Source organism: Varanus komodoensis, unplaced genomic scaffold (genome assembly GCF_004798865.1).
Source record: "Varanus komodoensis strain SLA01 unplaced genomic scaffold, ASM479886v1 scaffold11, whole genome shotgun sequence".
Classification (NCBI taxonomy): domain Eukaryota; kingdom Metazoa; phylum Chordata; class Lepidosauria; order Squamata; family Varanidae; genus Varanus; species Varanus komodoensis.
The window spans coordinates 20,542,301-20,606,869 of record NW_025335317.1 but is presented as its reverse complement, the minus strand read 5'-3'; the positions used below and the strand labels follow the sequence as shown (position 1 = coordinate 20,606,869).

At 40.1% G+C, this 64,569-nt stretch overlaps 2 protein-coding genes across 3 annotated transcripts; both read right to left on the bottom strand.

The window, feature by feature from the left end:
* Window positions 1-8,426: 8,426 nt before the first annotated feature.
* On the bottom strand, window positions 8,427-38,470 carry IPMK (inositol polyphosphate multikinase). The gene is made up of 6 exons (XM_044420576.1): window positions 38,145-38,470; window positions 28,487-28,572; window positions 25,200-25,296; window positions 24,267-24,439; window positions 16,163-16,244; window positions 8,427-14,969 (listed from the first exon to the last, which is right to left on the bottom strand). The coding sequence occupies exons 1-6, from the start codon at window positions 38,350-38,352 to the stop codon at window positions 14,350-14,352; spliced, it is 1,266 nt and encodes a 421-aa protein (XP_044276511.1). The 5' UTR covers window positions 38,353-38,470; the 3' UTR covers window positions 8,427-14,349.
* Window positions 38,471-45,920: 7,450 nt separating this feature from the next.
* CISD1 (CDGSH iron sulfur domain 1) lies at window positions 45,921-54,819 on the bottom strand. Of its 2 annotated transcripts, none has more exons than XM_044420575.1 (3): window positions 54,699-54,819; window positions 48,748-48,953; window positions 45,921-46,503 (listed from the first exon to the last, which is right to left on the bottom strand). In XM_044420575.1, the coding sequence occupies exons 1-3, from the start codon at window positions 54,727-54,729 to the stop codon at window positions 46,414-46,416; spliced, it is 327 nt and encodes a 108-aa protein (XP_044276510.1). In that variant the 5' UTR covers window positions 54,730-54,819; the 3' UTR covers window positions 45,921-46,413. The 2 variants fall into 2 exon arrangements, with proteins under 2 accessions (XP_044276510.1, XP_044276509.1); XM_044420574.1 differs by lacking the exon at window positions 54,699-54,819 and adding an exon at window positions 51,283-51,447.
* Between the last annotated feature and the right edge of the window lie 9,750 nt (window positions 54,820-64,569).

Here is a 64,569-nt window from a genome sequence, read left to right as displayed (position 1 = left end):
CCCCCATCCCCCGGAGTCCACCTAAGCTCACACCAACTGCTTCAGTGACTCCATCCAGCCACCTCATCCTCTGCCGTCCCCTCCTTCTTTTGCCATCTATTGTTCCCAGCATTAGGCTCTTCTCCAGGGAGTCCTTCCTTCTCATGAGGTGGCCAAAGTATTTGAGTTTCATCTTCCGTATCTGGCCTTCTAATGAGCAGTCAGGATTGATCTCCTCTAGGACTGACTAGTTTGATCGCCTTGCGGTACAAGGGACTTGCAGGAGTCTCCTCCAGCACCAGAAATAAATGTACAGGCCCAGGCCCCCAATGCTTTCTGTTGCATTGATCCCCCATAGATTAGCTGGCTTCTTACTCGTGTGTTTTTTCCTGCCTGCTGTCACCCTGCTTGAATTTTTCTGCCTGATGTTTCTGCTGACATGAAATGCCCTCTTTTCCGCTGTCCATAATCCCATTTTTCTTAGGAGATTGGGGCCCCACACACACAAACACACACACATCCAGACTTCAGACCACAAAGCAGCTGCTACCTTCCCTTTGGATGAGCTGGACTACAGTTCTCAGCGTCTCCAAGCCAGCAGAGCTTGCCAATGCATGTGGAAGATACCAGGTTGACGAAAGCCTCTGCACAGCTTTTTGCTGCACCTTTAAGAATACCAATCCTACTCATGCCTAGACAGAAAAACAGCCCATGTAAGAGGTGCAGGTTCCATGGAATTCAGTGGAAATTAGTGATGACATGCTGGATTGTGCCCCCTCCATTTATGTGGCTTTTTCATCTGCTTATGTAGCTTATTAGCCTCTCTCTTATCAGCCCTTGCTCTGTTAAGCAGCAAGACACTTTGAGGACGTGATTTAAATAAGACAATAGGTAGTAATAGCTGCTGTCTGAAGTAATTGCTTTTCTTTTCTCATACTCAAGCTTTTTAAATATGTTTGATCACCATTTTAGAAAGAGAAATTGCTTCAATGATTTAAATGTGGAGATCTTTTGAGATCTTTGAAAGTGTTGTCCCAGCAGAGGTGTGGGTAGAGAGACACCCCCCCCCACAGGTGTTTTGAACTTCAACTCCCGGCATTCCAACCATTGGCCATGCTGGCTGCAGCTTCTGGGAGTTGAACTCCAAAACATCTGTAGATCTTCCTTCTGTCCTTCCTTGAAATAAAGTCCCTTCAGAAACAGAGTATAAAGACTTTGACCCTGACCCCCGGATATCTTTGCACATGGTGTTCACAGATTTGCACAAGAATTCAGCTGGGTGATGCTGCCATATTTGACAGTGCCACAGCCCCCCCCCCCGGGAGGAGCATACAGGCTGCCACTGTACTAGCAGGAAAGTCCTCTAATGCATCCGGAAACTAGCTAAAATAACCGAGTCTGGGATGAGACAAATCGGTGGAGCTCATAGAAGTGCCACTTTGCCAGCAATGGACCGTCTCTTCAGCACTGACAATGTGGTCCCGATTCCATGGGAAAGGCCAGGGTGATGAGGCCCAGCCATATGGCTCTTCTCCTGGACACAAAGGACCTGTTCACTCATAAGTGGCTCATAAGGTCAGCAAAGCTACCCTTCTTTACCAACAGATTGCTCCTCCCTGCTGCCTGAAAATAGAACTGGACTGAAGCCATAGATTAAACATTAAATCACACACACCCTCACATGTAGGTTAACTGTTTAAATAAAAACCAAGTGCGTTATCATTAGTACCTTTCCCATTACAGACACAAAAGCTCATGGAAGCAAATTATAGTGGTACCTTGACTCACAAACTTAATCCATTCCAGGACTCTGGTCGTGACCCAAATTGATCGTGAGCCAAGTCAAATTTCCCCATAAGGCTCAATGTAAATAAGGTTAATCCGTTCTGTAACTATTTCTTTTAACCACAAAAATTTGACGCAAAGTGACAAAGAACAACAAAGATCGTGGCCATCTCCGCCCTCCACCCTGAGCACAAGCGCAGCCATCTCCCCCTCACCCCCGAACACGACCGCAATCGCGCCCGTTATCCCTGCACGAGCGTGACCGCGATCGCGGCCATAGACGGGTGTGATTGTGGGCACGCTGGGGGGGGACACCGGCGCAATCGTGGGTGCTCTGAGCGGGGAGACGGGAGCGATTGCGATCGTCACCTGATGTAGAGTTCGCAACCTGAGACAAATTTTTTCAGAAATTTCTGTTCGCGACCTGATTTGGTCGTGAACTGAGGTGTTCGTGAGCCGAGGTATCACTTTATCAGGAAATTAAAAAAAAAAAAAAAAAACATTTGGAACAAGTGATGGATTTTTATATCTGGCCAGTGGAACTCTAACATGTTCACATTAACTGCAAAAAGCAATGTAATCTTTTTTCAAGAAAGCACTGGAGGGATATGTCAGAGCATGATAGAGAAATCTATCGGAGCTCTATCAAAACCTCTCAGAATAGGCCAGAGCCTCATGAAGGCGTGTGTCTTTGCAGCTACAAGAGCTCCCTAAGTTTTCCTCAAGAGAAGAAAGCAGAGCTTCAGATGGAAACAAGCCCCTGGCCAATATCTACACAGAGTTTATGCTCTTTTTCAATGAAGCAATCGTACATTCATGTCTTAGGCCCAATTGCTACCAAAACTGTGTGAACAGCAACTCTGTGGCTTCATTTTCCACACGGGGCCTCATTCGCAAATTGCGGACCAGGCTTCCCAAACCTGGCACAGCCCAGATGCATCTCTCACACTCCACCAGAAAGCTATTGAAGGCTCACTGCATGTTGTAAGCCGTCCTGAGATATTGTATATAAAGGACAGCATATAAAAGTTTTAAATAAATAATAAATGTTGAGCTGCTGGCTGTCTCTCAGGGAATCTGATGCAGACCGTGAACTTAGGCAGTTTTTTGGCTCATTGAAGCTGCCCCTGTGCCCATGCTCCATCTGCCTGTTTGGATATAAACTCCATGAACCTCATACTATTCACTGTTTGAGGGGTTTTTTTAATATGGAGTGGAATAATGTAAATTAATTTTAAAAGATGAGTCTACATTAAATGTAAGCCTCCAGCGACCTCCTTCCAAAAGACACTCAGCTTGCGCAAGCCCCATGCCTCTGGAATGTCTCACTAATATTATTATTATTATTATTATTATTATTATTAAAACATTTTATGCCAACCAACTATAATAGAAGTTGGTTGAAAAAAAGAGTTATGTGATGATGGCTACAGCATGTTGGGAGCTGTAGACCCCCCTTTTTGTCTATATTTCCATAATATTGTGACTTAAATTGCTATACCACATTGTCCTTCATGAATTGTTGGCACTGTCATCTCCTTTTTGGCCTCTAGGAAAAATAGCCTTTTTTCTCCTTTCAACTTTCAGTTCACACTTGCCTCCTTCACAGAACCAACGGCTACTTGAAGGGGCTCTCTATGGCTGCCCGATATTTTTATTTATTGCATCTACAAATGAGATATTGTACAGGTATAAACATTTATTTGTTGTTGGTATGTGACATCAAGTTGTCTCAGACTTACAGTGACCCTATGAAGGAATGACCTCCATGTCCTCTCCTAGACCATCCTACTCAGCTCTTGTAAATTCAAGGCATTGACTTGATTTATGGAACCAATCCATCTCATATTTCCTCTTGTTCTTCTGACTTTGACTTTCCCTAACATTACTGTCTTCTCCAGTGAGCCTTGCCCATAATGTTCCCAAAGTATGACAGCTTCAGTTTCATCATTTGGCTTCTAGGGAAAGCTTTGGCTTTATTGGATCTAGGGTCTACTTGTTCAGTTTCCTGTTGGTCTAGGGCAGGGGTCGGCAACCTTTAACATTCAAAGAACCATTTGGACCCGTTTCCCACACAAAAGAAAACACCGGGAGCCGCAAAACCCTTTTGACATCTAAAATGAAGATAACACTGCATATATTGTTTTTTACCTTAAGGCTATGTATATCTTCGTTATGATTTAGCTGCAGCTCTTGTTCAGTCACTAAAAACTGTTATTTTTAATCTTACATTATAAACTAGCAGGACTCCTGTCATATATTTTGAATAGGAGAACAGCTTCCTGAAGAGTCAAAGTCAGTGCTAAAGGGCTGAATGCATTAAACAGCAAAACCTCATAAGTTCTTCTGCAGTAAAAGCAAATGAATCTACCCACGTCCCATTAAACGTTTGGTTTTCTTCAGAAACTTTTCTTCGATTTATCCATGGTTGGCCTGGGGGGGCGGGGGCGCAGATATAGGTGTGTTTAGTGACTGGTTAGCAGATAAATAGTCAAGTGCTGTGAATTGTGACAGGTCCCAAGCACAGCTTTTATCATTCAGAGGAAGGAGATAACATTTGAACAAAGAGAATCTTTTCAGCAGGTTTCGTGTAACATGAGAGCCTGCAGGAAGCTTGCTCAACTCTTTCCCTGCACAATAGCAGAGGAATGTCGCAATTTACTTAACCCGCTAGTGCTGCATTCCTGAGTGGATGCCTCATCATCACCTATTGGTATTTTGTAACTCGGAGCCTTGGTCGCAGATTGGCAGCTGTCATGCATGTTTTGAGCGACGAAGCCGCAGCAGAGGGATTCAAGAGCCACGTGCAGCTCCGGAGACGCGGGTTGTTGACCCCTGGTCTAGGGCAGTGACCTTTTAGAGACCGAGTACCCAAACTGCAACTCAGAACCCACTTATTTATTGCAAAGTGCCAACACTGCAATAAAACCTGAATTTGCTGACCATCAGCAAAGGGGGCAACGTTCCACTGACCACCAGCTTTTGGCCAGCCCTGAAAAAGGCATTTGAGTGTATTTCCTACCTTTCTTACTTTTTGCTAAAATCACAACGGGTTGTGCAGACTCAAACCGGTGACCTTTCAATCAACCAGCCCAGCAGCACAGAGATTTAAACCACTGTGCCACCTGCATCCCGCTAAAATCACAGTTCATGCAAATCCCTGGCAGCTCACTGACCAGCCATATGAAAGCTTGGCGAGTCACGGCTATTGAGTTACTCATTAGTGCCTGGCATCCTTAATCTTTCTGAATTTGCGCGTGGCTGCTGGGGCGATCAAGTGCCAACAGAGAGGGCCCTGTGTGTCCCTTTGGGCACACGTGCCATAGGTTCACCATCACTGGTCTACAGTATCTGCAAAGCTATTCTCCAGCGCATTTCAAAGGTATCCATTTTCTTCCAATTTTATTCACTGTCCAGCTCTCAGACCCATCATTATATGTCCTTCACCCACCCAAAACTTAATCCTCCAGTTCAGAAACCAAGCTTGTGGCATATGCATATTAACAGGAATCCCTCAGGAAGACCCTTCCTAGGGTGCCCAGAGCACAGTTGCACTGCAAATTTACATTTTCCCACACTTATTTATTTATTTAGGCGACTTCTATGCCGCCCCATTCGTTGAAGCCTCGGGACGGCTCACAAACCATAAATAAATAAAATTCAATAAAATATAAATTAACAATATAAATTAAGTTGCCCTGGCCAGAGAATAAAATGAATAAATATTAACAATTAAAATAACATTTGAATAAAAAGGTCTTCGCCTGGCGCCGAAAAATAACGACGGCGCCAGGCGGATCTCTCTGGGGAGCGCATTCCATAGATTGGGTGCCACCACAGAGAAAGCCCTCCTCCAAGTACTTACCCTCCTAATTTCCTTCATGGAGGTTCGTGGAGAAGGGCCTCTCCCGCTGCTCTCAAGGGGCCGGCGGGCGGGCGGGCTGGCATATATGGACGTAAGCGCTCCTTCAGGTAACCAGGACCCAAGCTGTTTAGGGCTTTATAGGTCATCATCAACACCTTGAATTGGGCCCGGACTTCAATGGGAAGCCAGTGAAGCTGACGGAGGACTGGAGTCATGTGAACATAACACCCCGTCCCCGTAAGCAACCTGGCAGCTCTATTTTGAACCAATTGAAGTATCCAGACCGTCTTCAAGGGAAGCCCCACGTAGAGCGCGTTACAGAAGTCAAGTCGGGAAGTCACCAACGTGTGCGTCACTTGTGGGCAAAAGCCATGCAGCAACAGCAGACATTGCTGCTACCAAGTGAGATACTGGTAAAGGAGAGTTGGTGAAAGCATTTGTGGGTGGGGATTTAAAGGGCTGGTAAGAGCCATGGACCATCCTATTCCTGGTGATGTCTTGGGGTGGACAACAGGGGCAACTTGTTCCAGGTATAGAGGATGTGTAGATCAGAGTTCTGAAACTGTGGTGCCCAACTGTGGTGCTGGATGACAACTCTCAGGCTGCCTACTCTCAGATATGTTGAGTTGCAGCCCAACATATCTGGGCTGGGAAAGGCCAGTGTAGGGTATATGTCGGAGATGCATCTTTGTCAAGATTAGGAAATCTTCTGTTGTGCAGAGTGTTCTCAGCAAATGAATTAAAATTTTGAAACTGAGCTACATGTCATGCTGTCATACTAAAGCTCAATGTGACTCAGCAGCAGTCTATTTCCAGTTGAGTTCTTGCTAATACAAGCTACAGTTTTCCATCTATTATTGAATTTTTCAATTTTTCTCTTCATGGCAAACAAGATGCAAATATCACCACTACAAGCTCATAGAAAAAATGACGACCAAGCAAGCCCTACTAAATATACCAGTTGAGTGCACTAACTCTAAATCAGACAAAAACTCCATGAAATATGGCACCCTTATAGCAGCAGTCATAATTTATTGCACTATGACCAAAACAACATCAAAACAGACTACAACCAAAATAGAATAGACTGAAAGGGATTGTCGATGAATATCTAGCAGATGAATTGAGATGGCAAGATGTAGTCTCTATTGCTAGAATACATTAAGTCTATTTTTGAAGTAAATACTAAATCAGTGGAGAAAACCATATACATGTGACAATAAGAGTAATAGGGGGCAGCATGTGTTTCCCCTCAACAAGGTATCAATAGTTTCCTTTAGTTACAGAAATAGAAAGGTTTTTAATTTTCATGAAGAATATTTTACTGAAAACTATTGTCAAAAGAGCTTGTTTTCTTTCTCTTTGCTGCCAGTTTCTTGGAGAAGTGCCGCACCATGATTCTGTACTTCCTACTTCTGAATATGGTCATACAATTTTGAATACGATGGATACAATTTTAGAGCTGGAAGGGACCTTGAAGATACACAGTCCTACTCAGTGCAGGAAGCTTACAAGTGCTACATTCTAGATGACTGTCCAGCCACTTCTTAAATACCTCAGGAGTCAGCCTATCTCCTGTCAAATAGCACTCGTTGTTCCCCTAATGTTTAACTGAAATATGCTTCCTTGCAATTTCCACCCATTAGCTCTAGCTCTATCTTCTGGAATATGACAGGCAAGTCTGCATGACATTCAGACATATGAAAACAGCAAACATTCTCATCCAAGCTCAACATATTCAGCTCTTTTAACAATTCCTCATGGGACATTGTTTCCGTACTACCACAGTCCATGGGTGCTTGGTTCTTCCAAGATTTTTGCCTGAATATAGCCTGAAACACTCTTTTCATTCAAAATCAAAGTGAATGAAGTCTGCCACTAAAAATGACCATTGAACAGAACTTCTCAATTCATTTCTTCTGCAATTTTGTGCACACTGAACTATCCTGCTGGCTACTGTGTCCAAAAGAAGTCAATGCGACCTTAGTCAAAGGTGGATACAAAGAAAAATCTCAGAGGCTGCAAGACATGGGTTTTTCCAGATGTTCTAATGCAGCTTTCCCTGACCTCATGTCCTCCAGTTTACAGTTCCCATCATCCCCAGTCAGCACGCTCATTGATTGTTCTTAGACTTTTCCTTTTGCTTCACTGGTTTACATGCATTTGACTAGTACATAAAACAGTTAATGCTCCTTTGCACAAATACACGGATATCAATCTTGTTGACAAATAGTTGCACAGAAAATAATATGGGTGGGAGAGGAGAAAGGCACCCCACATTTGAGCCACACAGAACCCAGATATTCAAACTGAAATAAATGTTTTACATTACTGAATGATAAAGCATCTAAAAAAGAATCAGAGAGCATTTTTCTAGACAGTGTATAGATTAAAAGGAGTGTGTTCCTATCTGCAGGCTAACAATGCAATAGGCACAATAAAAATATTTCTTACAAGTTCCATAATTGTATAACAACTAGCTGGATGTAGAAATTGGAGAAGATGAACGTACAGGTGTGTATATGTAGGCATGCAGAAGTAAACAACAGCTAGTTTCTTCCCAAATTGAAGATTGGGCCCTATTGGAAAAACTGTTCAAATTCCATCTAAAAACACATGAGTGTTGGGGGTTAGTTTTGTCCTTAGGGAAAGAGTTCTATTCCTTAACTTCAGTGCCACCTTTAAGAAGGTGCTGGCAGTGGTACTGCATTAATTGGATCTTCTCCAGGAAACCAAGGGATGCCTTCTCATGTTCAAAGCAATATTGCTTAAAAATTGAAGACTTAATGCAATCAAAGTAACTTAAAAAATTTAATAGTCAGCCAAATATACAGCTATTAGAATTACCTGTCACATAAATTACAAAATAATTGGTATATAGCATAATAGATTTTTTTCTGTAGTCCAACAAGAAGCTCCCCAGAAGTATCATTTGCAATCAAACACACAAAAACTAACAAAGGGCATTGCAAAACACAATCCAGACTTCTTCAGCCAGAGAAAATTAGGCCAGACTAAGTACATTCATTCAGATACAATACATTTAAACTGTGACCTTTCCCTCACCCACCCACCTCCCACCCCAAACCACCAGTTAACAGAGCTCTAGGTGCAATTACACATGCTTCCATTCTTTTTCCAGTACAATTCCCAGAGTATTAAAGTGCTTACGTGCACTCTGGTTTCATTCATATTTAGGTGTGCAATATCATCGTATTTGGACATTTTAGTTCAAACGTTCAGCCAGTTGAAATATTTTATACTCAGTGCCAATATTTATGCATGTTATAAAAGCTTATGTCAACAGTGATTTAGACAATTAATGTAAATGTATATTTGTTCCCAACACCACCGTTATTTCTCTTTCCTGTTGCTGGATTTTTATATAAAGATTATTCTGCAACACAATGATAAATTCTAAAGATACAGGAATTGTTCTTACAAAACAAAGGCAGAAGAAATTGACTTCCTATTCATATGTTAAAACTTAGTCAGAATTGTCATTATGCCAAGATTAGTAGAAATATTCATAGTATGAAAGTGTTAGATGTGCATTAGCTCACCACTTAACAAAACTATTATTCGCAATTACAAATGTGCAGTATACAGCCCATGAAAATGTAATGAAATATTTCACAGTTGAATGGTGCCCCATTCTATGTTCCAATTCAATTTTTTATCGACATGAATAATGGAAACAAAATAGGCAAAACAAAGTTGAATGTAAGGCTTTGAAATTGACACAATTACACTTTAAGCAATTAAATGTTTGGTTCTGTCTGAATTATAAATTCACTGCTGCCTACTTTAACCTCACCAAGCCAGACTCTTAAAAATTCAAATTGCTTTCCATGAATTCTGCTATAAAAACTTACGGCGAAAATAACAACATATATCTCATTACATAAAACCTAAGCACTGGTTCACAGTCAGATAGATGGGGTCCCTCTATCCATTTACAAATGCAAATTCATTTATTCCTTTTGAGCACCAACAAGACATATAGCTGCATGTGATTGTTTTAAGTTCTCGGGTGGCTTCTTTTCTTTTCGGATGAAGACTGTATATCAGTGGTCAACAACTAATTCTGCAGGTGGACCACTTGAGAAGAATTTTTTTGGGGATAGGGCAAAACCCCAATCCCCATACCTTTAAATGCCCTGCTTCCAAGTACTAGTGCTACAGATGCCACATCTCCTCATCATTTTTGGCTTCTTGATTAATGGCAAAGCCAGACAACACCCCTCGGGGGCACATCTGGCCAAGGGAGGGTTCAGTTCTGAATATGCAATTAGCTTGCAAATTTGTATGCCTGGTTCATGATTCACTATAACGCTGAAGCTGAGCACATAAACTGACAATTTTCTATATGAATTGCTTTTAGGATAAACAGAATATAAAATATTGGCGTAATACCCCCTAAGCAGTGGGACATCAATATAATCAAACTCTCCCTTAAAGCATTCTATTACACCACATTAGATGCTATGTGAGGTCATTTAAAAGGTACCAAACCTGAAGCAGAAGGCACTCAGCTGGGACGGTTATTGCAAATAGTGTAAACCATTAAAAAAAATAGCTAATATGGACAGATAGAAAGGAGTAAGTTTGTACTGACTGCAGTCTTTAAAAGGGCTAATATAAGCCACTTCAAAATGACGTAGTCTCAAAACCTATAGTGGTTATTGCCCTTCTTTCCTCCTAAATTAGTATACAATACTGAAATACATTTCTTGCAAAACTTGTGCTGCAGCTTGCACTCTGACAAACCACTCAGATTCCTATTTAATTTCTATTCAGTTCAGCTACAATCTGCTGCACACTTCAGGGAGTAAGTGCTACTGAGCTCATGGAGACTTACTTCCAGATAACTATACACTGGAGTTGACTTGCCAAACTATCAAAATAGTCCCTTCCTAAAATGTAAGCATCTCACATGGAATGGTATGATAAGCAAACCATAGTTTTCCTGTAGAATAGAGCAAAAATAATTTCATTTTGAAAATACAGCCTTCATGTGAAACACGATTATACACAATTTCATTGCTTGTAAAACTAGTTAATTAAAATATTTTATGCTTCTCATAATACCATTATCTTAAATTTAATTTGAATCTATGCAACAGGAACTTCTATTATCCAAAAATACCAAGAATGAAAATGTTTTGCTATAAAAGTTATACATTTTAAATTCTTATCAGATAAGATTGTACATAACTTTCCACACAACACATGTAAAAGGAGCATTTCATAAACAATTCAGAAGCAGTAGTGTCAGAACCTGCCTTTGTGCCTAGAGCCAACTTTTCAGAATCAGTGTCATTTACGCTGCCTTGCAATTTGAAGTCACAGTCAATTGGTGCTTACCTCCATCAGTGGTTATTTTTCTGCTTGCTGAAGGAATACCTATTAATTTGATCATAGTTTACATCAGACACTGGTAAGCACTCTTTATGCAAACACTCTAATCCCAAGCTTCACAGGTGCTTTGATATATATCTCATAAAATGCAAGATTTCATATTCATTTCAATTAGAGGTAGGCAGCTCTGTGCATTCAAAATAAAGGAACCATTATGTTGCTTCCTCCATTATGTGAACAGGGAAGACTTTGCGTGTACCAGATCTCTACACAAAGCAGAGCTATAACATACACAACAGCTGTAGATGAGGAAATATAAAGACCACTTTCACAATTATGTGTCTTAATTGTAAATGGCTCCCTATGAACAGGAAAGTATGGAATCTGCTAATACATCATGAGACTAGAGTGCACCATGGTAAAGGAACCTATACTACAACATTTTAGAGTTTGTATTCCCATTTACAAATAAATACAAGGTTAATTTAAAAACTGTTTAGACATCTGTGTATATAAAATCATTCTGCATCTATGTTTCGCTATTCAAAACTCTTAATTGGTTACTTCCATAACTATACCCAGCTTTCCTCAATTTCCAATTTAAAGAACTTTATTTTCCAAGTGAAAAGACTTATTTTTATGCAATAAGTCTAATGATTTCAGCCATAACAAATTAAGAGTGGGTTTGCGTGGTTTCTGTGTAGTGAACCAACATGTTCTTGTCCATTAAATGTTCCAAGGAAAACAGCAACAAACAATTATAATACTAAGACTATGGAACACACAGGTTACTGTCCAACAGATGTTAAATTATGTTTCCACTGGCATATAAGAAAAACTGCTTGCCTACACTAGTCTTTTTCACTTTATATATATATATATAAAAAAATATCTATGTTAGCAGAAAACTGCCAATGAGAACAGGACTACTATAGGAGAGGCACAATAAAGAAAACTGATTACAACAAAATAGCATAATGCTTTTTTCCAAAATATGGCTTGAATTACTTCAGACACTGAATTCTTCTAATCATTCTTAAAAGTTTGATTTAGTTTTAAATGTTTGATGTTGTCTTTTATAATTAAGGCTTTCTTTATAACCTATAATAAAGCAGCTTTATCAATATATAGCATTTGTTTCTGTATCAACAAACTTGAAATATAAAATATAAATTTTTTAAGTAAACCTTCTATTTACCATATTTTGCTTCCAATTAAAATTAGTATTTTAATGAATCTTAATCAGTAAAAGCTCAATTCTTTCAATAACGCCTTTTGTCCAAATAACAAATTCTGTAAGATACTAGAAGTTTATTCTAAGTAGTCCAAAAGAAAAGCAAATCCAAGGAGAAGAAAGTGTCTATTTGAATCATTGTCGTGACCTAGCACTTTCCTTAACTTTGCCTGCTCAGTGATATTCTATTTGCCAAACAAACACAGGTTGTTCTTGTTATAGGTTTGAACTCAAGCATATTGTTCTCTACAACACAAACAGAAAATGGCCTTGGAACACAATGCATGCCAGGTACATTCTGCAGCAGGCCCATCAGGGCAGATGCGGATCATGCATTGCAAGCAGCCACTGTCACCCACTTCCTGCCTTTTTGTTGCATGTACATGGAAGACTGTGTGCACATGTATGCAGAAAGAAACTTCTGCCAGAAAATTAAGCGAAGGGCTTTTTTAGGCTTGCCCAATGTTTCCTGAAGATTAATGCGACGCTAAAGGACAAGCAGGCACAAGGCCTGGGCTCATGTACTCTGCTCTTCACATACTAGGAGATGTTTAACTTTCCATTTGTGATTTATTCCAAAACTGGAAATGCTAGCTTGTTCAATTCATGATATTAAGCCAGATTGAATAAATTATAGTTTAAACAAATCAGTTTCCCATATTTTGATGTAAAAGTAACCACAATTTGTTTGAAACCATGAGCCTGAAGCTTTCTCTCCTTCCATGCAAGAAAGGAGAATGGACCGCACATAAACCTGAGGCTCACGTTTTCTTGTCTGCATCGCTGTTTAGCAATATGTCTGAACAAGGGCAAGAGAGCTCTTCAGATACTGCCTTCAACTGCAACTTCTTGAAAGTGTCATACTCATGGAGCAGCCTTCTCCAACCTGTTGTCCTCCAAATGCACTGTACTACAACTCCCATCATTCTTCACCACCCTGACCAATGACCATGCTAACTGGGGAAGGTGGAAGTCACAGTCCAACACATCTTGGCGCACCAATCTGGGGACTCAAAAGAAATACTATTTCCAGCTATTCACTATGGGTTGGATCCAAACTTGTTCTGCTGCAGAGTGGAGCAGCAATTTTCATTGATTTCCTCCTTTGCCTGCAGCTCCCAGTCATCTTCCACACTATTCTGGAGGTACTGCAGAATGAAAGCAAAAATCGGTGATAATCACTAACTCAAATTTATCTTCCAGTGAGAAGACTCAGCAGGATCCCAGTTTATTCTGCAGACAGCAGAACTTTCATTCATAGAGGGGCAAATCTGAATCCAAATCTAAATTTTCCACTCCAAAAAATGACTAAAGCACCATCTTATTTTAATAAGTGGCTTTGGACAATATGGACACCTGTATATCTAGTTTTGTTACTTAATTTCAATATATGATTCCACCTGAAGTTGAGTATCTAAATATAAATCTTATAAACAAAATAGGGCATCTGAAGCACAACTTTCAAAACAGCATTTAGCATGTTTCTTATGTTCGTTAAATGACTGACACCTATTTTACAACCCTTGAAAACACTTCAATAGCCCCTACACAATACACTAGGAGGTATACTAGAAGTTTAGCCATGAAGAGAAGAACACCCTTAAGCAATTTTATGAATGCAGCAGTATGATCACAGCTCACAAAAAATGCTGGTTACGTTAAAATACAGGTTTTAGGCATTTATCCCTCAAATATAGAAGTAACTCCAGTTTTAAAGATGTGGTAAACAACCTCAAATAATACTCCATTATTCTTTTAGTAACCCCTTAGAGATATGGCTCAGTGTTCTGGCTGTATCAACAGATTCTGATTAAGCTAAAACAGCTAAGGGTATGAGAAAACATAATCATTTTATATTATACAAGATACTCCACAAACTCAGGTAAGCTTCATTTGTTAAATGAAAGTTCCTGCAAGCAACAGTTGCATCTCATTAGCTTCTCTCTTATTTTACTAAACTATAATGTTTCCTGAGTAAGATTATAAAAGATTTGATCATTCTACCAAAAGTACAAAGACAAGTAAAATGTAGAACAATACAAACCAACATATAACAGGATCACAAGTGCAGAAATGTTGTTGCTTTTCATTATAATTGGTCCCCAATAGAAATAATTGCAAAAAATCAGGTATCTAAAATATTTTGAAGGACGGTAATTAAGTTCTTCAGCCCATGAATATAGCCCTCATCTCGTGCATTGCTGGGGAACACATGCGCAAAATCTATCATCCTGATTTCAACCTCTTCACTTTCTGGCAAAGTAGTGGGCATGTGGCAGAAAACTTTTTCCAACTGAGGTATGACATTTCCATTCAAATGTTTTTGTGAAAAGCAAGCACTGCTCTTCCATATGTTATCCTGTTCCACAGATTCAACTTCTAGTGAAATTTGACTCTGCTGCCTTTTGTGAAGTGCATATATTGTAGAGAAGCCTTTGCTTACAGAGGTCTCCACCTTGCCGCTTTCTGCAGAATTGATTACATGAATATTGTTGTTATATTCCAGTGTGTTATTACTTGGCATTTCCCCCTTGGGCATTCTTCTCTTCTCCAACAGAGTGCCATCATTCAACCACGTTGTCTTTGTTGGACACAAGCCATCATAGACAAATAGTAAGGAACTTGCATAAAAGTTAAGCTGCTTTTGGCTTTCAAACCACAGCAAGATTTCTCTAATCTTTTGAATACTGGCAGCTACAGCATCTTTTCTCAGGTTGTATCCATTATAGAAAAAACGAGCCACACCTGAAAGGAAGAAACCATTGCAATTATCTGCCAAGGAAATAAATGACTGGATGTACAACCAATACCCTGTCTAGCTCAAGTAGTTTACATGCTGCTGATTTTATACCTTAGCTTCCCTTCCACATGACCAATAAAGACCAGACAGATGTGTTGGCACAGGCTTCTCCCACACTATACTATATCTTTAACAAAATTTATAATGGAGTGAAAGCATGCCTGCATCAGATTGTATATCCCAAATGTTTTGATGGTATACTGTGATCTGGTTGTTGACTGCTTCAAATCTTGTCTCTGACATGCCCTTAAGCAAACCCATTCCCTTCAACATCTGCTTTCTCCTCAAATGCAGTAAGGGGATAATACAACAAATCCACATTGCACAGCTATTCTAATTATTGAGGAATCACTGTAAAACCACTGCAAACATCTTATCAATGCTCAATCCCCTTATCAATAAATATACTGAGCCTGATATAAAGCATGCAGTCCCTGCAATGAACAATAACCATGTTCTATGCAGAGACCCCAGGGACTGCAGGTGACGCAGTGGTTTAAACTGCTGAGCTGCTGGGCCGGTTGATCGAAAGGTCGCCGGTTCAAATCTGCACAATGGAGTGAGTTCCCATTGCTCCGTCCCAGCTCCTGCCAACCTTACAGTTCGAAAGCATGCAAATGCAAGTAGATAGAAAGGTACCACTTTGGTGGGCAGATAACAGCGTTCCGTGCACTTCGGTGTTTAGTCATGCCGGCCACATGACCACGGAGACTGTCTGCGGACAAGCGCTGGCTCCCTCAGCTAGGAAACGGAGATGAGCACCGCCCCCTAGAGTCAGGCATGACTGGACGTAACGTCAAGGGGAAACCTTTACCTTTATGCAGAGACCCCTATGTAAGACAATGTTATTGCTGTCCATACATATTGCTGGAAAATCAAGAGACACCTCTCCTTTCTTCCATCTTCTTCCACAATGATCTATTTCTCCCTGCTCCTCTTAATCACCAATCAAAATTTGGCTACTTACTCTAGCCCAGCAATTCTGCATACTAGCTGTTTTATTGAATGCTACTGGCTTCAACTTTCTTAACTTCCAAGGACACTATACTCACTCACAGGTTCTAGCTTGGATATTCTTGTATAAAGGCCTGAATTGCTTTTATGAGGTAAAATGAACTAATAATGATGAAAATATTACCATCTTTTATTGTCTCTTTTGTTAAGCTTCTTCCATAGTGCTGGTTCTGCATCTCATAGCTGTCAGAATGGATGTGATAAACCTTAAAAACACAAGTAGTAATAATATATTACTCTGCCTGATTGCTTGAAAATTTCTTTGCCCTAGAGTGAGTTCCAATGTAATAATTTGCATATATACAAATGTTTCTTCTATACAAGCATAAAAGAACTGCATGAAGTAGAACTATCTAGAAACTGAAGTTCAACACAGTAAGATCACAGTGGAAAATGCTGTTAACATGGTATGTTTTAATTTTAAAAATGCAATAGAATATTACATCATAGTATTTATTATTTGTACTATTTTAATACCACTAAATATTTAAAAATTCTTAAGTGGTTTCCATGTAAATATAAAAATCACAATTAAAATTACATTTAAAACACAATTTTAAAAGTAAACAAGAACAGAAATCAGTACAGCAGCAGTAAAAATGGAACAGCACAGTTAATTTAATTAAGCCAGAAGAGTTGCATTTGCAAGAGGCATTTGAAAGGTGCCAGGCTTTTCTGTTTCCCAAACTGCATGAGGAATTTTCCCACGACCTGGTCACCACTACCAAAAAGGCCAACCATCAAAGTACACAGGAACATAATGTAATTGTGTGGTTTTTTAATTGTGTAAACCATCATGAGATTTTTAATGAATGACAGTATTAAAAATTTAAAATAAATAAATAGATAAACTTTTTGGTGATGTTAGAATGAGCTGCAAGGCATTCTACAACAATCTAAATAATCAGCTGAGCATATAAAAGGGAAGTGGTCTACCACACATCCTGGTTCTAAGTTGTTTAGGGATTTCTATGACAACAGCATAACCTCAATAGCTAGTATGGAGCCTGTATAATTCTTCTAGTACAGACCTTTGGTGAGCATAGCTGGGTCCCAGGGACCATGCTAGCTGCTGCATTCTGCACTAGCTGCAGCTTCTGAACCTGGCCCAAAGACAGTCCGGCACAGAGCACATTATAGTAATCTAATTGTGAGGTTACCAGTGCATTAATCACCATGGCTAAATTATTACTAATCAGGAATGGGCAAAGTTGGCATACCAAATGAAGCTGGTAATGGGTGCTCTGAGCCACTAATGCCTCCAGTGATACAGATGGATCTACACTTATCCCCTTATCTGCTCCTTCAGAGGGAGAGCAAACCTCATCCAAAGCAGGCAAACATCACAATTCATGGACTTGGGAACTGCCACCATAGTCTGTCTTAGCAGGATTCAGTTTCAGTTTACTAACTGGCATCCAAATTATAACTGTATCCAGATACCAGCTGAGAGTGTGCAGAGCCTCTCCCAAGTCAGATATCATAGAGGTATAGAGCTGGGTGTCATCAGAATACTGGTGGCATCTTTCCCGATTTCCTGATCATGACGAGGAAGATGACAACACAGCAGCGGAAGCAGAGGAGGAAGATGATGGCACTGTATTTATATCCCACCTTTCCTCTTTTTATGAAGAACTGAGGGGGGACTAAACACCATATCTTCTAGGTCTCCAGTCCAGTACCACTCTGCCTAGACAGAATAAGATGGTACCCTGTGGCAGCACACAGTCCAGCTGCCTTGGGGCCAAAGTGCAGTCACACAACCCTAATTCTCTTGAATCAACCTCACAAAGAAAATTGAAACCGCTGTAGAACCAGTGTCTCCAACTCCCAACTCACAGTGGTGGTTCAGAAGGATACTGTGGTCAATGGTTTCAAATGCCATTAAGAGATCCACATGTAGTTATATGGTCAAACCCCTACTGTCCCTCTCCCAAGGAAGATAATCTGATTCTGTCCCAAAACTAAGCCTGAATCTAGTATGGAATGGATCCACTCTGGATTCAGCATCATTCAAGAGCACCTGCAGTTGAGATGCCACTGCTCGCCGCAGCACTATACTCAGGAAGGGGGTATTTGTTATGGAAAAATAGTTGGCACATATGTATGGACCCAGGGGGTGGTTCTCTCAGAAGCATTTACACCACTGTCGCTTTCAAGGTTGTAAACCATTATACATTTCCCATTCCCCTGATCCATTCAGTCAGTACACCACGGCTAGCAGGAATAAGCCCTAAAGGGCAAGGTTGAGCGGGAGGGTGAGTGGTAGAGATGCTAGTGTCCCGTGCACATCCACAGGCTCCAAAACCTAAAACTGATCCCACAAATCAAGACAGGATGATACACTGGACACTTCAACAAACACTGCACTAATACCAGTGTTCAATTCAGCAAGAGGGTGAATTTTATCCTCTGAGTGTCTTGTAAACTCATCACAGACTCCAAGGATTCCAGCACTGAGTTCAGTGGGTTAGAGTAATCCACAACTCAGTCAGAAAAGCTCAACTGAACAGCTGTTGGAAGATGTAACAGAGGTGGCAAGCTAAGTCTTCTTTGTGCCTTCACTGCAATTACACACTCATACATGTGCTTGATCACTTTCATGAGAAATCTTATGCTGTCTTATGACCTCTTTCACTCTCCAGAGCAACCCAGTAAAATTAGGAAGCCTTCCAGGCTCTACACTACAGGCTGAGTACAAAAGTGTACTCAGGCGTGATTTTGTTAAGACCATTACCAGTTCTACTTACTGGAAAAACTCTCTAGAGCAGCCTGCCCCAACATGGTGGCCTTCAGAGGCATTTGGACCACAACTCCCAGAATTCCCATCCAGCAGGGCCATTGACTGGGAATCCAAATGTGTCTGGAAGACACAAGTTGGGGTAGGCTGCTCTAGAGCATTCAGAAATTCCTCAGATTGCATACAACAGGGTGACACATATTGCAAAGGGTGAAACGGCTTGTAGCCATCTGCCTCCTACACCATACCCAATGACATTCACTACATCATACTACACTATCCTTTATCCATGACAACTGTTACAGGGGCATCCTCTACCTCCAAATCATCTTCCCTCCCATCCTGATACATCCTGGCTTTTAGCCTTTCCTTTCCAGAAAATAGCAAAGGAAAAAAGAAAGAGAAGGGTGGAGAAGAAAGAAATGAAAGAAAAAAGGGGGAATGTTCAAAAGGAAACAGTAATAACTTCTCTTTAATAATTATTTTAATTGTATGGTTAATTTTATATGCTGTTATTTCAGTTGTAAGCATCTTAAAGTTATATTTCAGATTGAAAAAAATTAGAAAGGAAACTAATAATTCAGCCAAGGAATACTTGTGAACCAACTAGCTCGAACAGAATAATAAAGGACAAGGATGACTGTAGGGCAATTGAATATCTAAGATCAGCATAGGTGATAATAACATCTTCTGTTTGATTGATCTATAGTCCTATCTTTTCTCCACTCACACAGAAATTTGGCAATCCTCCTATTTCTAGCCAACAGGGAGGGACACTCCTGCTCATGTGACTCCCCAAAAGGACAAGTCCTGTGGGTGTCACTCCTTCAGGGTTGGCCCCATCACCCATGACAGGGCCAGTCTTTATAAGTCTCTTCCCAGAGCTGGCCCAGCCACAGCTCTAGACCACCAAAGTTCCCAATGGCACTCAGCAAGAAGCTGAAAAAAACTGAACAATTAACAAGCAAAGCAAGTCAAATGAACAAAAGGCACTCTTTCTTGATGTTTGGTAGCGGTCTTGATGTTTCCTTTCATCCAGTCAGGCTCCATTCCATTCAGTTGTTCTTCCTTCTTATTCCCCAAATCAAACTGTTTCTTTCTATTATAAGGCCCGAAAGCAGCAAACAAAGAAACCAATGCAAGTAAGAGTTCTGAATGTTCAAGAATTCCACTTGGATTCCCCAGGATCAACTAACAATCTGCAGGTTATGCAACATGAATTTAGACAAGTTTTTTTACAACTGCTTTTATCACAAAGCAAGACTCTCTCCAAAGGAAAAGGCAGACATATGTTGCATAAATTAGAAGACAAATTTACTCACTCACAGGTTACTTGTAACTTACTTAATGTTCTTCAAGAGACCATCTCTTCAGCCACACATACGGGCTTTTGTGCCTGTGCAGCACCTATTGTTGGAAAGCTTCTATAGCTGACCATTCATTTTGGGTAGAAGCCTCTCCCATTCCCAGGAAGCATGAGGAAGGGCTCCTGCTCATCCCTTAAGTTCCTTTCCAACCACCATCACACCTAGATCAGGAATTGCTTTGCTCTTCTCTTACCTTAGGTACTCTGTGTTCTTTCTACTGTTTTTTTCCTCTTTCTGTCTATCCGAAACAATCCTCCCTTCATTCATCTCTCTTCTACAACCCACTTTTCACTCTTTTCTTCAAAACAAAAATTGACCAAAACAATTTCTACCTACTTTCCTATCCACCACTCCTCACCCCTTCCCATGTTGCCACTCCTACACTTTTTCTCTACACTTTTCCTGCCTTTTTTCCTAACTGTGTGATGGCATTAGCAGCGGCCTTCAGAAGATATGTTCCTGTAATAGCAAGCTGCCCCCATCTGAGGGGCACTCTCTCTGTGGGCTGCCATATGTGTAATGCACAGAGGCAACAAAGAAGAACAATTATACCACCAAAACTGGCATTTTATTTATTTGAGAATTTATGAACCATTTCACATCAAGAGATAGTATAGCAATGAGAATAAATCAACATACTTCCGGTTTGGCGTTGTGGTGGTATGGCTGTGAAGAGCGGGGGCTCCCGTTATCACGCTGGTATTTGTTCGACAGAGAGCCGTGGGAGGCTCATCTAAGCCCTGTCGGGAAGAAGATTAGATTGTCCGGGCATTCTTCTAATTGGTGCGGGGCGGCGGCTCCGCATTTATTGGGAAAAATTCAGGCTTTTCTCAATCGAACAACACAGCGGAGAGTTCAGCTCCCTACAAGCCATCGACAACCGGGGCAATAGCATAGAATAATTAGCTGGAAGTTCATCAGACCTGCTGGGTGAGCATTTTTATTATTTTTTTATTATTCTATACTACCCGTGAAAGAGCAGCAACAGCTTAATTTGGCATAAAAAAGAAAAGGGAAGCCCTTTGATGGAGGAATTTTTCCTCCCCTCACCAAGTTTTAAGCAGCGACTGATCTGGGGGAGAGGAACTGAGGCTCTTTTGGAAAGTTTGGGGCTGGAGAGAAAGACCTTTTTTTCCTAACCTCCCCTAGGGTGAAGAATCAGAATAAATAATTACTGTGGAATAACGTGATAGAAGATAAAGTTTACTTTGATCAGTCTTTTTTTTTTCTTGGACTCTTGCCAAAAACAATTGGACTCTTGCCAAAAGCTATTCTCATACCAAAAATATCACCTTTCTTTGCGTCGCCATTTTTTGCCATTTAAAGACAAATAGCCCGTTGCTGCCACCCTGTGGCTATTTGGATTTATAGCAAGTTTCTTTTTTTTTTCTTTTTTTCTTTTTCTCTTTTCTATCTTTATTCTCTTCTCTATTTCTTTGTTGTAATTACTCTGTCTTGTAATTTTTGGTAAAAATTATTACCATTATGGAAAAAACACACTCTTCCTACTCTTCAGCACCTACATCAGCTCCTCAGAGTCCAACTCATCAGCCTAAAGCGGCAGATGTTGGAAAATATCAAAAAGAGCTACAGATGACGCTTCTGGCAATACAGACATCCTTAAAAGCCTTGCAAGCATCCCAAGAGGCGATTTCAATGCAACAGGAAAACATTTCAACTGAACAAAGAGAACGTCTCGACAAACTGGATAATTCTATTAAGGAAGTTTCATCCCAACTGGTGGATGTTCAATTTAAAACTGAACAGAATACACAAAAAATACAACAAACATATGAAAAACCTGTAATGGTAGATAAAGAAATACAATTAATAAAGCAAATAAATAAGTTATCATGGGATTCGCTTGTTACACTAGAGAGGGAGAAGGTATCCAAATATTTGAGAGAGACTATGTTTAGGTGGCTAATGACAGAAGGAACATCTCTTACCTGGAACGTTACAAGATACAAACTGGACTCGATTTTTAAGGCACAAGAGTTTTATGAAAAACTTAGCAGTATGCCTGAAGAGGAAGAACGGGGTGCCTCAAAAGGAGGGATAGGTGCCAAACTAACTACATATCAACTTGAGGAAGGAGAAATAGCGAATACTGATTTGCAACAAGAAGTACAGACACTGGAAGTGGATACTGATTTACAACAAGCACTATAGATACTGAAAACAAAGGAAAAGAGAAGAGGTAGGGGTGTAAAGAAGAAACAAGAGAATTTTCTATTTTAAAAGGAATGATTTGTAAATGGGTTGGTACATTTATATGTGGTATAAGAAGGCTAAGTCACATGATTCTTTTTTAAGTTACTATACTATAAAATCATTAATGTTGGTGTGGGAAAAGTTATACTAAGATGGTTTTTTTCACCCATGGAAGCTTCTGTGTATCCAAATGCATTGAATTTTGAAGGGATTATAAGATATGATGTACATTTTGGATAAAGATGGAGGATTGAAATTGAGCTAAGCAATACAAGAACAGGGAGTTGATATCTTTTGGTGACATAAGGTGCAGATATAATTGAGATATGCTAAAGATGGTAAAGCGTGGGGCTTTTATAAGGACTTAATAGTATTTGACTAAATGATGTTTAAACCAGATGAGAAAATGATTAAAAGATTGTGTGACCTTTTACTTGTTAGGAAAATGGAAGACGAATAGGTTAAGGAAGCTATGATAAAATGGGCACAAAATCTTAGATATAATATTGAACTAGAAATGTGGTAAAAGCTGTGGGAGAGAAATATCAAGGTAACATTAGCAACCTCGTATAAAGAAAGCTTGTATAAAATGTGTTATAGGTGGTAGCTATCGCCAAATAGATTAGCCAAGATGTTTTTAATGATGTCAAATGGATGTTGGATATGTAAACATAAATTGGGTATTTTTTATTATATATGGTAGAGGCAGTGGTACAAAAATCCTTAGTTTTTTAAACCTTAAATTTCTTTTTCATTAGGCATTATACTGGGACATTAGTAAATAAGAAATGTATCTGATTTGATATGTAATCACTGCGGTGAGGATTGTATTCGCTTAACAATGGAAAAGTGAAGAACTACCCACCGATGAATTGATTAAAAGATCCTGGATTTATCATTGAAGGAGAAAGAAGATACTGACTTCTATCAAACTTGGGAATCTTTTTATTATTGGCTAGAGTTAGATTATTGGGACTTTGCATAGACTTAAATATGTTTTTTAGTTATTATAGATGGAAAGAGAAAGGTGTGGGGGCTGACCCAGTGGGCTCGATGTTTTTTGATTATGGATGTTGTTTGTAGTTTTCTTTTTGTTTTTGTATAATTTCTCAAATAAAACTTATTATAAAAAAAGAATAAATCAACACACTCCCTTCATTCCTTCACCTCAGCTCTTCCTGCTGCAGAGATCCTGGATTACTTTAAGACAAAATTCACCCTACTGTCAAATTGGGAAACTCTGGGTCAGATCCTGGCTTAGTATCTTTTTTCATTAACCAGGATTAAACCAGAGGTCCTTGATTAAATCAGTAAAGGGAACTCTGATTAATTGCAATCCAGGATCTCCAGGATGGAAGAGGGAATGGATAACAGAAGTAGGTATCTTCAATGCTCATCCACATTTATAAACCATGTTTTCTGAAGTCATGGATGAATGCAACCATTGATAACCAAATAACAATGCTAGCTTGTTGCCAATGTTATTAAGTGAAAAATATGCAATGGAGCATAAGTATGGCAGTGGGAGAAAAGACAGGCAGGAGAGTTAGAGCTGTAGAGGGGAAAGGATAAAACACTGTAACGAAACCAGGAAGAGAAGACTGTGTGTGTGTGTGTGTGTGTGTGTGTGTGTGCGCGCGCGCGCGCGCGCGCACGCGCGCGCCAGGACATATCTAGACTAACTATATTCCTCTACATTAGAAGAAAAAATGCTGTTCAGATGTTTCCTAAGCATTGCTCCAATTTGGCCACCTGTATTTTCATGCAATGATGAAAGGGTACATAGGAAAAGGTATATGAATCTGAGGCCCACCTAAAGGCCTCATGAGGAAAAGTATCTTCTGAACAGGGCCGCATCTGTTCAAAAGCAACAAATGATTTAAAATCCAGTGAAAACTATGGCTTACCCTCATGCCAAGCACCAAGAAACCCATCTCCTCCATTAGTGGATACTTGCTGACCTGTTGCTCAATCTTCTCAGGTGATGCGTATGGATCATAGCTTTTCTGACCTATTTTTACATCCATTATACATGGCTTTTTAAACCTGTGTGTCACATCTTCCAGTTTCAGGTACAAATCTATTAAAAATTCAGAATAAATTAATCAATAGCATAATCTAACCAATCAATTTCCTCATTAGAGGTTGACAGAAATAAACTTATACAAGTTTACGAGTTGCAAAGGTTAAGCAGCGGCTTCCATGCAACATTATTTGAATTCTCCTATATAAGGCACCTATGAAGTCAGATATGAGTTAGTTGGCATGATAAGATCTATCATGCCTATTAATATTCCAGTAAAAGCACTTACCTTGTGAGAAGCAGCAATGACAAATAAAGCTCAAACTGCCCAATATGTTTCAGGAGGATTCGCCATATTTGACTCCTTAATTCTTTCCACCCAAACAGACACTATCAAACCCAGGGTCTACCATTTTAATTTTGTCTGTACTCTAATATATTAGGTTACATTTAAACCTAAAAAAATCTTTCTGGAATTATGATTATTATTTTTAATATAAGCACTTAAACTGAATTTATACCAGAATTATTATTCAATACTAGCACTTTTGTTGGAGTTAGCAGCTGAATATATATTTTGATTTAGAAGTGCTGAAATACATTCAGTTCAAGCTTATTGAATAAGTTATTTAGTTAGCAGAAAGCAGTCCAGATACACAAAATATTCTTCAATCAGCAAAACATATCAGTATTTTGTTTCATGATAGGCTTTATTATGCAACTATGAGGTAATCAGTTTCTAATGTTTTCAAAAGTACCTCCTCAGAAGTTATCATAAAATTAGCACATAGCATTCTATAAGTTTTAGCAGTCATACCATTGGGTGCAGTAGGTGGTGTCCAGGTCCCATAGTATTTTGGCAAATATTTCCGAAGTTCTAGAAACACGGAGTCTTCACAGTCAGCAGCATACACCTGAAGTAAGGTGTTTTAAAGAAATATATTTGAACCTTTCCCTCCTGTGGCAGACAACTTTACTTATATAAAACTATTTTAGCACCTTAAACTCAAAGCATTACCAAGAAAGAAATTGAAAGAAAGCTTACCTCCAAAGTGTAGGATATGGGTGGGATTTGAGAACTGGTATATGCAAACAATACTGATGTGACTATTTTGTTATAAAAATGATTTCTGAAATTCACAGGCTTCAACACAGCCCAACACAAAGGTTTAGATAATCTGTGCAACACACTGTAATTAATCAAAGATATATTATTTTCGGCGAATATCAGTGGCCAGCTGGAACAGAGATAGGAGGTAGGTGGAAGACTGACATCCCTCTATTAACAAGTAAAGTGTATATGAGAAGGATGCATTAGTAATTTGAATTTCCCCCAAATAACTAAAAATTCTTAAGAAGATTATTCAATTCAAAGAGCAAAACCCTGGAAATCTGTAGCAGTACTAAGTACAAAATCTCATAGTACAGCTTATAAACCTGGGGTGGGCAGCTTGTGCCTCTCTAGATGTTCTGCCCTACAACTTCCATCAGTCCTAACTGCAACATCCAGAACCGCGAGAGGATGGGAGCTGGAGGTCAAAATAGCTGGTGAGGCTCATGTTGCTCGTTCCTGCCGTAATGTTGGGAATTGGATAAACTATATAGTTGATAAACAATTTGGTCCTGTTAGAATATACCTCAATAACCCTGTTCATGTCATTAGTAAAAAGACAAGTCAATTTGTTGTCTCATTCACTACAACTGTTAACATACTAGAAAATAAATTCTACTACCAAAAGATGCAAAAAATACAATTTATTCTGCATAGTTCTTCATGTGTCATTCAATATTATGCTTGAAATGTCATCTTACAATAACAAATGCGTCATGTTCTTGTAGCAAAAACAAGCTTTCCACAAAACCACATCACTAACTGAGAACAGAATAAAATCTTTATGTATTCAAATCAACACTAGGAATAATTCTTAAGTTCACCAAATGTTATCAGTTTTGCAACTGAGACGACTGCAATTTCTATATAAAATTGGAACTTAGGGGTTACCTCTGTAGAAGCAAAATATTGGGTATATGCTTTTCAGAGACACAATGACACTCTTGTTCTTTTTTTCCAGTGTAACTGGAAAAATCCATGAAATTGAGTTACTGTATTTACATATCACTGTTGGCCATTATATAAAATAAAACCATTTTCAAGACCTTAGTGATAGAAAATGTAGTAGATCAGACAGGCAAGAAAAATGTAAAGAACAAAACACAGACTGATGACTGCCTCTTATAAATGCCTGGAAAGAGCGGAGTCTTGTTAACAGGTTAATTTTAGGACTCTAAATTTCAAAATTATTCTGGTGATTAGTTATTCCCTACAAACATAAATCTGCAGAAGTGACAGAATACACAAATAACTTACACTATTTAAAAAAAAGTCTGATCAGCACTGGTAGAAAATATGCTTCATTGCATGCAACCATTCCTAAATGGGGCAATCACATGCTGCTTTTGGCTTTAATAGGGAATGGAATAATTTACAGCTGAATGTTTCAGTACAAGCTGTTCAAGTGTTCTTATAGTAACAAGTTGTTTATATTTCTCTCCATGTGAACCCCAGTGTTAACTCTCGGCACACCCTCTAACTTGGCCAAATAAAATTCGCCACACTTTTTAAGTATTAGTTTTTGCTCTACTGACAGCCTGAAAATAACTTATAGGATATGCTATCCATATTGTAAATCTAGTAACTGCTACCAGTTACATAATTACCAGTTTCCTTTATAATACAATTTCAGGGTAAGAGAGCAGAAACAGCAGCATTAATAATTAAACCAGCTGTTAGCTTGGAATCAGCTGATTTTATGCAATCTACAAGTCTTTCTTCTGTGTTAACTAGTCTTCCTTTCTTCAAACACCCACGCCTAAATAGCTCTCTAGCATGAAGCTTATTCATGGAAAATAGAAAAAGAAGAGAACTCACGATGTGGAGACAACCACCTCAATTTTAGAGGTTTGATAATTAAGCTATAAGCATTGACATTCTTGATGGAATTTACTTTTTAAAAAGAAGAGAGAGTTCAACATTGCTTAGAAAGTATATGCTTTGCATATAGACTCACTTACTGAAGCTATGTGAGGCAATTTACACCTACCAGCAAAAGAGCTCTGCACTACACATGCTTAGAGGCACTGAGCTAGCTTTCATAACAGACCCCGAGATTCAATCTGAGTAAGTCAGAATCAAACAAACTGCAAAGCTATCCCACCTACACATCTCTATGAAACTTTGTTTTCTTAATTCATAGACATTCAAACAGACTAATTACATTTGTTAGTTAGATTTTTATCCCACTTTTTTTAAAGAACTCAAAGCAGCTTGCTTGCTTGCTTATTTATTTAGAATTTTTGTATGCCGTCCCATCGCATGAGCTTACGTAATTCCCCTCTTCCTGCTCTCAGTCTTATGCCCACAACCAACAAACCTGTGAGATAGGTTGGGCTGAGAGTTAATTTAAATTAATTATATAAAGACATGTCTGTTTATGATGTTCCATAAAATATCAAGACTTCATCTCAAACACACCTATCCATTCAGGCAAGTACAATGAATTTCTGCCCTTCTCCTCAGCTTGGAAATTGTCTATGTTGCCTTTTCAGTGTGGTTCCAAGTGCCACAAGAACTCAGTGTGATACAGGCAAGTAGCAGTTCTCTTGAGCATGGTGGTGTATGCATGTGGGAGGGAAGATACACAAAAAGTATTACACTGTCCAACGGGTCTGTGACTTTGTGCTGCATATCAGACATAATGTCAACATATGTTCATAAATTCATGGTAATACCAGCACTCCACCTTTTACACATATCACGTACAGTACTTCATAAATATTTAGAATGCTTGCAGTAATGTACCTAGAAAAAGCTTTAAATGTTTGGGCCTAAAGTACCTAATTGTCTTCCATACAGGTTATCACATGCTCCATCCTGAGCAAGAATGTCATCTTGAGAACTGACAATTTAGATGTCAAATTGAGATAATAAGGTTTTGCAAAAGTCTTCCCAATTATATTTGCACAGACAAATAGCGTAGTTAAGCTCTTCTTGAAAGTATAAATTCATCTGCCAATTAAAGGGATGAATTAGAATGAGGCATTTACCTTGTTATAGAATTCTAGTTCTCTGGGCCCTCGAGGTGGTGGCTGCAACTGCTTGAGAACTGTGCCATCAGGATGCTGCAAGATACCTGGAGCACAATAAAGATGTTAAATCCTCAACTTTGCTTTAAAAGTATAAAAGATCCTGACTTTCAAACTGCATAACTGCTTCTAAATGCTAGATGCTGTAAGGTATTTTTCTGTCTAAATATGTTTAACCTAAGACAATAAAGTAATTTCCTCTAAATAAGTAAAACAAGATAAGGAGACTGCTCATATTCTTCCCAACAGGGATCATCATACTTCCATCATGCAGACCACATGCTGTTTTCTATGACTGTACAGAGCTCTCAGTGGAAAAGCCAAGGGGCAGAGACACTTCAACAATGTCCTTATAAAGATGGAGTGTTTAAGAACCATTCTAACATTCACCCCACAGACCAAAGATACATAAAATGAGAAAGGGAATCTTGTTTTACAGCTAACCATGTTCCTATTTTTATCACTAACTACTGCCTTTGTTCTGGATAATTTCACTTCACTGACAATATTATTTTTAAACATGGCTGATAAAAAGCCAAGCTTGCTACACTAAAGCAAAACCATTTGCAACTTCAGCTAATCTGCAACATACTTACAACTTAACTAATTAATTTAAAGACCTGTCCTAGTTGCACTCCGTAGTGCAAAGTGCTTTACTTTGACCCAGAAAACTGCAGTCCTTGATCATAATTCCCTGATTTTGCAGAATATGAACTGCAGATCAAAGGTGAACTATTCAAAAGAATGTCTCAACTTTAAAAACTAAATTCTTTGCTACACATGAGAAGCTAAGCAAGTGTCATCTAATGATTAAACTGACTCATACTGACACAAAAAATGCTAACTTCACATGGCTAGCAGTGACTTTACAGAATTGACAGTGCCTATCCATGAAAGACATTTTGAGCTTGCACTTAACAGATAACAGATCAAAATCTTTACCCAGTGTATGACCACTGTGAAAAAGGCAAATTCCATGTTAAGGAATATGTGTAAAGAAATCAAAAATAAAACTGCCAGTATCATAATACACTTATACAGTTTTATGATGTGTCTACACTTGGAATACCGCACACAACTCTGGCCACTGAACTGAAAAAGATGCAAAAAATGATCAAACAGGGGAGGAATTCCCCCATGAGGGAACTTACAATGGACAATACTAAATGTTGCATCTCTGTGAGTGCAGACCAACTAACCAGATGGGGGGCTGTGAGCAAGGCCCGCTTAAATCTACTGTTATCTTCCAACTATGATCAAAGAGAATGGTAGGATTTCATTGCATACTGCTTGACTTCACAAGGGCAATGGACTGAGGGGAGAAGCACAGAGGAATCCCTGTAACTTTCAATCACAGAATGGAGATAACAGAATGGATTTCTCTGGGGCAGAACTGGAGGCACCTGGGGGCTCTGGGTGCCAGATGGTGAACTTCTACAGGCCGAAGGTTCCTTATCCCTGACCTGCTGCTTAGACTAGAAGAATGGCATTGTGTGTTTTTGAATGCTACATTTTGCATAGTTCAGGAACATAATCTAAATACATGAAAATAAAAACACATTATGTTTTCCGGCTTTGTTTTCATTTAATCATGACAGGGACACAAGGGAAGATCAGAAATCCGCCAAATTGTTAGCCAACCACATTTGAATGTATTCCTATGTCAGTGGTTTGTAATCTAACAGCAAAAACTAAAAACAACTTTTGTAATGATTCCTTGCCCAGCAATTAGCTAATAAGAATGGTCTTGGCTGCTCTCTTGAATATGAAAACCTTGCCAAAACATGTATTGTGATAAATTTTGGATGAACTATCCTGGTAACGAATTATTTTTTTGCATTATATGTTTTTGTAAAATTCCGTAAGTCTCTGTTTACAAGTATTCACTCATATAATCATCTATGACAATCATGGCATTGGCTCCACATGACTAGAATGCACTCAAATGTTTGATCTCAAAGCCTTGTTATAAAGGCTTTACCCAAGAAGGAAGAGTTAACTGACAAGAAGGGCAAACTGACACTGGTGCCAAGGTCATGGGAGGACTGGATAGGCTCTTAGGATGCAGAAGAAGATACTGTAAATTATACCCAAGGACAGGAGAATTCACTCTCGAATGACAGGACAGGAGATTGTGGCCGTAACAGCAAATGGTCCTCAGCTGGGATCCATCACATGCTGTCACCCCATGAGCCATCTGACCTGGGTTGGGGGAAATAAAAGATGAGAGTCTGAAAGGGCTCAGAGAACCTCTTTGAGGAGAGTTTCCAATCTTGCTGCCAGACTTTGCCAAAGAATGCTGTGCTGCCCTGTGCCATTGGTATCTGTGACTGGTATAGCATCTGTGTGTATGGCTAAGTTAGGCTGAGCTTTGTTATTTTGTGTCTGAGATGGCCAACAAGGCCTGGGGCCTTGGGGGCTTTGGTTGGCTGTGAAGTGTATTACTGCTGCTCTCCAAATTCCCTTTTCCTCCCCCACTTGGATATTCTTTGGTTTGTTGTTTTAGTACCTGCCACTCTATCTTTTAACCTTTTAATAAATTCCTTTCCCTGAACACTTGGGTTGTCATGTGCCGAATCGAGTGTCTGGTCTGGGGTTTGGGAACCAGGGAAGGTCTATACGGAGAGTGAGGCCCAGTTGGCAGCAGGATTGGAGGATACTGGGCAGCTGCCCACTACAGTTGTATCTAATTACACCCTTCTGTTAGCAGAACAAATGCCATTGGTACCTGGAATTCCCACTGTCCACTGCAGCCCTCCACATACACCTGAAGCCTGCTGGGGGCCCTACGTAGGGGTAAGGGAATCTCTTAGTGTTCAGGCAGGTCCACTTGGGAAACACTGAGTTTAGCTCACAATAACTACAACCATGTGTACATACATTTTGGACTCCTGTTTATGCCTAGATCTGAACTGTTAGATGAACTGCAGTCTAAATCAGTGCTGAAAGGGGGCTACAGTTGCCTATATTCCACTAGAATTTTTCATTATTAAGTCTCTCTCTTTGAATTTAGGACTAAGTTTTACAGCAGAAAAGCCTCCTAGATTATGGACAGGTTCTATACATATAGAATTACAAGTCACAGGGAATACTAGAGGTGTGTTCTGGTCAAAGGAATGTTATGCCATTTGCCATGGACTTGCCCACCAGGCCCCCACTGGAAGAATGCTCCTCAGAAATGGACAGCACCATAGATCAGTCACTGTTATTGGGCCTTTGGGACCCAATGACCTGCAGGTGGCTGCACAGCCATCCTTTTCAGGGAAAAGGGACTCTGCCTCTGAAGCAAAGGAAGCATAACCCCTGGGCCCCATCACCTCAAACAGTAGGCCAGTAAGGCTCCTGCGAGAAGTGCTCACTTCCAAAGGATTCCTCAGGAGAAGGCAACTCCTCATAAGCCAAAAAGCCCTACCATACGTTGCCTCTGTGTTCCTGACCCAGGGACTTCTGCTTGACTCTGCTTCTGTACTGTATATACCTGCCTTCTCAACCACTTCTGCTTTAGCCTCATCTAGTTTGTCTAACGACCTAAGTGTGCTTTGACCTCTGCTTGCTGACTTGACCTTAGCCTGATCCCACTAGACTGAACGATTCCTGTTCTGTCCTGTTCAAACATCTCTGCGTTTTGTTACCTTGCTTTTTGGGTAGCAACTTCACTTTGTCATGCCAAAGCATGACACCGCCTAAGAAAATAATCATTCTGATATGCAGACATAAAGCACATCAACCTCACGCTAGATTCTGCTTAAGAGCACTTGGCCTTTTGCCTTATACTGGGACACACCTAAAATTGCATCTTTAAAATTATACTTGCATCTACTGGGATAAACTCCTTTTGATCCAAATAATCCTTCAAAATTATGTGTTTCTAATTAAATAATTCAAGTCATTTTTCCTTGTAACAGATTTTTGCTTGCAACAGCAATGTTACAAATTTAAACGAGCAAGAGCCATACTGAGTAACAGTCTTACTATTAGGTCAGCATTGGTTTTGGATAGCTGCTACTCCGTGTTTTCAGCTGGAATTGCTGTAAAAGTTGCTATAACATCATCAAAGGAAATTTGGAAAGGCTTGATGAATGGCCAGAGTTCTTAATCTGAACCTTCATACCATTTTCCCTGCCATATTTGCAGTAGAATTCTAAGATAAATTGAAGATACGATGTCCTCCAGAAGCTGCAGAATCTTTCCTTGTGAGGATTCAAGCTGCTGAGAAGTTGTCTTCAGATCTTGCAACTTCTGCTAAAGTCCCTGTTTAATTTCACTCTCCACTTTTCAGAAGCTGATTGGAAAGCTCTGGGCATTTAGCCATGGCATACATATTTCCAGGCATTTTGTCATCTGCCTTCTTCCTTTACAGGTGGTCCCTGAATTATGGACAACTTACGTTCCTGAATCATAGAATAGTGGAGTTGGAAGGGGCCATGAACGCCATTGGTTTCAACCCACTGCTATTGCAGGACACCAGTTTACACCATCCCAATCAGATGAATGTCCTTAAGTCAGATTTGTATGTAAGTCAGATCACATCACTAAGCCAAATGTTTTTCATAGTATAAGTATATATTTTACCTTTCTATGCATATGAAACACTTAAGAAACACTTTCATATTCATTGAAACATCTTAAACAAAATACAGCATTGTAGTAATAGCAGCAGTAGTAGTAGTAATAATAATACAGTAATAATAAAATAACTACAGGTATTGAAGTAGAGAGAAGCTGTGAGTATTTTACGGTTTCTGTAAAATAAAAGAAACCATTCTTAAACCAGTTTAGAACATTCTTGAGTTAACATTAAGCCTAACATTAACTGATGATGATGGAAAAGGACCTTGTGCTAAAGAGTCAGGGTGTGATTGTGCTGCTGGACAGACAGGGGTTACCACTGGAGTCTAGGATCGCTGCAGAACGAAAAGCCATGAATACTGTATGACTAGGGAACTACACAGCCAAATGAGAAACATGTCACTAAGTAGGCTGCATAGTTTCATAGCAATAGCTGTGGCTAGTCCTAGTAAAAGGCTGTGAATATCTCTAGAATACTTTATCTATACTGAAAAGCCGTGAATATCTCTAGGGAACTAAACGGCCACTAATGAAGCATCACCAAATGCGTTGTGAAGTTCCCTAGAGATATTCACAACTTTTTTTTTTGAGATATTCATACAGGGTTTATGGCAGTCCATACATATGTAAGCACAGGTTGTTCATAACCCACATGTTCATACCGCAGGGACAACCTGTACTATGTTTTGACTTTTTTCTTTTTCTCTCTTTTCTATCTCTTACTCTCATCCTTTCCCTCCTTTCTGTTTAGTTAGAAAATGTTAAAGAATGGTGGTTCTGGTCTTAATAATCAGTGATATAATTGATGAGTGAGTAGGGCATGGGTTGCATTAGTGTCTTGCTGAGTACCAAAAAGGGTTTTTTGGTTTGGTTGGTTTTTTTTTTTTTTTTTTTTTTTTTTTGCTTGTATCAGTGATACTGACTTTTTTCCTTTTAGAGAGGTTTCACTTATTATTTTTTCCTTTCTCACTGTGGGCCTTTAGCTTTTGGGTTTGTTTTTAATATAATGGTGCAGGGCACCATGATATTACTAAACGTATACTATGAATTGCTGTGTAATACATTTTTATAGCAAGGACAAGATTTGTATGTGCACAAGAGCAAATAATATAATCATAAGACTTCCATGTTTAAAATTACTTCTTGGAATGTCAAGGGGCTGTGGAATCTAATTAAACCAAAGAAAGTACTTTCTAAATTAAAACAATTTGGAACTAAGGTGGGGTAGGCTTACAGGAAACAGATCTGATGGCAGATACGCATCAGCTATAAAGAGAAGGCAGGAAAAGTCTATGCAACAGACACTTTGACCTTGTTTAAGGGAAGAGCAATCTTAATCCATAAACAACTTGTTTTCAGTTCAATGAACCATTATCAGTTTTGATTATCAATTTTTATTCTGGTTGGAAAATACAATCAAACATCATTCTGTTTCTTCATATTCTGACCTCATAGTAACCTCTTGTCCATGATACATGCTATGCATTAGGACAATCAAATTCTGTTGAGGCACACCCATTTCTTTCAGAATGATCTAGAACTTATCATGAACCACACAAAGGCTTTGCTATAATCTAAAAGGCACAGAAATTCTTTGAGGTACTCCAATAGCCAAAATATATTTGTTAAATGATCTCAAGTGTCCCTTCCTTTTCCTGGAAATTCTTGTCCAAAGAAATGTATCAAATTTGAATAAGATGATTAATGCGATCAAGGGATGTTGACAAATGGGCATCTGTGAAGTCGATGGGGCAGGGTAAATACACTTAAATTTTATGTAATACTTAATACTGTTCATGATTTATGTGGTATTCATTTGTTTATATCTTGCAAATATTTCCAGAAGCTTAATGTTTGTTTCATAATTTTTATGGCCTTCCAGTCCAACATGAATATCCTTGAAAAGTCTGCAATTTTCAATCAGGCAGAGTGGATTTGAACTTCCTGACCTTTCCTTCTACCATCACACCTATTTGTTGACTTGCACTAGATTGTGATCTTTTTCACTTATATTACATTTGTCTCCCTTATCAGTTTGGAATCTTCATTTCTGGATCCTCTTCCCAAGTGGGTTGCATGGGGTTCTCATCATGCCAAATACATAATGTGTCCCCTGCAGTAGTGGCAGCTAGAAAGCCGTGGTGCATATTTTCATATAAACTGCAGTTTGATGTATTTTCACATGCAAAATTAACCTTATTAGAAATCCAAGTTAGCAAAAAAATAATGATATAGCATACTGGAGAGACAGGTTGATTTTTTCCCTCTGAATCAGTTTCGACTCTTTTTTTGGCTATTTTCTGCTTCATGTGCTAAATATAAATTGCCTGATATGACTGCATGGCAATAGATGCAATTATAAGAATCCAGGTTTGGTTCTACTTTTATAACTTTAAAGCTACTGTTTTACTGCAAGTATTGATTGAGGCTGCACAGTTATACAGGTCTAAAATTTTTGTGCATAAATAACTACTTTCAGCAAATATGATGCACAAGGTCTCAAACAAGAATGGAATAAAGACCTAGAGTACCCCATCTTATCCAATAAATGGAGTGCACCATTATTATCTATTTCACAAGGTGTCATGAATTATTGTTAATTAGTATTATAAATCATTATAATAATAATTATTAAGCATATCCTAAGTTTATCTCTTGAATATAGTGGATGCCATAACATCTCTTTGATAAGGGCTTGATTAAATTGCCCAACTGTTAGAGGTGTAATGATGTGAAAAACCACCCTAATGTATACACTATCAGTTGAAAAAATAAGCAGTTTCTATTTCATTGTACCTATTACATACAATTATAAAAAATGGCCTTTGGACTTTATTACTAGAAGTGCAATAAAAGTTCACTCTGGAGATGCAATTAAACAAAATATAAATATGAGCAATAATAGTTTGTGTGACCATTGCATAAGCTGCTCCCAATATGGAGCGAAACCACAATCCGCTCCACTTTCACAACAAATGCTTACCCCTTTTCATCTCTTTATTATAAAAGCCTTTCACTGAAAATTTCAAAGAAATGAGAAATCAACAGCCTATTTCTAACAAGCTGAAGGAACAATTTGTGATGATCTCATCTACTCACTTGCTGTCAACTAAGGAAAGGAAATTTGTGACAAGAAAGGAGAAAGTTGTTCTCCATGGTGGGCTCAGTTCTTTGCATACCCAAGGCTTCAAGCCAATATGACAAATGCTGCTTCCACAAGTTTTTTACAATGAACCTTTAGGACAGTATCTTAACATTCTCACTGTCTCATTAGTTCAATAGGAAAATATGTAGGCAATTTATAGATTTTTAAATATTTGTGATCCTGTATTAATTATGGATGCAAACTACTGATTCTGTAAAAACAGGTAGAAAAGAAATTTAATGTATAGTAAGATTATATAGTGATTCTCACCTTAATGAATAAAGGCAAGTTACAGAGCATGCAGTTTGCTCAAAGAGCTCTAATTTCTATGGCAATCAAAAAGAAAAAAAATCAAAATGGGTAACTGGGGCTGGACTATCACTGTCCAGATAACGGTTTAGTTGGTGTATCGGCCTAAGCTGATCAAAGGCGTTCCTTGCCACCAAGTCCACCTAGGTCTATAGTGACAGCGCTGGGTACAAGAGTACCCTAAAATCTGAATCTGATCCATTAGGGAGCGCGCAACTCCTCTGGAACACCACTTATCTAAGGCTAGCAAACCACCCACTAACAGCTCCCCACTCTTGTCCAGCTTATTGGTCCTCCTCCTGTCCATCACCATGCCCAGGCACTAATTCAGATCAGTCACTACTTCAAGAGGGGACAAAGCTGCATATCATCTGCATACTAATGACAGCTTAGTCCACACCTTCAGATAATGGCCCCCCCCCCACCCATCGTTTCATGTACATGTTCACATACTTGAGGGAGAAAACAGCTTTGTCTATAGCATAACTGCTAAGGCACAGAATTAAATCACCCAGCAGCACCAAGCCATCCAAATAAAAATGAAGCCACACCAGTGGAATGCCTCCAATCCCCAACCTTAACAGGCTATCCAGAAGGATACCATGATTGATGGTATCAGAATAAGTTCAGATGAAGGACCAAAAGAATCAAGAGGGTTGCACTCCTCTTGTCTCTCTCTTGGCAAAAGTCATCCAACAGGGTAACCAGAGCTGTTTCCATTCCAAAATCAGGCTTGAAGCCCGAGTGAAATGGATCTACATTATCCATTTCATTCAAGAGTGTTTGGAGTTGGCAAGAACCACCTGCTCAAGCACTTTGCCCAGGAAGGGAAAGTTGGCTACTAACCTATCCTTACGACAAGTGATGTAAGAATAAGTATCCAACCTTTGAGGGTTTATTTAGTAGATCTGTAAGCTTGTGTGATGGTAAATTACTAAGATACAATAAACTTTACCTTGTTATCAGCATCTGAGTCCAGGTTAGACTTTTTTTTTTTTTTAGAAGCAGCATAACTACCATCTCCTTAAAGAGGCTGACATCACTTTGTCCCTCAAAAAGGAGCTTACAGCCACCTGGACCCAGCCTGGTATCCCGTCCCTTATCATACGTAATAAGCCCTTGAATGGAAAGACTCAGGCACACAGGTGGCCATAGGACTTGACAGCACACCTTGCCATAAAAACTGACCAGTCATTGTGTTTTTGGATTTGTGGGCAGGTGTTTCCATCCACCTTCTCCCCACTTAAGTCTTCCAACAGAGTCAACTGGAAGCATAAACAGAACACAGAAATCAAAGTAGTGAAAAGATGCAGAGCGGTTTGGGGGGGGGGTATGTTCCAAGAGGGTTCAAATTAAGAAGAATCGCTCGGGGCCGCCACACCACTCTTCCAATTAAATCCCAGGAGCGGCCAAAACGAAATATTCCCGTGCCGGGCTGGGCAAGCTACGCAGCCACGCCTCGCTTCTCGCACGCCTCAGTGCGGTCAGCCTTCCCGCTCCCCTTCCTGCACGTAGCCAAAGCGGGGACGCCTGGCCCAGCCTCTGCCTCCTCTCCCGCCCTCTGGCCAGCGTCTTCCCGGGCGCCCCGTCGCTTACCGCCCTTGTCCTTGCCGTACATGTGCCCGGCCACCTGATGGGAGAGAGGCACGCAGCCGTTGAGGAGCCGGACCCCCCCTCCATCCTCGTCTCCGTCCACCGTCGTCGCCGCCACCGCCGAGCCTGGAGGAGGCACGTCCACCTTGATACGCCGAGGAAGCCGCTCCGCCTCCCGGCTCTTCGCGCAGCGCGGGGGCTCCGTGGCCATGTCGTGGGGCAGCCCGCGCGGCTCCCGCGGCCTCCCCGCCTTCAAGGGCCGCCTCCGCCAGCTGTTCGCCGCGCCGGCCGGGCCCGCGGCTCCATCGCGCGCCCCCGCCCGCTGCTCTGCCTCCGGGAGCTCGACGGAGACGCGCTGGGCGCCGCGCCGCTGCTGGGCATGCGTGGTGCGAGTCGCGTTTGCGCAGTAACCGCGGCTGGCGCCTCCCCTGCGCGCTTTGCGCGGGGCCGCTGCAAGGTCCTCCTGCGTAGCTGTCCAAAGCCTGCGGCGGCGGCGGCGGCGGCGGCGGCGCTTTGAGGCCGGGAAGGGAATGGTTGGCACGTCCGAGGCAACCTGAAAGCCACTCCCGTAGTGGCCCTTCCATTCAACCCTCAGATGGTTGTCATTATATTGCATTTATACCCTTCCTTTTTCTCTCTCTTGAAAGGAACCCGAGGTAGCTTACATAGCTCCATTACCTAGCTCCCCACAACATCCCTGTGAGGTAAGTTGAGCTAAGAGTTTGTGTCTAACCCAAAGTTAGCTTCATACCAGAGTGGGGACTAAACCCTAGATCTCCCTACTACCCGATGACGAGCGTAAATTACTCTGCATATGCTCAGAGGTAGAGCCCTAGTAGTTCACACAGAAGACAGTGCTCTGTTTACTAAAAGGAAAAGAAGTGCCAGGGATCAAGGCTATTGAATGCCATACCTCTTCTGAGAATACAACTTATTTCAAACTTCAGATGGCTAGAAAGTGTTTCGCGAAAGCACCTTGCATAAGCTCAGAGACAAAGGTCTAGTGTTATGTGACAGGACTGAACCCTGAAACAAATTAAGCTGTAATATAATACCTGTTCAGAAGGACTAGATTTGAAGACAGATACCACCAATCCCAGCTTCAGTTTCAAATGGCAGGTGTCAATCCAAAATATAAAAGAATAGAATAAAGTCAGTGAATGTGGTCCAACTATGTACAAAGCACATCTTTCCCCACCACTGTGCTAAATACAGGTATCTTACACAGCTGTTTCAGGATACAGTCCTAGTCAGTACAGTTACCAGAAGTAAATTTACTTATTCAGTATTCTTTAGGGACATACTGCACAAAACCTGAACAGAGGTTCCTTAGGCCTGCCTCTTCCTATCTGAACTATAAGATATTATAATTTTGAGAATGGGAAGTAGGGATTGTGTGGACAGAACATCAAGGTAAAACTGAGGTCCACACAAACCAACTCAGAAGTCTAGGGATACCTGGATTCAAATCTTTGTCCAATTCAATGACCTTGGGAGGATAGAATGTGGGGGAAAGGAGAAGAGAACTGTACATGCTTGCTTAGCTTCTTTTGAGAAAATGGGCAATATAAATATAGTAAGAGAAATCAATTGTAATAGTATTCAAAACATTGTGGTGCAGTGGTTAAGAGCCTGGGACTGGGACTCAGACGATCTGTGTTCTAGTCCCCGCTCAGCCATGGGGCCAACTGGGTGACTCTGGGCCAGTCACAGACTCTCAGCCCAACCCACCTCACAGGGTTCTTGTTGTGGGGATAAGATGGAGGAGGAGAAGGATGTAAGCTGCCTTGAGCCCTTTGTAGGAGAAAGGCAGGATATAAATTGAAAAAAATAAATAAAAAATAAATATTGTTTCAAGTTTTAGCAAAGAATGAGCAATTTCTTCCACTGCAGCAGGGATGGGAAACTTACGGCCCATCAGTCCCACCAGCTTGCTTAATGATCAGGAATGATGAGAGTTGTATCCTAACAGATTGCAGGTTCCCTATTTTACTGATATAGGGCATGGGTTTATAGGAAGCACTTGGCTAGTTGAAGTATCAGGGATAGAAGAATCTTGGAGAATGATGGGTTCTGAGAAGTATCATTTCCTTTCAGACAGCAGTACAGGATTAACTACAATTTCCTTGTTCCGGTGGCATCTATTAGTTTCTAGACTTAAAGTGTTGGTCAGTACCTTAAAATCACTGGGTTGTACCCACTGCCTCCCATGCAAAGAAGACCCCTATCTGGCCCATTCATTGGCCATAGAAACAGTCAGAAGGAGCTTGATTCACCCCTTCCTGCCAGCAAATAAAAAATGCTTGTAAGAATTTTTAAGGAAGAACTAAGCAGGACTCAGCTCCAGGACAAGGAGATGCTGGGATGGGGCTTGTTAAGGTTCTGCTCTTGGACTTATGAAGACCTCTTCAGAGATATTTGGGTCATAGTTCTGTTGCTGCTGAGCAGCCACATAGTAAGAGTTTAGAATCGAAACGTTTTGCCTTGAGCCCCAGTGCAGGTAATATCCACTACCGCTTTACCCAATTACTGGTAGTCTTCACCTGAAGGCAGGGTTGTTCACTGCTAATGCCAATTCAAATACTCAGATCACCAGCTTGTGCAAATCAAGTTCACCCTCACGCTGTTCACATGTCTTCTAAGCTTAAACAGGAAATACTTAACCATTGGCCACTGAACAATAACCTAATACCCTCTCTCTAGCAAGATACACAGTCACACAAAATCTGCTTTCATAGGAAGATCCCTCTTGTGTTTAGGTCTTCCCAAGTTACCATTTTCATCCTTCACTTGCCTTCGCAATACATGAATGCATCATAATCATTGTGTAATAGCTTTATCTGACCTCTGCCTATGAATACAACTATCAGTTCTGAACTGCCCACGCACACTCATAAACCCTCCCTAGAATCTCCCTAGGAGCACATTTTGTACTATGAATCAGCAAGTCAGCTTTCCCCAAACTGGTTCCTTTCTGATTGTATTCCATTGCAACTCCCATAATTCTATGCCAGCACATTTCTATGTAGTTAGACAAAGCTACTAATTAAAAGAAAATGCTAATTATACTTTATAATTTGATACTGAAAAAATATTGCCTCTTAAACTGAATCCTAGCTTTTAGCAACATACTCAGAGACCATTACACTTATTACTAGAGGCATGCATGCTGACAGCATGAAGTAGTATGTCATTTTGAGCACCACACACTGCAAGGCATTACTAATGTTCTCAAAATCTATCATGTCTGTCACAAGCTGAAGAATGCTTACTAATAGTGCAATCTTATCCACATCCATAAATCTCACTCAGGTCAGGGGGACTTACTCCTAGGTAAGTGTCTATTTGATTAAAGGCTAAACAATGCCCAATAATAGTCTTCCAGAAAATGTAGAAAGCAAGCTAGGGTACAAAGCACATGGTCTTCAATGTCTATATACTAATGCCTAGAGTATGGTAAACAATCAGCATGAAATTGAACTCATAATGCAGGAGGATGAATATGGTGGGATGACTCTGGTGACTGGAAGTCAAAAATTGAAGGATATAATCTGTTCAATAAGAACAGAAGAAAGAGAAAGGGAGGTGGAGTTGCACTATCTGTTAAGGATACATATTGCTGCACAGAAATACATACAGGATGACCTTAGTACCTACACTGGTAACATCTGGATTAATATAAATGGAGGAAGGAATAAAAAGAACACAGTAGTTGAAATCTATTACCAACCACTTAGTCAAGGAGAAGATGAGGATGAAACTTTTGAAAAGCAAATTGCCAGTCTTTCAAGGTGGCATGATGCTGTCATCATGGGGGACTTCAGTTTCCCCAATATCTGTTGAGAGACAAAATCTGCCAAACAGGCATCTCCAAGAGATTCCTAGCATGCATTGCCGATGACTTCCTACAGAAAGTGGAGGAAGGAATGAGAGGAACACCTATCCTTGACTCAATACTAAAAGTGAAGACCTAGTGGACAAAGTGGCAGCTACAAGAACTCTGCGAGTTCGTGACCATGCCATACTTGAAATTGATTCTAAAGGAAGCAAAAGTGAAATGTAGCCAAACGTGTACCTTGGATTTGAAGAAAGTCAATTTTAATAAACTCAAAACAGCGATAAGTCCATGAAAATTGACTGTAATGAGAAAAGGAGTCCAAGAGGGGTGGGAATTTTTTAAAAGGAAATTTTAAAGGCACAGTTACAAACCATTACAACAAGAAAAAGAAGTAGAAAACGATAGAAGATCCCCATGTGGCTTCACAAAAAACTTAGAGATGAACTGGGGGGAAATGACACATATCAGAAATGGAAGGAAGGCCAAGCTACAAATGAGGAATTAGAGACAGGTAGCATGAAATTGCAGGGAAGGCATCTGGAAGGTTAAAGCTAGGAATGGACTGATGCCAGTGAGGGGTGCTCAAAGCAACAAGAAAGCCTTCTTCAGATATTTTCAAAGTAAAAGAGAGAGGAAAGCATAGGGGTTCAGCTACTCAATGTGCATGGCAAAAAGGATAGATGACAAAGAAAAGGCAAAAGTGCTCAATTCCTACTTTGACTCAGTCCTCTTCCTAAAGATCTATGACCTTCCTGATGAAGAAGAAGTACAAGCTGAAGGAACAGGAAGGCAGCTCAAGATTGATAGGCAAATTGTCAAGGATGATCTAATTGGGTTGAATGAGTTCATATCTCCATGGCCTGATGAACTCCATCCTAGAGTCATAAAGGAGCTGGCTGAAGAACTCTCAGAACCACTATCTATCTTGACTTTAGCAAAGCTTTTGACACCATGCTTCATGACATCCTGATTAGCAAACTAGCAAAAAGTGGTCTAGATAGAATAACTATTATGAGAATCCACAGTTGGTTACAAAATCAAACTTAAAGAGTGCTCATCAAGGGCCACAGGGTTCAACTGGGCTGAGGTAACAAGTGGGGTGCCACAGGGTTCTATCATGAGCCCAGTGCTCTTCAATATTTTTATTAATGATTTGGAAAAGGAAGTGCAGAGAACAATTATCAGATCTGCAGATGACAGAAAACTGGGTGGGATAGTTAATATTCTGGAAGACAGAAAGAAGATCCAGTGTGATCTTGATTGGTTAGAAGGCTGGGCTGAAAACTGCAGAATGCATTTCAGTTGAGAAAAATTCCAAGACTTGCACCTAGGAAAAATAAACCTAATGCATTGCTACAAGATGAGGGATAATTGGTTCAACAATACCGCAAAGAAGGATCTTGGAATTGTAGATCTCAAGCTAAATTTAAGCCAACTATTGCAGTGTATGTACAAAAAGGGCAAATTCTATTTTAGATTGCATTGATAGAAGAATCACTTCCAAATCATGTGACATACTAGTTCCCCTTCACTCAGCATTAGTCAAATCTTATCTGGAGTACTGTGTCCAGTTTGTTGCACCACGGTTTAAGAAAGATGCAGACAAGCTGGAAATGGTTCAGAGGAGGGCACCAAGGATGATCCAGGGACTAGAAATAAGGCCCTGAGGAGATTGAAAGAACTGGGAGAAGACTGCGGGGAAATATCTCACTGTACTTGAAAGTACTTGAAAGACCATCACAAAGCGGAAGGACAGGATCTGTTCTCGATCACCCCAGAGTGCAGGACACGGAATAATGGGTTCAAATTACAGAATACCAATTCTGGCTAGATATCAGAAAAATCTTCATGACTGTTAGAGCAGTACAACAATGGAACCAATTACTTCAGGAGACTGTGGGTTCTCCCACACTAGAGGCCTTCAAGATGCAACTGGACAGCCACCTGAGAGGGATGGTTCAACTTGGAGCCCTGCACTGAGCAAGGGCTTGGACCCAATGACCGTCTGGCCCCTTCCAAATATAATATTCTGTTTCTATAAGAATGGATAGAATTACTTCCTCATACAGGTTACAGGTTTACATTTGGCTGGCATTCATTTGTGTATATTTAGTTCCTGAAATAATAAAGTAGCTGAATATTTCTGTACAGAAAAGAAATGCACATTGGTAGATAAGATCATGGCACAACGAATTGCTGTATATATGAGCAGATGTTGTATCAAAATCTAAAGAATAGGATTCTAATTTGAATGATGTAACACCCAAGTATTCTCCAAGGCCCCAGAAGTCTTGATACTTGTACTCCCTACCACAATGAGAAACAGAATGAGTTTATATTGTACAGACCACAAGTTTTATTCCCTGTTGTTACCTTACATACACTTGGTTCAGGAAAAGGTTTGAAAGTATTGTCAGTGCTCCATCATGATACACATATATCTAAGTCCATACATGAGCAGGACCCATTAGCAGAGCGGTTCAAAAAGCAACCCAAACTAAGAAAAACACTTGTTTCTGGAACAAGGTGCATAAGCAAAGCTTGTAAAAAGAACCTTCCTGCCTGTTGCCAGTGTGAAATTTAGTACTTCCACTTGATTCCAAGGTTTGTTTCTGAACTGCTAGCGTTCTGTTGCATGAGTGATGAATCAGACTAAGTGGAAACATGGCTGCAGTACTAGTAATTTCCTATGGGTTATCAAGATGAAAGAATAACATTGGATTATGGATATTTTTACCATATTCAGACCAAACTATGAACCTACTTCTAACAAAGTCAGAGCAAACTTTGTTGGTTATGTTGAAAGAAACTGGAGGCTAGGGTCCAGACTGTTCATATCATTTACCTTTTTCCCATTAGCAGTATTTATGATAAAATATTTTAGTTTGACTTGTCCAATTCCATTTATTAATTTCCAACGAGTTATACAAATTTGTGACCATATTGGCTAATAATGGCTTCCTTTCTTGACTATGAGCCACCTTTCTGCCCTCAAAAGGGCCTTCCCTTGATTTCACTTATTCAATTCTTTGGCTGGGCCAAAAAATGTATGCTAAATGTATTCAAAAATTTGTAATAACTTGGCATTGCAACTTTGTTAACTGCCCAGAAAGCCTCAGCTATTGGGTGGTATAAAATGAAATAAATATACACTGTGTGTACGATTCAGCATACAAATTCTGTCTACTTAGCTGGCTACAATGGTGAAACTCACATTTCAGGATTTCCCCAAGTTATGCAGCTATCAGAGAAAAAAAGAATGATTTTGCATGTCAAAGCAAAAGTGAACTGTTCTTCAGACAACATGCACCCCCCACCCCTCATGACAAACCTCTAAGGAAACTGAAGAGTTTCATAAATAATCTGCATTCACAGCGGCCCTCCCATGCATCAATGAAAAGAAAAAAAATCCACAACACATCTAAGACTTTGAGTGCTCTCAAAGCAGCTTTTTGCATCATGCCCACTCTGTGTAATAGAAATGTTTGTGTTTGTCCAAATATAGTATTATTCTGTATTAGCCTTTAACAAAAAACAGACTATATGAACATGTGAGAGATCTATTACAAAGAACACAGAATTAACCAAGTCCCTCATTTCTAAATGACTAAGAAATGTCACTCATTGTTCCCAGCTAGGGTGTCAAATGATTTCAAGAAATATTTAGCATTCATGAGCTTTGGGGGACTAAATCTACAAAAATTTGCATTTAAGAACAAGCATGCTGTTTCAAAGACTTCAATGCGGCTACTGAAGTGTAGCTAAGTCTGGATCCAGCTAAGTATTTTTAATTACATGTAGCTGTTGCAACAGGCATCAGGCGCTCCCCATTCTATCTCACATGGAAGGAATAGCTCTTAAAGATGGCACTTGTCACATGCAGTATTTATAAAGTTCTTCAAGTTAACCACGTTTTTAAAAATCCTAATATAATCAAGACAGCGTTTATCTATTCATTTATTTCAAAATTGAACTACATGTTGCAACCCTATTCTCACACATGTTTGAACTGGGTAGAAAACTTATTTTATGTTCAAAATCAACTAAAATAATAATTTTATTCTCACAGTGCAGAACAGTGGTTTTCATTGTCAGGATCATTTATGATAAGCAGTGTTATCTGAAAATAATTTAATGTATCATTTCTAGTACATAGGTCAGCAGTCATCCTAAAGGGTTTTCTCTTTTTAACACTTAATGAGAACGTACACTTTACAAGACAGAAATATCAGCAAGTCACAAGTACTCATTCCTAATATACACACTGTAGTGTTTTAGGCAAGGCAAACATGAATTACATGTGCTACAGCATACTGTATGCCACATCTAAAAATCTTCAGAGAAATGACTCAAAACCCTTCTTTTACACCAATTGCATGTGAGCAGAAAGCACTGTGACATGGTCATTCTCCTGGTGTCCAAACCATCTAGTTTTTATGCATCTCTTCTCTTGATGATCAGAGGTCCTACATTGTCTCCCGTTTCATCATTATGTTTTGTGTGAGATCCATCACATAGTGGGAACTAAAGGAGAAAAATAAACAGGCTTAAATGCACCTTTTCTTTAGCAAAACAAGGCAAAGAACATTTTATAGGGATCCACATAAATCTACAAATGTGAAAGAAAACTGTTCAGACCATCTATCTAATACAGGCAACTTTGATGTTAGGGCTGTACTGTTTGGAAGAAATTTATCAGGAACTGCAAGACTGCAATATACAGGGGCAGAGCTGCCCTTTTTCTGACTTCTCTCTCTCTCCACCTTCATTCCTGCCCCTACCCCAAAGGCTGCTGGAAAAGAGATCACACCTTCCAGAGGTCTAAACTGATTGCCTGCAAAGAGCTTTTGAGGGCTCTATATGACCCTAGTTCTTCAGGTTGTCCTCCCCGTGTAAGAATCTATGAGTTCATCAATATGTGATCTATACTGGTACTTTCTTGGTTTCATGATGTTTTAATATTTTAATGAAGATTGGTTTTGGCTTTTTTGTATGCTTTAATAATTTTGTTCTAAGTCACCTTGCATCTTCTTTAATAGAAAAGCAATTACGACATAATTAAGCATCACAAGTCCAGTGTTTTCAATACAGAAAGGAAGCTCTGCCAACCATAAACTTTCTGAAAATAGATTAGTCCCAGGGACAGTATCAAGATGTTGATGTGGGGGGACAGATGTGCATGACATGACAAGCCACAGTGTCTTTTACCATTTTTGGTCTGTCATCTGAACGCTTGTGGTATTGCAGCACAGTACATTTATTCCACAGAAACCACAAAGAGAAACCATGCTCTAGTCTATGGTTTCTTGGTACTGCAATGGCTTGGTATGTCATCCAAACCCAGAACACACAAAATCTTGTGGTATGAAAGCCAGATTTAGGAAGTCGCTTGGCAAAAGGGGCTACTGCTGTTCTTGCCAGGAACTAGTCAGAGAGCACCACTGAGAGCTGCTTTGCGAGGCTCTCGGGGGTATCCCTGCTCTGCCAGCCTCTTGCTCTAAAGATCGTCTTTGGGGCAGGAGCAGGTGATCAGCTGTGCAGCACTGTGGGAAGAAGCAGTGCCACTCAGCTGATGCCTCAGCTGCCCCCATGTGTGCCTGAGAGAAGACCCTCGCTCACATGCACAGGAGGGATGCGGGTCAGCCAGGCAGCGGTGCCTCACTGGGGCAGCACCTCCTCCTCGCTGCTTCTGGAAACATCACTCAGGTGGGCACCAGGTAGGGGACACCTCTTTTATAAGCAGCAGCCAGGATGTGGTGGGGGGGGGGGAGGCGCTGTTGCTTATGAGAAAGGCGCTCAAGTGGGTGCCAGTTTGGAAATGGCTCTCTTGAAAGCAGGGTGTGGGGAGCTCATCCAAGCAGCACCAACCCAATTGGGCACTGGCACCCAGCCACTCAGGCATGCATGTAGTGGCCGCAGCTAAATCATCTGAGATGCACTGCTGCTTTCTGCTGTGCCACACAGCTGCTTCCCCCACCCCCACTTCTGCCTGAGGGTGAATCAGGCACCCTCCTCCTGCTCTGGGGGTCCCCACTGGGCCACAAACTGAAGCTCAGCTCCCGATCATGGCTATCAAGGAGAGGCACTTCATTCCTCCTTGGGCTACCTGCTGCGATACAGCCTGGAGGACTGATAGGGAAGGAGATGGTGAGAGGGAGGTGAATTAACCACCATAAACCTGATGTTCTGTCAGGCACATCAAGGTAAAAACTGCAACTGCAGTAACCATGCAGGGTCACTTGTAATGTCGTGTGAACCTAGTTTTGGACTTGGAAACTCATTTTCCTACCCTTAATTGATCTCTCACTTTGGAGTTAGGCAGGTGGTTACCAGAAAGAGCACCTTTTCCATGGTGGTGCCCTGCAGAATGTGCCTCCCATTCCCTAGCAGATTAAAAAAACGTGATTGCCTGTTTCAGCTTTAATAGATGGCTAGGAACCATGATTGAATGCCATATAGTTAAAGATGATTAATATTTACTCTATCTTTCAGGCCAGAGATTGGAGTCCAACAGAATGACCAGCAAAGAAAGAGCACATACTAAAATGTGCTCATTTATTTTTCTGCTTATGTAAATGAAGAATAAATGCAACAACTTCCTTACATGGAAAACTGCTGAGATAATTATTTCCAGAATTGATTAAAAAGCATTCACCTCATATCAACTATTTCTTTTGAGCCTTCATCCTGTGCCAGCTTAAAAATTTTGATTATGAGTTCTGCACACAAACCCATCCATTACAAGGGGTCACCATTTCCTTTTCTTACCTTCTTAGACCTCCAACACCGGCAGTACACGGCTTTTTCCCCCAAATCTTCCATATCAAATGCATGGACTACTTTTGGATTATCTTTCTGAATATGGAGGTTCACCATCCCTTTACAGCATTTGTCCTTGCTGATAAATTTTTTGTATGCAAGATACCCAATGGCTGCCGCTCCTGCAGCGAAAGTGACTGCTGCAATCCATTCAACTGAAAGAGAAAATGGAGAAACTGTCAAAAGTGTCTTTTAATTACTTTTGCGCAAACAGTCAAGAAGCAAGAACTACTATTTAAAATGTTTCCCACTTATGATAAATTTTCATTTGCTCCTCATATGCAGTTCATGACCCTTCTGTTCGCAGTTCAGTAAGCTTTTCAATTTCTTCCTGCACTGAAAGTAAACATAAACTGAAAGGAATCCATCTCTTCACACATGTTATATTCAGCAGAGTGCCTCCGAATAAACAAGCCCACTCCTGAAGTATGTGTAAGACTGCAGCTTTAAACTACAATCCTGTGCCTATCTAGTCAGAAGTTCTGCTCTTTCATGCAAAGGCCAAATTAAATTTTGGAGTAGCAATCAGGGTGGCATTCCAGTGGCAAGCAGGTCCAAAGGCAAAACAGGGCAGAACCAAACATCAACATATTGTACCTTATAGCTTTTACTGCTGGGAACTAAGTCCTAGGAGGAAATCATGCATAAGTTGCAGCCAACCATCAGTGGACAGAGCAAAGGAGCTAAGGCATGGGTCCTCAAACTACGGCCCGTGAGCCAGATTCGGCCCGCTATGCCCATTTATCCAGCCCGCCTCAGAGGTTTTGGACTCACTCAGAGAAAACGATCTCTGAGCAAGTCCAAAGGCTCTGAGCTGGTGCAGGTACTCTAAAACTGAGCAGAGAGAGAGCCAGCGCGTGCCCAAATTGCAACAGCTCAACTGCACATGCCCCAGCTCTCTCCCCTCCCCCATTGCACGCATATACAAAGCGGGAATACAGAGCAGGAAACAGAAGAGAGGCGGGCGGAAGAGAGAGAGAGACGAAGACAAAGAAAGGACTGAAGGTATCAAAAATACAACTTTTTAAATCTATTTTTAATTATGCGAGCCTGGGGGCGGCCAGGCCAGGAGCGACTGGGCCCGCACCCACCGCTGCTTCACCGTCTCCTGATTAACTATACTGAAACATGCTTACTGAATATTAACTCCAATAAGTCGAACGAGCCTATGTTTGGAATATAACCCTTGCAGCTGCAAATTCTGCACACAGATACATAGGAGTCACGTTGTCTAACAACGTGATTGAATCACAAGATATTCAATTAAGCCATGAGTTCTATTAAACATTACAGAGTAAAGTAAGAGCTGGCCTGTACAAATCAAATATCCATCCTAGAAGTGCATGGAAGATCGCAGTTCCTTGAGGCAGATGGAAAGAAAAAAGTTTTTTATGGCAGACAACTTCATAAGGAAAGGATTTTTTTTAAAGAATGTTTGCCTTCACAGACTACAAAGAGCTGATAGAAAACTTCTTTAATATTGTTTTAAGGAAATTTGTAAAATAAAAATCATAGAGCAGTGCGCTTGTCCTTGAGTTTTGTCAAAGAACTCTCCTCGGGCTTAACATTAAAAGTAGCAGAGAAAGAGAGAAAAATCATAATGGAGGTTTCATCTATGAAGAGAAACACTCAACCTCTTGACTAACCCTCTTAAGGACACAACATACTGCAGATGGGGCTTCTGTCATCCCCTAAAACAGCAACACTATTTTTATTCCCTCTCTCTCCCTGCCTGGAAACGAGTTCTGTGATCCTAAATCTAGTTCACTCCTTGGTGATTTTGAAGAGGTTTTTCAGAAAGGCAGTATGCTATGCTCCCATTTGAACTTGGGTATAAGGTTTTATTTCAGAGTATGCACAGCTCTAAATACACAGTCTCAGGAAAGAAAGTTTTCAACAAGGGCTAACCAGGAAACAACAAAATATAAATGAAATTTGATTACTTCTATGGAAAGCTCAGAATACTGTAAACAGGACTGTTATGGATAGGTCATTTTGGAGAGCTTTCATTCATAGGGTGCCTATAAGTTGGAGACAATTTGATGCCACATAACAACTCAGCTTCATACTATTTCACACTAATTAAAACCTGCATTATGTGATGATTAGAGTGTTGGACTAGGGACCAGGAAGATCCAGATCATAGTCCACCCTTTGCTATGAATCTCACTGGGTGACTTTGGATTGGTTACTCTCAGTCTAAGCTACTTCACAGGGCTGTTGTGCAAATAAGATGGAGTGGAGGAGCTTTACCTAAGTTGCCCTGGGTTCTGTGCAAGAGACAAAAGGCAGAATATAAATACAAAATAATAATAATCAAGTGAGAATGAAGAGAGCTTCCCATGGAAAGAATACACAAGAATAAAGAAAGAAAAAGAAATTGATGAGAGGAAGCAAGAGAAATATACATGATGTACCAGGTAGAAAAGGAAGCAAGCACAAACACCTCCTTGAGGAAAAGCAAAGAAGGGAGTTATAACACACCTGTGATCTCATGGTCCCCAGAGATACTTGCCTCAGAAATCTTGAGAGATTGGAGCCAACATTTAGCTGTATTGCTTGGTAAATCTGGATCAGTTTTAGATGTTCTAGTACAAGGTGGGGAATTGGCCCACCCAGGGTTCCCCATGAAGTCCATACCCCCTCCCCTGGCCCATCCTCTTTCCCCCAAATGAAACCACCAATTGTTTGGTGATTTCTCAGCTTTTAGGACTCCCCCTCCCATTTTAAAAGGTTGAAATGTTACTTCTAAGACTTGCAGGCTGCAAGAAGTTTAAACTACACTATGCTGGTATTTTGCAGTTCATCCCCCTTTGCCTTCAATGCTGCCTGTCAATGAAGCTTCACCAAATTAATTATGGTCCACAGGACTGTATGAAATTACCCATCCCTGATTGGAGAGATGCAGAGGCTCTGAAAACCAAGGCCCGAAATAGATTGATTTGAAAAAGGAAAGTGAAAGGAGATGTTTTCTCTTGGGACCAAAGAGAAAAATGCTTCCCCCTGAAAATCAGATTTTTAAAGTCATGCTTTTAAAATAATGTTAGATCCAGTTATATTGCTGCAGAATTACAAGATCTGTGTGTGATATCAATATTAGCAACTGTATTATTTGCTACTACCTTGGAGTTGATACTCAACAAGCAACTCTCACATAATGTGGTACTAGGCAAATACTTTCAAATGTTTCAGAAAACAGGATATCTTGAGGTATCTGGTGACCTGCATGTCTACCTAACATAATATCCATGCAATAGGGTGGCAAGGCCATTATGTAGGATCTAGTTCTTGCTTCTTGGTTGCCTCAGATTTCGCCATGCTCTGCACCAGGTGAAAACTAATCAATGCACAAAGATCAAGGTACAAATTAACATGTTAAAGTTGAGAAGCTTGCTTCAATCTATTTAAATCACCATTTTGCTGAAGAAAAATCAGATATTCAAAATAAAGAACTATGAATCTTTCACAAACATTTTTATTACAGAAATAAATTCAAGAATTTTAATAACCTTTTCTGGAATATTTTCTGTACTGGGATATAAGTTCAACTGTGATGCTTGTAACATTCATTTTGCAAAAGAATTATGAAATCTAATGAACACTGAACTATACTGCATCCTTTTAATTAAATTAAATTGATTTGTTTAGTGAGCTTGTTCTCCTAAAAGGAAAAAAGGGAACTCCTCTTGCAATCCCAGAGAAAAATATTCTATTTCTTTACTACAGTGTTGACACTTCCTATTGCATGTAATCTCCCCAATTTTCCTCCTTAACAAAAGCTAAATAAACACCCGCAAATCATGAAATGTAGTCCCCTCTTTAATACTGGGCATTTTTGTACCTAATGAGACATTAAGGGTATTCATACCGTCTTACAGCACAATTTAGAGTGCAGTCCTATGGCCTCCTGTGACCTTGGCAATGGAGGGCCAAAGGCTGAGCCCTGCACAACTGATGCAGAAAGAACAGTACAGGCCTCTCTGAGGTTACAAATTGCCATGGACAGGAGGAATGCTGGTGGATATGGAAGGAACCAACCTGGGCCCAATTTGCATGCTGCTTTCATCTTCATGACACTTCATCTATGTGCCCAGCTATCCAGATGAAATGCAGGGTGTGAGGGAGGACTTTGGATTGCATCCTTAGTGCATTACTAATCTTACTATACCCAATGGGTTCGGTCTAGATTTAGTCATGTTAAGTAATGACTAACTTAACACCTATCAGTTTTCAATTGACCTACTCTGCATATGACCAAGTCTAGACCTACTCCATTAAATTTCCAGTTTCTTAAAGGTTTTTTAAAAAGCAGTACATTTTATTTTCCCCAACACCCTTCTGTTTTCCAACCACAAAAGCCACTATCCACTGACAATCTACCAAAAGGATATGTTGAAAGGTTGGGAATTCGTAAGGAGCAATTGATCATTCTGAACACAGTGCGTAGGAGGCAGAGTGGGCAAAGTGAAATGAAGGGAACCGAAAAGGCCCTGAATCAAACATTTGGACCGTCTCGAACTGTCCATTATGTAGTGTCCATATTTTATGTAGTGATCCTCTTTAGTCCTGCCAATTTTTAATACCCAACAGCTAGAATTGAAGTCATGCACACACCTATCTATAGAGAAGCATATTATATATAATTTTTACTCTAAAGTAAAAGTAGGGAACCCTTATTATGGGGGTAGGATGCTCTTAAAATTTGTATTAGGTCCCTATGCCTCCTCTAAAGTCAAAATGGAAAGCATAACTGCTGTGCATTGGTGCAAAGTTGGGTTTGCACGCACCCACCTACTATGGCTCTGCCCACACAGGACAGGACTGGGAAGAATCGAGCGAAATTCCATAAGTATCCCACTATTTAGAAAGCTTAATGCATGTAGCTTTCTGAAACTGAACGCCTCTCATGATCCAGCTTTAAGCAGCAGATTCAACCGCACACGACAACCCTAGTTAGCACTAAGTTTTGCAGTGCATTTCATTTATACTGGGTAAGTAGATAGCTTTTGGTAGCTTGTCTTGTTTCCTCTCCATTCGGACTGACGCATGTCCTACCGACTCTGCGATGGCTCGCTTATCTTAAAACTAAATAAATTCTGCATTTTAAGGGGATTCCCAGCAAAAACGTGACGTGCAATTCCAAATCGGATGTCTAACTTTTTCTACTTAGTTGTTCTCAACACTGAAGCAAGTCTCCGAGACGAATGTACGCCAAAATAAAAACCACGCCCGAGGGCTCCTCCAAAGCAAACAGGTGCGACGTTAGGAACGTGTTTGCTCAACAGACTGGGAACGTTGTGACAGCTGCAAGCCGGTGATCTGTAAGGTTAGAGCAGGTAACTCTTCCAGATTTGCAGACTACATATCCCATAAACTTCCAGCCATGCATGATCAACAGTCAGGGAGTATGGGAGTTGTAGTTCAAAACAGCGGGAGGACAAAACGTTGGTTGCACCGGGATTGTTACAGTATGATGGGCATCAAGGAGAAAGGGGTGGGGAGGAATGATTCCTGAAGGTCATAGCAAAACTCAGGAAAAGCTTAGACGACGCAAAGGAAGCTTGGTTTTTGCAAAAGTAAAATAACAAAGGACAAACCCAACTCCCTCCAATTACCGCCAGGCTGCGCCTTGAAGCTGTACCCCCACAATACCAAATGAACGCGGGAGAAAATGACAAGATCTCCTGACCTTTTCTTCCCTTCCTCCTTCACGACTATGATGTGCAGCTTAAGAAACAAAAAGCACGCCCCCCCCCCAGCACACAGGCCCGCTTTTAAGGCAACAAGTACCTAGTTAGCAAATCCGACCAAGAAAAAGAAAAGCAGTGTTAGGAACTAAGAATTTCTACATATTACCCGACTGCAGCGATGCTGCAAATCCCCCACCTGCATGTCCTTACCCCTCACAGAACTATTAGACCCGAGCCCCATAATTCCAGCCCCGATCACGCTGCACGGGGACTCTGTGACTCAAGCAAAGGACACACGAGGTAGGCGGGCCAAAGGAAGCAGCAGGAGGCAAACTGCGCCTGCGCAGGAATCTTCAACATGGCGGCGCGGGATGCCTTTGTTCTTAAAGGGCTACCCGCGAGGAGGCGACGAATCGCTCATATCGCGGCGCGACTTGATCTTCACACTTGCATTGCCACGCTTCAGAGCATGACTAGCTAGCACTTAGCACACTCCGGCAGAGGGGATGTAACGAGCTCATGCCATTCAAGAAAGCGTGGCATAGTGGTTAGGGCAGACTTCTCTCCCAAGCTCTTGCTTTGCAGAAGTGTGAGACTACAAGTCTCAGCACGCCCCAGTCGGTCATGGGAGTTGTGGTCCAACATATTTTGAAGGAAGCTAGGAGTTGTAGTCTAACCTATGTAGGGGGCTCCAGGCTGGAAAAAGCTGTGTTAGACTATAAGAGGATGAAATGGGAGACCCTTGCTCTGTCCATCTCACTTACCAACAAACTTACCACTTGCCAACCCTTTTCAATTCTTTACCATCTCCTGTGCTTTTAAGATTTCATTTCCAGAAATGCTTACCTGGCAGTAAGGCATATTGAAAGTAATGGAATTTACTTACACAGAAATAATGCAGAAGTTGTATATTTATTTAAAATACATCTAGGCCACCTTTGGGGGAGGAGTTCTCCCAAGTTGTTGCACTGCAATCCCAAAACCACTAATCCAGAAGTATTCATGAAAAGAAATATTCTTTGAAATAAGGAGTTCTACTTAATACTTACTTTGAGGCTTGGGCACAAACTGTTTCAAGATGAATACTAAAACATTTCAACTGCTGCTGTTTTTGTCATCAATTAAATTATTTGATTACAAACTCTGTACCAATTCTGTATCAAAGTCTATTCTCATCATTTTGGCCTCTGTAAACAAATAGACTGACAACCCTTAATTTGCAGAACCACACACAGAGGAAAAACATCAGAACAACCTATGTGTTTTTCCCCAATGGGTAGAACTCTGGTATGGTGACAGGTTCACTTTGCACATAATAATCAAGGGAGATTTGCACATGCTCAGTGACACTCTCATTATTTTGTCTTCACAACATGTTCAAGAGGCAGGCTTACCATCTGATTCTGGGAAAATGTTCTGCCTTACAGAAATGTACCGCTGGCAGAAATTCAGAAGATGCTGGATTCCCATTTGTAATTGGAGGTGCTTGTGCCTGATAATTTTGTAGCAGAAGAAAGGGGGAAAGATTTTTTTCTGCATTCAGTAGAGATTCTGTAGTGTAAATCAAGAATGCTTTGTAAATCTGTGTTATTTTTATCTGAGATGGGAAAGGATTTACAAAGCTCTTTTCACTCTGTGCAACTTGTCTTTTTGCTTGCGAGAGGAAGATACTGGTACCCTTAACTACTTCCTCGTTCCTTCCAGGAAGCACAACACACTCAGATTGCCTTCCCCCATATGGTAGCCAGCAGATTTGTTGGAATACAATTCCCATTATCCTCAGCCAGCTTGGTCCAGTTGAAGTCAGGTGCCAGTTTCCAACCACAGTCAAACTTCTTTCTTTTCACCAGAATACCTCTGAGATCTTGTCACACTTTTAGAAAAATTAAAGGCACATCAAAGTGGCTGGAACTTTGTTTCTCGTGCTCCTACGTAATTAAACTGTTTAAGACAGATATACTGCTGTTTGAAAAGCTTGGGAGTGTGACTTGAGTTTGTTGAAAGTGTCCGGACAAAATGAGCAAAAGCTTTGCCGAAATATGATTGCTAAAAGCCAGGCACTGTAAGAACAGCTTTAGACTTAAGATGGCATTCCTGATGCCATCCGGATGCACCTTAGACATGCTAATATCCCTGTCCTGAAAGGCCTGTCCTTTGAAGGTACACTCTTCGAGATGCTAATTGTTTACCTCTCCTGAAGTTTCTTAAGAAGAAGAAGATGCCTTAAATTCCCATTGTTTTATCCTAATGTGTCTCTAGCATATTGTGTACACCCCACATCCAAACTGTATGTAACTGACAGGTTATAAAAGCTTCTTCAACAGACTCCATCTTTATTGTCCCTTTGGGGACTGCCTACATGCTGCATATGTTTCCTGCATGTCTGGAAACTGTAAATGATCTTTTGATTGTACACCCCCAGTGAAATCTCTTTGGGTGGTTTTTCTACTCCTGTCAAAAGATTATTGTTCTGGGCAGTGTTTTCATTTGGAGGATTCAAGGATATGTTGTGATATTTCTATGAGAAATGGTACTTTTTCTTCTGGAACATGGGTATTGTAATGTCAGGTATTTGGTTTGGGGTTTGGGTTCAGGTTCAGCATTACTTTTTACTTAGTTTCTTGGGCCCAGTCTTTTGTGATTAGCTAGGTCTCCATGCCAGCCAATTTGTAGTAATGTCCATAATAGTTTTCAAAGTGTGAAATGTGTCAATAGGCCTATAATGTATCAACAGTTGCTTTTTTGTTTTTTGTTCTTGTATAATTTTATGTAATTTGTTATTGCTTTATTGTTTTAATTGTACGTTTGTGAGCCGTCCCGAGATGCCAAGGCATGTGGTGATAGCATATAAAAGTTGTGAATGAATGAAGGAATGAATAAATAAGTTTTGCATGTAAGAGACACATATCCATGAAGGAAAGTACATGGTCTTTTTCAATGTATTCTTTATATTTTTAGTTTGGTAAAACTAACTTTACATTCTTTTTAATTATTTATCGTTTCATGTTTGTTTTGATGTTCACAGGCCAAACAAACTGCATTTGAATAATAGAATGCTAGAGTTGGAAGGGGCCAATGAGGCTATCAGGTCCTGGAATTCAAGTCAAAGTATCCCTAACAGATAGATGGTTATTGACAGAATCTCAGTTTTCAATTTCCAAGGAAATTGACACTCAGGTCCATGGGAAAGATCAAATGTTTGAACCTCTTTTGCTTTATTGATCGGTGGCCCAGTACCTGCAGTCACTAACAATAATATATTACTGGGTAGAGGCAAACTCGACTACAAAATCAGCCCATGTACAGACACTTTTATAACCTGCTAGTCATGTACACCAATACAGAGTGCTAAGTTTCCAGATAATGTTGGTACAACAGCATCTTGATGTCTTTAGGCATGACATAATGTTTTAAACTGATCAGAAATTTGGTAACAATAGTGTGGAAAACATTACTTATTGCTGTATTGATAGGTCAGGCTAGCAAATTCTTGATAGTTCAGGTCAGCCTGGTCAGTCTGTTTATACATGCAAATGTGTCTGATGAAAGAACCATTCAGGAAATCTGGTTTGACAACCACCTTCAGCAGGTGCTTGCCTCTGTGGGACTAGATGCTTAGGTGGGTCCATTCAGAAACAAATGGACACCATTGTTTCAATTTTTTCTGCAGGGGGATGAGAACACAGGTATTTCCCCACTAATGCTGTTAGTCTTCAGCACCTTCTCAGTCCAGCTAAGAATGCCATCTTCTTAAGGCAACAGCAGCACTAAACAGTGACCTGGCTTGGAAAGCTGATGCCTTCTGAGAAAGGGTGTTGATCTGCTTTTATAACACAAAGGCACATATAAGCAACATTTTTCTACCAGGATTTATCTGAAATTTCCCAACACCATCCAGTCGCCTGAATGCCTCCAGTGTGAGAAAGCCCATGACCTCCCTGGGTTATTAGTTCCATTGTTAAATTGTTCTAACAGTCAGGAAATTTTTTCTTGATGTTCAGTTGGAATTTGGCTTCCTGTAACTTGAGTTCATCATTTCATGTCCTGTACTCTGACATGATTGAGAAGAGATCCTGGCCTTTCAAGTATTGGAGTACTTGAAGAGTACTGTTTTAATTCCCTTCAGTCCTCTCTTCTGAAGGCTCAGCTTCCCAGTTCTTCATAGGCCTTTGTTTCCAATCCCGTGATCATCCCCCCCCGACCCCCAGTTTGTCTGAACTTTTAAACTGCGGTGCCCAGAAATGGGCATAGTACTCAAGATGCTAACCAATGCCTAGCAGAAGGAACTAGCACTTAAGTATTTGGATGTGGTACTTTTATTAATGCAGCACAAAATAGAATTTGGCTTTTTTGCAACTGCATCACATTCTGATAGTTTTATAGGCTTAGAGAACCAGGACTATTTAGGGTACATATAATGTATCTGTTAAATGTTGTGAGATCTTGTAATTAAAGGTTTCATATTATTATTATTATTATTATTATTATATTTATTTTATTTATAAAATTTGTATGTCGTCCAATTACTAACGTCTCTGGACAGCTAAAAGCATAAATAAATTGATTACTCACTCTGGCTGCAATTAATAAAATACAATAATACAATTCAATATTAAAACTTATTAAAATATTGATTAATAAAAAGGTCTTAACCTGGCACTGAAAAACATAATGACAGCGTCAGGCAGACCTCTTTGGGGAGCGCATTCCATATATTATGTTTATATCTTGACTTTTTTCTTCCTATGAGAAACCTATAGTAGTTTACATAATCCTTCTCCACTCCATTTCATCCTCACAACAATAACCTGTAAGGTAAGTTAGGCTGAGAGTCCATGTTTGGCCCAAAGTCACTCAGTGATCCTTATGGTCAAGTGAGGAATAGAACCTGGATCTCTCAGGTCCCCAGTTCAATACTCTAACCACCAAGCTAAATTTTTGTTTTTGTTTTTTGGAAGGATCTGGATTTTGAGTCTTATGTAGTCTTTAACCAGTTAGCCATCAATGCTTGTAAAAACAGTAACCAAGAGAGCTGGTGCATGGAGGTAGACAGTTCTGCACAAGGCAATCAGAAATTTGAAACAGATCCAGCAGCCTGCCAGGAGTGAACTGCATAATACTTGGTTGCCCTATACTTCAGTCCCCTGCATATGGTGCCCAAAGGCTTGCCTTAAGAGTAGCATCACCATTGCATGAATTTCTATCTAGCATATGGAAAAGAATGCAGAAAATGTAGCAAATGCAATTCTTTTGCTGATATGTGCCCAGAGGGTTTAAAGACAAATATATAATTAAACTGGAAAACAAAAGGAAAAACCATGTGATCTCTTAATTGATACTATGAACTTGATACACTGTATTGTTTCATTGTGGAAGATGAGAAATGTGAGTTTATCTTAAAATATCACAGTGAATTAAAAAAAAATGGTACAAAGCTGAATTATTATTTACCGCATGTTTTATTCTGTCCAATAGCTAAAGTTTTACAATGCAATGCACTGGGGAAAAATTACAAAGCCTGCAAAGCCAAGCTAGTTACAGCATTCAAATTAGATTAAGAACATACTCTGGAGAAAGGATCGTGACCCTTCGGTAAATGTAATCTGAATTGCAAGTATAAAAAAAGATTTTGACACAGATGTTGTACTGGGATAAAGGTTGTGGTTAATTAAAATTTGGTACAATGAGTTAATTTAAATGAAACAGGTTCAGAAAGGTTCAGAAGAGCAGCTGGATACTGATGAGGATCATAAAAAGTGTGTATCAAAGCAGTATGACATACAAATAAATCCGCACATGCCCCCTGTTGTTAATTGTCCTTTTGATCATGTTCAAAAGGAAGAACTGAAGGTAATCGTAAAAGCAGAAGACTGCAGAGTAGGTCAACAGAAGACCAGTAAAGAATGTGAGTGTGCCCAAAAGTTAGGAATAAAGTAATCCAAATGGGGCATTTCCCATTGCTTACTATGGAACAAACAACCAGTAAATTAACAGGAACAGAACTGTTTACAGTGCCTGGTGCCAGTACCAGATTCTGGCTAATTCATTTGAACGATAAAAGTTCCAAGCTATATACACTCAGTAGGTGTTTCCAAAAGTACAGATTGGAAAGGGCATCACTGAGTATCTCTCCATCTCCAGAGGTGCATCAAATATCAACTCAATATATATTAGAGTTTTGAGGGTGTCATCCATTAGACTCTAAAAACCAGGAAGGAGTTTGAGGGAGAACATGGGGAGAATTCAACAGAACGGAACCCAGTATCTATACACAGGCTGACACATTCGCATTAAAAGCTGCTATCTGATGACAGATCAGACAAGAATAAACATATTGAAATGTATTTCAATCTAAACAGGGATTGAAAGAAACATTAGAAGCAGTATAGAGGGGATTAAAATTCACCACATCAGAAATTAAATGATTGTCATCAATGATTGTCAGGACTGGACTAGTGAATCCATATTAATGTGTGGGTTTTGTATTAGGCTACTTTATTGGTAAGTTACTTGAGACAGGTCAGTGTTTACCATATGTGGGATATATCATTGACAAGCTATCAGTCATTCTAAAATGCCACCATCTTTTGGGTTCCCGATAATGCTTTCTCAGGACAAACAAGTATTTAGATAATTAAAAAGTGATATAGGGTCCTACTTGCCTGCTGTAAGTTCCAGTTTGTAAGTTCAAATAAATTTTTACATGGCTTCTAATTAGACTTCCTTGTGGCTAGAGAAAAATTGTTTGCAAAATATCTGACAGAACTGCAAATAAATTGAAAATCCAAGTAAAGTAATGGAATGACATTGTTCCCCAGTTACAATCAATGGGTGTGAAAGCTGGACAGTAAAGAAAGCAAACAGCTAGAAAATGGATACATTTAAAACATGGCGCTGGAGGAGAGCTTTGTGAATACCAGCAGAAAGACAAACAAGTGGGTCCTAGATCAAATCAAGCCAGAGCTTTTCCTTGAAAGCAAAAATAACAAAGCTGAGGCTGCCATATTTGGGACACATCATGGGAAGGCAAGACTCACTGGAGAAGATAATCATGTTGGGAAAGTCAAAGGCAGAAGATGAAAGGGAAGACCAAACATGAGCTGGCTTGAATCCATAAAGGAAGCCACAGCCTTGAACTTAGAGAAGCTGAGTGGAGCTGTCACGGACCGAACAGTCTGGAGGGCTTTCATTCATAGGATTGCCATAAGTCAAAGACTTCAGCACATAGAAGCAACATCTCCTACTTATGGGCTTCAGGATATTAAGATGTTAATTGAAGAAAATTATTAAGTCCCATTGAACACAGTAAGATTTACTTCTGAATAAACACGAATAAAATGTCATTATATAAAACAAATATCTCTTCTCAAAACCATAATTAAACTTAAAGAGCCCATATATTAGGCAGTAAATCCAAAGCTTTTTCATCCACATAAACTATTCATGATAAGGAGCTCCCATGCTAACATCACATCCTTTGCTATGTCAGATAGAGGTGGGACAGCATTTGCTATTTTATTTTTTCCCTTTGATGTTAAACACTCATTTGCATGGCCCAAGGCAAAAACCCCCATGGCCACCACACCTTTGCTTGATCCCACAAAAATAACATTGCAGAGATCCTTCCTTCTCATATACTAATCACAATCTAAGTTTACTTCTATATAGTTCAAAATACTCCACCCATAGATAAGGTAGATGTTGGACAGCTTGAGATTTTCAGAACAGAATACATTGGCTAGAGCAAGAGGAAAAGGGAGGGATACACACACACCCATGAAAGGGTCATTGTCTGAATAATTTACTTCCTGGTTCAAACAGCTATTTTTAAATGTTCCCTAGGAAAGAAATGAGAGTTACCCATAGAAATCAATGGAGAAATCCAAGATTTTAATGTAGTTGGAATTGGGTGCCAATGTGTCCACTCTCAAGGGTGAAAAAGCCACCCTTTCAGAGTTGGCTACAGACATACAATGAAAAGAACATTTACAGATTATTTAGACATACAGGAAATATATGCAGCATGAAGGCAGTCCCAAAAGGGACTACAAAGATGGAATCTATACAAGAAAAGTCTTCATAACCTGTTTGGAGGAAGGGTGGGGTATCCTGTACACAGTATGCTAGAGACACATTAGGACAGAACAATAGGGATTTAAGGTAACACAGAGAATAAACTTCAGGAGCCATAAATAATTAGCATCTTGAAGAGTGTTCCTCCAAACGACAGACCTTTCAGGACAGGAACATTAGCATGTCTAAGGTGCACTTAGGAAGCAAGGCTTGCAACATGGATTCCTAATCAGATCAGATCTTAAGCTTAAAAGCTTTACCTACAGTGCCAGACTTTCAGCAGCCATTGTATGGCAAAGTCTAGCACTCACTGTAAGAGTGGGATTTCATAACCGCAATCTGTGTTCATTAATCTTTGATGTTACTATTGTAATTGTTTTGGTGCACCACAAACATTGTCCATATAAGACACTTAATTGATAAATGATTTGTGTCTTCTTACTGCTCTGTCAACTAGCTGTTCCCCACTTCTTGCCTTCTCCTCAGACCTCTCTATTTTCTGAGACACAACAATATTGAAATTAGGCCAATTAATAACTCTATAATGGCCTCTAGATGTTCAAGTGAAGGGAAGAGTCATACATCTCTCACTTTAAATCAAAAGCTAGAAAATGATTGATCTTAGTGAGGAAGACATGTTTGCCCAGAGGGTCTTGTTTTGGATCATTGGCTGTGGTTTTATAAATCAAATCAATCAATATATAAAGGCTGAGATAGGCTGAAAAGTTGGCGACTTGTAACAGTTAGCCAAGTTGTGAATGCAAAAGAAAAGTTCTTGAAGGAAATTAAAAGTGCTACTCCAGTGAACACACACATGAATGATAAGAAAGTGGAACAACCTTATTGCTGATGAGGAGACAGTTTTAGTGATCTGGATAGAAGATCAAACCAGCCACAACACACCCTTAAGCCCAAGCCTAATCCACAGCAAGGCCCTAACTCTCTTCAATTCTGTGAAGACTGAGAGCTGATGAAGCTGCAGAAGAAAAGTTTGAAGCTGAGGTTGGTTCATGACATTTAAGGAAATAAGCTGTCTCCATTACATAAAAGTACAAGGTGAAGCAACAAGTGCTGATGCAGAAGCTGCAGCACGTTATTCAGAAGATCTAGCTAAGATAATTGATGAAGGTGACTGCACTAAACAACAGATTTTCAGTTGGAAGGAGATGCCATCTAGGACGTTCATAACTAGAGAGAAGTCAATGTCTGGCTTCAAAGCTTCAATGGATAGGCCCCTTGCTAGGGGCTAATGCAGTTGGTGATGTTAAGTTGAAGCCAGTGCTCATTTACAGTTCCCCAAATGAATGCTTAAGGCCCTTAAGAATTATGCTACATCTACTGTGTTTGTGCTCTGTAAATGGAACAGCAAAGCCTGGATAACAGCATATCTGTTTACAACATGGTTTACTGAATATTTAAGCCCAATGTTGTGAGCTACTGCTCAGCAAAAAAGATTCCTTTCAAAACATTACTGCTCATGAGCAATGCTCCTGGGCACTCAATAGCTCTAATGGGGATGTCCACAAGATTAATGTAGTCTTCATGTCTGCTAACACACATCTGTTCTGAAACCCATGGATCAAGGAGTAATTTTAACTTTCAAGTCATTATTTAAGAAATACTTTTTGTAAGGCCATAACTGCCATAGATAGTGATTCCTCTGATGGATCTGGGTAAAGTAAACTTAAAATCTCCTGGAAAGGATTCACTCTTCTAGCTGTCATTAAGAATATTCAAGATTTGTGGAAAGAGGTCAAAATATCAACATTAGCAGGAGTTTGGAAGTAGCTGATTCCAACCCTCATGGATGACTTTGAGGAGTTCAATATTTTAGTGGAAGAAGTAACTACAGATGTAGAAGACATGGCAAGAGAACTAGAATTAGAGGAGGAGCCTGAAGATGTGACTGAAGTGCTGTAATCTTCATGATAAAACTTCAATGGATGAGGAGTTGCTTCTTATGGATGAGCAAAGAACGCAGTTTCTTGAGATAGAATCTACTCCTGGT

What these genes read in the sequence shown, in the direction of transcription:
- IPMK (XM_044420576.1), bottom strand. Translation starts at nt 38,352, where the DNA reads ATGGCCACGGAGCCCCCGCGCTGCGCGAAGAGCCGGGAGGCGGAGCGG. An exon ending in TCTTGGTGCTTGGCATGAGG is followed by an intron (nt 16,245 to 24,266) that starts GTAAGCCATAGT and finishes TGTGTTTTTAAG; the next exon opens with GTTTATCACATCCATTCTGA. An exon ending in AAAAGAGACAATAAAAGATG is followed by an intron (nt 14,970 to 16,162) that starts GTAATATTTTCA and finishes TCTTCCTTTCAG; the next exon opens with GTGTGGCTCGTTTTTTCTAT.
- CISD1 (XM_044420574.1), bottom strand. Translation starts at nt 51,436, where the DNA reads ATGGACTTCATGGGGAACCCTGGGTGGGCCAATTCCCCACCTTGTACT. An exon ending in TGGGGACCATGAGATCACAG is followed by an intron (nt 48,954 to 51,282) that starts GTGTGTTATAAC and finishes TTTCTCTTTCAG; the next exon opens with TTGAATGGATTGCAGCAGTC. An exon ending in GGTGTTGGAGGTCTAAGAAG is followed by an intron (nt 46,504 to 48,747) that starts GTAAGAAAAGGA and finishes TTTCTCCTTTAG; the next exon opens with TTCCCACTATGTGATGGATC.